The sequence below is a fragment of the Camellia sinensis genome, chromosome 15, assembly GCF_055761805.1.
Source record: "Camellia sinensis isolate YWXY chromosome 15, ASM5576180v1, whole genome shotgun sequence".
Taxonomy (NCBI): domain Eukaryota; kingdom Viridiplantae; phylum Streptophyta; class Magnoliopsida; order Ericales; family Theaceae; genus Camellia; species Camellia sinensis.
In genome coordinates this window covers 21,473,114-21,545,202 of record NC_138975.1, presented here as the reverse complement: position 1 = coordinate 21,545,202, position 72,089 = coordinate 21,473,114, and the positions used below count along the sequence as shown (strand labels likewise).

General features: G+C 38.2%; 5 protein-coding genes across 12 annotated transcripts in view; 3 read left to right on the top strand and 2 right to left on the bottom strand.

Annotated features, from left to right (window-relative positions):
* LOC114323920 (photosystem I reaction center subunit VI, chloroplastic) overlaps positions 1 to 270 on the bottom strand; it is a 2,418-nt gene extending 2,148 nt beyond the window's left edge. The window contains exon 1 of the mRNA XM_028271613.2: positions 1 to 270. This exon is cut by the window's left edge and continues 101 nt beyond it. Within this exon, the coding sequence (XP_028127414.1) occupies positions 1 to 27 (27 nt within the window). The 5' untranslated portion in view covers positions 28 to 270.
* A 39,620-nt stretch (positions 271 to 39,890) lies between these two features.
* Positions 39,891 to 40,644, top strand: LOC114323917 (small ribosomal subunit protein uS17c). The gene has a single exon (XM_028271611.2). It carries the CDS (start codon positions 39,996 to 39,998, stop codon positions 40,464 to 40,466), a length of 471 nt encoding a protein of 156 aa, XP_028127412.1. The 5' UTR covers positions 39,891 to 39,995; the 3' UTR covers positions 40,467 to 40,644.
* A 6,642-nt stretch (positions 40,645 to 47,286) lies between these two features.
* On the top strand, positions 47,287 to 56,450 carry LOC114323916 (CURVATURE THYLAKOID protein). The gene is made up of 7 exons (XM_028271609.2): positions 47,287 to 47,574; positions 47,674 to 47,721; positions 49,229 to 49,323; positions 49,721 to 49,807; positions 54,734 to 54,796; positions 55,012 to 55,049; positions 56,174 to 56,450. Exons 1-7 carry the CDS (start codon positions 47,502 to 47,504, stop codon positions 56,226 to 56,228), a joined length of 459 nt encoding a protein of 152 aa, XP_028127410.1. The 5' UTR covers positions 47,287 to 47,501; the 3' UTR covers positions 56,229 to 56,450.
* Positions 56,451 to 57,547: 1,097 nt separating this feature from the next.
* Positions 57,548 to 60,295, top strand: LOC114323915 (pentatricopeptide repeat-containing protein CRR2, chloroplastic). Its single transcript, XM_028271606.2, has one exon. It carries the CDS (start codon positions 57,867 to 57,869, stop codon positions 59,736 to 59,738), a length of 1,872 nt encoding a protein of 623 aa, XP_028127407.2. The 5' UTR covers positions 57,548 to 57,866; the 3' UTR covers positions 59,739 to 60,295.
* Positions 60,296 to 60,788: 493 nt separating this feature from the next.
* Positions 60,789 to 66,976, bottom strand: LOC114323913 (protein tesmin/TSO1-like CXC 5). Of its 8 annotated transcripts, none has more exons than XM_082909117.1 (10): positions 66,712 to 66,976; positions 66,363 to 66,617; positions 65,725 to 65,832; positions 65,092 to 65,272; positions 64,161 to 64,234; positions 63,881 to 63,977; positions 63,422 to 63,465; positions 63,232 to 63,323; positions 61,801 to 62,187; positions 60,789 to 61,189 (listed from the first exon to the last, which is right to left on the bottom strand). In XM_082909117.1, exons 2-10 carry the CDS (start codon positions 66,545 to 66,547, stop codon positions 61,128 to 61,130), a joined length of 1,230 nt encoding a protein of 409 aa, XP_082765243.1. In that variant the 5' UTR covers positions 66,548 to 66,617; positions 66,712 to 66,976; the 3' UTR covers positions 60,789 to 61,127. The 8 variants fall into 8 exon arrangements, with proteins under 8 accessions (XP_082765243.1, XP_082765241.1, XP_082765242.1 ...); XM_082909115.1 differs by having other exon boundaries at positions 64,074 to 64,234; positions 66,712 to 66,971; XM_082909116.1 differs by having other exon boundaries at positions 64,074 to 64,234; positions 65,725 to 65,793; positions 66,712 to 66,971.
* Positions 66,977 to 72,089: the final 5,113 nt, after the last annotated feature.

The window sequence follows — 72,089 nt, the reverse complement described above, 5'->3', positions numbered from 1 at the left end:
GGCGGCGAAGGTTGCTAGAGATGCCATGGCCTACCTCCCTTTCCCTCCCAATTACTAACTATTTTTCCGTTGGTTTTGATTGTGTGTGTGTATGCGTTTGTTATGTTTGGGTTTTTGATATTTTTCATCGACCTTGGGTGCCACGTGGCAAACTGGGTATGCTTGGGTGGGATATGGAGTATTACTTATGAGGTGCCAAGTGGATAGGAGCTGGATAACCCTATCCCCATTAGTCCCAAGGCTCTTGAGATGGTTGGTAAACAATTATGCACAGAAAAATGGATAAGTGAGTTGTTTATAATTTTTTTTTAATATTTTGAAAATTTATATTACATTGTTTGTTATAGTTTTTATTTACATTTTATTAAGTAAAAATAATTTAAATAAATTTAAAAAATTCAATTATCTAAAGGTTGAAAAAAATATACTTCTAACTTTAATTCACTGGTTACCAACTTTAAACTTATAATATATTAAGCTGTATTAATTTTTAATTGATGTAAAAAATATGTACAGTTCGATAGTAAAAGGCTTGTTTTGAGTTAAATGTATATATTTGATCTCTATTAATTGGGGCTAATTTAGTTGACACATTTCTATTTTCAAGATTATGAGTCAACTAAAAATTGATAATTCCTTCCTTATTATGATTTCTTTTCTTTGTGTTGGAACATGGCTCCGCAATAACATCCTTCTATTAATCTTGTAATAATCAAAATTATTGAATGAGGAACTTAAACTACTGTTGGCTACACATTTTGTACTAAGCCAGTGACAATCCGACGCGTGGCGAAGTGAGGGTAATATGGGGAGACCAGGTAGGTCTCCGATCCTGATCATACACGTGGCAATTAATATTGGTTGTTATAAGATTTGAGTAGTAGCAGATCAACAAAGAGACGTACAGTGACGTGGCTTCAACGGTTGCTCACATTTCAAATTCGAATATAAGGGGGAAGCCTAACTGCAAGTGAAAGCGTAGTGGAACTACTTATAAGGTAGCATGATCAGCGACTGTGGAGGAGCAATTCGACGGTTTGAAGTACAATTCGATGGTTATCTTCGGAGAGTATAAATAGCAGGAAGGACTTCAGAGGAAGGGACGGCAAAAGATCTAAAGAATTACTTTACATAGTCCAGTGTTATTTCCTGTCCTTTATATTTCTGTACTTTAAGTTTCTGCGCCGCACTTCATTTATAGGAGTAGTTTTCGAGTATATTGCCGTTGTAATTCTCTACGGAACTAAGATCATTGTAAGTTTTTCATACTAATGAAATATTTCAGTTTATTTAATTGTTCTTATGTTCAAGTTTTCTGAAGTCAAATTACCAGTAAGCCACCAGTAAAAGTCCTTTTTATTGAGGCCGAAAGAACCATAACACAATCGTCTGAATAATTGTTTGGCAATTACAATTCTGTAAGGACTGATTGATCCTTGCTAGCACGCTCATAATTACGGAAATAACCTTCGAAAGCCAAAAAAGCCAACAACTACCTAATTAAATTATTATTGAAAGTACCCCTGCAAGCTTCTTGTAATGGTGATTATGTAGAGGGTGTAGCTTGGATCTCAGGTACTTACTCCGGTTTTAAATTCAATACTTAGATGCTATTAATTTTTTGGGACTATATTTGTGGATAGATACACGTGGAGGAGGCGCTCTGCATGGATCTTAAAATTAGTTGAGGTGCATCTAAGTTGGTCCGAACATCCAGTCATAAAAGAAAAAATGTAGAGATTCATAATCTTTTTTTGTTTGAGCAATTCTTAAGTGTGCAAGTGCATACCATATAAATTCTCACAAATATACGTATGTTACTTCATAAAATTGTGTAAATTTTCACAAACATATGTAAGTTAACTCATAAAAATTTTAAAAATCATAATTTACGTATATTTGTGAGAAATTAAGCGATTTTATTAGGTAATTTATAGGGATATTTATTTGAAAATTATTTTTCAAATGTTTATATCCCAATTAATCTATAAAATATTCTTGTATTTCAATAAGTCTTATTATTTGAATATTTGATCTACCAAATTCTAATTCTCATATTTAAAGAATTTTATGAATATTTTACCCTTACAAATATTTTTTTAACGGTTAGCAATTTGGTGATGTGAACATTCATATTTTACAATGTGAATATTCACATTGATGTCTAAATATTCACATTGATAATGTGAACATTCAGATTGACATGTTAACTAGGGTTGAGCAAGAAATCCATAAAATCCGTAATCCGACCCAGTCCAGTCCAATCCGATAGGTTTGTATTGGTTTTTTGAATCTGTGGTTCAGTTCCGGATTGAAGAATTAAAAATCCGTAGTCCACGGATTGGTTCTGGATTGAACCCCACGGTTCCGGATTGGAACCGATCCGGACCGTATACAAATAGACTATATTTTTATTATACATCCTCCCCCATAATATATTCTCTTATTCCATATAAAACCTAAACCCGCATAATATCTTCTTTTATTACTTTTGTTTGTTAGTTTTTAGTTTTAATTTGTAATGGTTTAAATATTTATGGTGAAATCAATTTTCTTATGATTGTTTAAATTCTAGAACAGTATGTCGCTATTATAGAAAGATATGTTGTTATTGTGGAACTAATATAGCGCTATGTTTATGTTTTTATGAAATTAAAGTGTTATATATATATTTTTTTTGTTATTTAATTATGTGAATCCGTGGTCCTAAACCGATCCAATCCGTGTTTAAATGGATTGGTTCGGATTGGTTTCATAATTTAAACGGATTGGATTGGTTCCAATTTTTCAAGAACCGTAAATAACGGATTGGTTCTGGTTTTGCCTCAATCCGGTCCAATCCGGACCATGCTCACCTCTAATGTTAACATTCATATTGAGAGGGTAATTTATGCATAAATTAGGCCGAGCTAAGTAAGTCCGTTGGAGTGGACCGAGATAGATATAGTCTTGGGGCGAGCCACGGACCAAGGTAATTATCTTGGTAGCCTTGGTCCTTGGTCGCGTTGATCTGGTCAAATGTGGGCTATCAATGGCCTGGTCTAGCGGTTATAGACCGAGGTATTTGTGGGAATTGGACCGAGCTAAAGGATAGCTCGGCAGGGGTCATTCCAAAGACTAGGTTAACTGGATTGATTTAATTAGCACCGAGCTGTGTAAGCACGGTTATGTCTTGTGCCAGCCGAAGTAAGAGTTACAACTATCTCATTTAGATAAGCAGTGAGTAAGGAGTTATCAAAATAGGCTTTATCCTTGGGAGTGTGATTCCTAAGAAGATTCTTATAAGGAGAGTTGGAATCCTACTAGAATTGTGCCAGGCAGAATCTATAAAAGCTCATAGCAAGACCTATGTACAGGTATCTCAATTCACATCCTAGAATACACAGAGGCTTTGTGTCTATTGTCTATTTGCTAACTTAGACATCGGAGAGGTTTCCGGCACACACCCGTTGGCTAGCTCACATTTGTGTTTTCAGGTAACAAAGCGAAGACGTTTGGAGGAGTGCAAACTTGATCAACAGGATCATACGAGAAGATCATTTCTTGCTCATACAATTGGCGCCATCTGTGGGAAACGCACAAAGAACAAAACCTTTTGATCGAGTTTTCCTCTTTAGTTGAAATCAATGACGCACAATGAAGATTTTTCTTAATCTGCTATTGATGGGCAAACCCCGAAGGGGAGCGGGAGATGTGAAAGCTTACATTTTATCCCACCCATGGCAGAGTTAGACCCCTAGCAACGGAACTCCCGGAGGGACACACGGGAGAGACGGGGCTCCAGTCCTCGTCGCTTCCAAAGTCCTGAAAGGCAGAGGCGAAGGTTGGATCCTCAGGTTCTAGAGGATCGCGTGAGGGAGCAAGACGAATTAATAAGAAGGATGGCGACAGACATGGAGACTATGAAGCACCAGATAAAGGGCAAAGGGGTAGCGGAAGAAGAGGAGGGCAAGAGTAGCGCTCACTCTCACCACTCAGAAGATCGTGACAGGCAAGTCATGCCTTCTCAAACGAAAAGTAGAAGCCTAAGGACAGGCGATACACAATCATGAACCTCTAAGACTCGTTACTCTAGGTCTAAAAGAACGAGAACTAAGAGATCGTATACGGAGGGAAACAATTATTAGCCCTTGCACACACACCAAACGATATCTAGGCACACGGAGTTACCTAGGTCAGCAGACCTGCGAATAGTGCTAGTGGAGAAGGCCTGATGGAAAGAGGACACCAGGGCTCGCGACTCTCATAGAGTTTCAACTCTACAGCGATTAGCCCCTAGGACACATGAGAGTGTCGAGGTAGAGATGTCAATGTCGCGTTTTGTTTACGAACCAGCAAATAAAGTGTTAGCAAGGTTACAGAGCTCGCCGTTCGTTCCGGCAATTGAGAACGCACGCTACCCTCAGGCTTCCACCAGCCCAAATTCACTACTTATGAGGGGAAGTCAGACCCCTACATGCACTTAAACCACTTTCACCATGTTATGGCAATATATCGGCGAAACGAGGCTCTAATGTGTATCTTGTTTCCTTCCAGCCTTGGTGACCTGGGTCTAACATGGTTTGAAAGGCTGTCAAAAGGCAGCATAGCCTCATGGGCGCAGTTGGCAAAGGCATTTGTGACTAGATTCAGAACAAATACCAAGACACCAGTGGAGATAGACCAGCTACTCTCCATTGACATGGGTGAGAAGGAAACATTGAGGTCTTATAACAGTCGATATTGGGAGACTTTCAATCAGATTGAGGATTGCTCTACAAACCTCGCCATCGCACAATACAAACGAGGTTTACCGGTCGGTAACAAGTTGAGGGATTCAATGACGATAATGCCACCCCTCACAATGGAGGCCCTAATGGAGAGAGAGTGCATCAGCATATCCGGGTAGAGGAAGATAGCGCCCGCACTAAAGTAAAATCTGTCACAACAGCGGTATCGGATAAAAAGACTGCAGCGAAAGTCAACACGGTGGAACAACCAAGCAAGAATGGGTGAAGCAGACGAGCCAACAGAGAGCACCCCCAAACAAGGAAGTTGAGAGTCCGCACTGCCATTACCACAGTATTCAACAAACCTATCTACCGGATTCTTAGCGAGATACGTGATGAACCCTTCGTTCGGCAGCCAGCCAAGTTGGGAGAAGCACAAAAAGAGTACAATGAGAGGTACCGTTGCACCTTCCATGATAAAAAGGGGCACCGAACTGAAAATTTTATACCATTGAGGCAACATCTGGAGGAGTTAGTGGCCGCTGGACACTTGAACCAATATATAGAATGGGGAACACGGCCAGCCCCCAGAACCACTACAGGCCGAGTGGGATGCAAGTCAACGATCCACCTGTGACAACCCTCACTACTATTTACTGATAACACCGCTGATTAATGCTAATCTATGATTAAGCATGTTAACTGACTGATTGATTGAAATTCTGAGCTAATTGATTGAGTGTGTTAGTTTAAGTGCATGTCTATCTGTTTGACTGTTAAATGATCTGTTCATATGTTATGTTTTAAACTGCAAATTGAAGGCCTTATCGGTGGCCGAATCTAAAATTGATTAGTGACTTATGTTAATTAGCATTTATGTGATTTTATGGTATATTTAATTGAAATGTGATTTGGTATGATTAAATTAGATTTAATAATGTTAAATTATATAAGTTGGCTTTATTTACCAAAATGCTATGTTAGTGGGCCATCTCATAAAACATTTGAGACTTAATTCATATCTCTTCCTCAGCCATTTCCTTATACACAACCGACTAGAGAGAGAGAGATAGGAGAAATTGAGTTCATCTAGGCATTTAGCTTGGAGACTTGAAGATTTTGAAGGTTAATTGCATAATTGAGCCTCTAGACTTGTAATTGAGGAACCTAGGTAAGGATTTCATCCTTTTAATTGTGAAATCAAGTTGTATTTTGCATGGTTCATGGAAGTTTAGAGATTGAAGTCAAGAATTGGTCTTAAATTGTTGAATTGAAGCTTGAATCATGCATGCATGTGCATATCTAGAAGTTTAGAGTTGTTTTCATGGAAATTATTGCATGCATGTCCATATTAATGTTATAATCCATGAATTCATCATGTTGTGGAGTGAATTGACTCATTTGATCATGCATTGGGAGCTTTGAAATTGATTAAATTCATGCATGTTGCATGTTCATCATGTTCTTGAAGTTTTGATGAAATTGTGTTTTAATTGAACTACATTTGGGCTTTGATTTCTTAAATTGATGTTCAAAACATGTTATATTATGGGTTTAAAGTGTTTTTCCAGAAAATAGGCCCAAGAGGTTGAGTTTTGATGCATTAAAGTTGAGTTTTGAGCTTGAGGTTCAAATCTGAAAATTCCAGATTTTGGACCCACGTTGGAGCGAGGAACTCCACGCTCAAGCGTACACTCTGAATACATGAAGTCCGCTCGAGCGAAGAAAGTGACGCTCGAGCGTGAAATGCGTGTATCCAGTACTTTGCATGTGTTTACAGTCCGCTCGAGCGAGAGAGTTCACGCTCGAGCGAGGACTTGTGTCTCACGCTTGAGTGTGGATCGAGCGCCCGTCGAGCGTGATTTTTGTGCATCCAGTATTTTTACTGTAGCTTACAGTCCGCTCGAGCGACGGAAGTCACGCTCGAGCGAAGCTCCTTTGTCTGCATGTCCGCTTGAGCGTAGAAAGCCATGCTCGAGCGAGACCCCTGTTTTCTAAAAATTCTGAAAAGTGTTTTAAAGTGCATCTTTACATCCTCATTCCATCCTTGGCACTCCTAGGCCTAGTTTAAGGCATCTTAATGAGGATATTAATTTAGAACCACACCGGGACAAATTAGGGATTAAGTTATTATTTCCTAACTTTGTAGCTTAGTGTGTGTTCGTTCTGTAACTGTGTAGGGTTAGCATCCGAGAACGCTCTAGCTGCTTATAGCCCAGTGCTCTGTGAGTAACAATGTTGTAAAGATATGTTCAATTGAGATTATTTTCTGAACAAATGACGGTACTGCTTTATGAAATGACACTGTTTACTGAATGAATGTTTGTCCTTTTTTGTGAACTGTATTCGTGGCATCCATAGCAATTTACTGTTACTGAATTATTACTGCTACTGTTACAGAGATCTCTGTTGGTTCCCATGTTTGGGACCACTACTGTTTACTGATATGATAGCCATCATTGACTGCTCGGTCTGTTAAGACCTACTGTACTGTTTTGCTATTGGATGTACCACATACGACTATTATAGTTTTTGAATGACTGTTATGGCATGAATTATGAACCACAAACTAAATGACTGATATACTGAAAAATGACTGTTTTCAATACTGAAAGGACATTCATTCTTAACCTCTTTACGCATATGTTATTCACTGGGCTTTAGCTTACTGTTTATATATATATATGTAGGTGTTCAGGCACCAGACCGGAGTTAGGAGCGTCGGATTAGCTCTTGTTTTGTCAAGCCAACCATCGTACCTCACCTTGAGGTTCCAAGTGCTGCCAAGCTAAGGCTGCTTCGGGGCGTTTTAGATTTCCCCCTTTCTGTATCTGTTTTGTATAGACTGTATAGACCTGTACTGTACTGTTATGGTAGGGACTTGGTCCCTAACCCGAATGTTTGTATATGTATGTATAGTACTGTTTTGTTCTGAATGTGAATATGTTTTTTAAAAAAAAATATTTTTGCATACTGACTGTCACAGCTCATTGGACATCTTTTATTACTGATTTGGCTTCCGCCAGCCCCTGTACTCTGTATTACTATTTTATTGTTAAGCAGGCCTTCGGTAATCTCATATTACTGGCCAGTTACGGTGCTAAACCCATAGGGACGGGTTTGGGTCGTGACACCACCCCAAGGCGTAATCAACATGATACATGGGATTGTCGAACCTGAGCAGGTATGTGAGCTCAGAGAGATGATCAAGAAGGCTGAGCACTTGAGAGAGGTACCCGTCAAAAGGGAAAAAATGGAGGCAACAAACGTCATATCCTTCTCAGACAGAGATCTAACAAGGCTACATTTCCCTCACAATGACGCGCTGGTGGTCACTTTGCGCGTCAAGAATCAAGCGGATTTTGATTGACCGAGGAAGCTCGTGCGAGATAATGTACTAGAGACCTTCAAGCAACTAAAATTAGAGGACAAAGACTTGGCGCCCACAACATCGCCCCTTGTCGGTTTCAACTCAATGCCAGAATGGCCAGTTGGCAAGATAATTCTGCTAGTCAAGGTAGGAACAATGACGAAATAGGTGGAATTTTGGGTATTGAAAGTCCCTTCCACCTACAACATAATCTTGGGAAGAGCATGGTTGCACGCCATGCGTTCGGTGGTGTCAACCTACCATCAGACATTACGGTTCCCCAACGAAACCAGAGTGATTGAAAAAGTCTTAGGAGACTAAATCATGTCGAAACAGTGCTTCGTCACGGTAAACGACAGTCGGGCTACAAAAGGGTTTGTACAGATGGTAGAGGAGCCAGAGAGCAACAAACTGTTTGCAGATGTCAGCAAAGCAGCCGAACAGAAGGCAGTAGAAGACTTGGTAGAGGTAAGGATAGATGAAAAGAACCCGGAGAAGTTCTTTTTGCTCGGCTGGTCTCTGTCCAGCACTGAGAGAATAGAGGTCATGGAATTTTTTACCTCTAACATCGAAGTGTTTGCCTGGACACCGTACGAGATGTCTGGAATTGACCCTAATTTCATCTGCTATCAACTTAATGTCCATCTAACTGCCAGACCAATTATACAGCGAACTCGCCGATCGACACTCCACCACGCAAAGATAGTGGCGGAAGAAGTGAGAAACTTGCTAGAGGTAGGAGCAATCAGAGAAGTACACTATTCCAGGTGGATCTCCAACACTGTAGTAGTGCTAAAAAAGAATGGCAAATGACACGTTTGCATAGACTACAAAACAATTAACAAAGCATGCCCAAAACACAATTTTTTCTTACCACAGATAGACCAACTGGTGGACTTGATAGCAAAGCATGACCGACTTAGCTTCCTTGATGCGTATCGTGGTTACCATCAGATCGCTATGTATGAACCGGACCAGGAGGTCACATCATTTACAATACCCAAAGGACTATACTGTTACAAGGTCATGCTCTTGGCCTAAAGAACGCAGGGGCTACATTCCAACGGATGGTCACCAAAATGTTTGAACCATTGTTAAGTAGAACAATGGAGGCTTACATAGATGACATGGTGGTCAAAAGCAGAGATGAGAAGGACCATCTCAGGGACCTAGATGAAATGTTTCAATTTTTGAAATCCCACAAGTTGCGTCTAAACGCATCCAAATGTGCATTCGGCGTAAGGTCAGGTAAATTCTTGCGCTTCCTAGTGACGAACTGGGGTATAGAAGTTGATCCCTCTCAGATCAAAGCCATCCAGGATCTAGAGAGGCCCAACATGGTCAAAGAGGTACAGTATTTCACTAGCCTAGCAGGCGCGCTTAACCGATTCATAAGTCGATCGTCAGGCAGGTGTCGTTCATTCTTCCAGGCACTAAAAGCCAAGTTTGAGTGGGATGATGAGTGCGACCGCACCCTGGAAAGTTTGAAAGACTACATGACCTCTCATTCGTTGTTAGTAACCCCAATACCAGGAGAAGAGGTTTTTTTGTACTTAGAAGTTTCCCAGCATGCAGTTAACGCAGTGTTGGTCAGAGTAGAAGGAATACGACACCTGCCTATCTATTATGTTAGCAAGACATTACTAGGTGCTGAAAGAAGGTACCTGCCGTTGGAAAGCTGGCATTAGCTTTGACGATGGCTTCAAGAAAGTTGTCATACTATTTCCATGCCCACACCGTGATTGTCTTAATGGCTTTCCCGTTAAAAGCCTTATTTGAGAAGGCGGATTTTTCTAGACGAATCTTGAAATGGGCAGTGGAGTTGGGACAGTTCGACATTAAGTTTCAACCAAAAACCGCAATAAAAGCCCAAACTTTGGCAGACTTTGTGGCCGAGTTCACACCAGGAAGTCATCATGTTTGCCCGATCGACTTGACCCAGGCAACCGAAAGCAAGGCGAAAAGTGCCGCAAGAATTGCACAGCCCCCAAAGCAGGACGCCCAATTGCAGAACAAGACATTCAGGCTTGAGAAAAAGAAAGAAGGAACAAACCACAACAGTGCCAGCGAGGACTCACCAGAAAGTAAAGACTTGAGACAGTCAAACAATGAAGATCAAAACCCAACAACAGACATCGTCCTGGAAAAAGACATCAGTAACACCCCTGATCTCAAGACATCATCCGATCCTTCCACTTGCTGGAAGCTATTTGTCGGAGAGATGTGGAAACTCTTCGTGGATGGAGCATCCAGCAAGCACGATACAAGACTTGGCATAGTCCTTACCTCGCCGACAGTTAGCCTTTGCTTCCCAGTATCCAACAACGAGGCAGAGTATGAAACATTGCTAGCAGGATTAAAATCAGCACTTCACATGAAGGCCACCGAGTTGATAGTGTATAGCGACTCCCAGCTGGTAGTCAACCAGATTTCGGGCGACTACGAGACAAAGGATGATAGGATGGCTAAGTACCAAGAATTGGTCAAAAATGAGATCATGAAGTTCAAAGTAGTTCGGATAGAGCAAATCGGCCAAGAAGAAAACAGTAGAGCGGATGAGCTGGCCGGTTTTGCGTCAATGGCTAATACATTTATCCCACACCTATTGTTAATTGACTTCCTACCCAGACCAAGTATTGAAGAATCTAAAGCAGCCGAAGCATGTTGTGCCGAGCTAAGCCCATCTTGGATGGACCTCATCATAGTATTTTTAAAAGATGGCATCTTGCTTGAAGCAAAGAAAGAAGCCAACAAAATTAGAGCAAAATCACAGTGATTTTGGCTCTCTCCATCACTAGCATTGTACAAAAAATCCTTCATAGGACCTTACTTGAAGTGTGTCCATCCCAGTAAGGTCGAGGCATTTTTGTTCGAAATACATGAAGGCGTCTGCGAAAGCCACCAAGGGGGAAAATCACTGGCTTACAGAGCAATTTCACAAGGATATTAGTGGCCATACATACAAGCAGATTCAAAGAAATATGTCAAGAAGTGCGAGAAATGTCAAAAGTTCGCACACCAAATACATCAACCAGCCAGAGAGCTTCTACCATTAACCAGCCCGTGGCCCTTTGTAATGTGGTACCTGGACATAGTGGGACCACTTCCAACTGCGACCGGCAATAGAAAGTTCTTTCTCGCAGCAATAGACTATTTCACAAAGTAGATGAAGGTAGAAGCACTAGCATCTATAAAAGAGAAATATGTTAAGAAATTCGTCTGGCAAAACATCATAACTCGATACAGCATACCCAAGGCTCTAATATCCGACAACGACACTCAGTTTGATGGCAAAATCTTCAGGGGCTTTTGCGAAGAATACAAAATAGAATTCTACAACTCTACACCGGCATACCCCCAAGCTAATGGCCAGGCTGAGGCTTCTAACAAAGTAGTCTTAGACAGTTTGAAGAAGAGGTTGGAATGAGCAAAAGGCAAGGGGGCTGAGGAGCTTCCTCATATTTTATGAGCTTACCATACCACACCTCAGCGGTCAACTAGAGAAACACCTTTTTTCCTTGACCTATGGCATGGAGGCAGTAATCCCACTAGAAGTAGGCCTCCCCACTATTAGAAACGAGAATTTTGATCCAAACCTGAATGGTGAGGCCATAACCTTGGAACTCGACCTCGCAGAAGAAAGAAGAGAAAGGGCATTGGTGCACATCGCCTCATATCAACAAGAGTTATCCAAAAAATATAACAAAACAGTGCACCCAAGGCAATTCAAGATTGGAGATTGGGTACTGTGCAAAGTAATGGGCAACACTTTGGTGCTTGGAGATGACAAGTTAGGACCTAACTGGGAAGGACCATACAAAGTGATTGGTTCAGCAAGAAAATTGGCATATCACTTGGAAGACATGGACAGCAAAGCTATTCCCAAGCCATGGAACACGGCCAATCTCAAGCTATTTTATTTTTAGTTTTTCCTTAAAACACTAATAATTTTTCTTTTTTCAAATAAAACAAGTAGTTTTGTCCGATACAATTCTTTCTACTGTAAAGTTATTCATAGTTATTGCTAGCTAGGGGCAATCAATAAGGTTAGCAAGTTCAACAAACATCTTCTCTTCTTCAGCCGAGATAAGGATCCAGGCTGAAGAAGGTAGGCAGGTTTGCCCAACAGTTAGTTCTCTTCTTCGGCCAAGATAAGGATCCAGGCTGAAAAAGGTTGGCAAGTGTAGACGCGCCCGAACGTCCCGGGAAAAATCTCGTTTTGTTTATTGGGCTCACTACAGCTCAGACTCAAATGTCACAGTTCTTAATCTGATCTCGCAAAGTGCAATGCGAGATTGATAAATCACCAAAGAGTCCAAATCTGGCAAATCGTTTTGAAAAATTGACTTTTAGAAAGAAGTGTCAAACATGAACTGCTTTGCCAGATACAGAGTCGCCACATAAATGTTTTATTTTGGGAGAATTTAGGAAACCCTGACTCGTGCCTAAGGCCACGTGTCCGTCATCACCAAAGTTGTCTCGGCTCGAGAACTTGGGTACGATTGGGGAAGGTCATCTATGAGCACCCCCGCTCGCCCGATCAAAGATCGGCTTGTACTAAACATGATATTTTGTTTTTGAAAACACATGTGTTCTTATTCCGGTTTATTAGCCTAGAATTTACTATGTGATGCGCACAACACACAAGTATAGACCGGATCGCCTAAGTTGGAACAAAACATCTCATGTTTGTTTGTTTGAAAATGGTTTGATGGTGCTACTCGCAAGTAGGCTAAGACGTAGATTTGCCACCCTCAGGTGGGCTTAAGGAAACATGATTTTGCCACTCTGCAAAGTGGGCTTAAAACTCGCATTTGATGAATTGTTCCAATTCAAGCAATCCAACCTTCACCCATAGGCATTCAGGCAGTCATATCACATAAGCAAATAGCCTCATGGCAACACTCACACTCATGCAAGATACTAAAGCATAACACTTACAGTGTACTCCGAGCCAAAACAACAACTAGTTAGTAATCAATGCATGATCCTAGTTCATGTTAAGATGGCTAATGCAACGCATATAAAATGCAACTAAAATAGGCTCAGCTATTGTAAAATGACATATGGATGCAACACTTGATACATGTATTCAAATCGGAATTGAAATACAATGCAGTTAGTATGATGCGCCGAGCCCGGTGCATGCAATACAAATGAATGGATGCAAACATGCGAACATAAGAATGCTAATTGAAACATGACCTAAAACTAACCATTGAAAGCAGGTAAGTAAAAGGGAGAAAGACGTGGGGTTGGAAGACATTCACACACGCACGCACACTTATTACAAAGTTCGCCCTCTCGACGGAGGGTCCGAATGAATAACACAAACCAACTAATTAACTAACTGACTAGCTAATTAATTATTACACAACACTTAACTAATTAAACAAGTTAATTAAGCTACATAAGCAGTAAAGAGGCCTCGGGGAGAGGGACAAATGCATGTATGCTCGGCTCCACTCAGAAATTTATCGTCATGCTCATGCTGCCTCTATTTACACTGCTCTGCATCCCTGAAGACCACACAAGTCTCAAGGATGCTCCTGAACCACTCCCTGAGTGTTGTGGGAGGTCATCGGCCAAGACATAGGGCCACCGGCCAAGGGATAATGGTCATCGACCATTTGTAGGGATCTCGGCCAACAATTCATAGCCGACCGGCACTGAAAATGGCCAACCGACCATCTCTTCCTGCAGAATCCTATTTTTGCTGCAACAGAGGACAGACAGAGCATGGCAATGCATTTTCAAGGCAATGTTTGCACCACCACCCTCCTTATCATGTTTAAGACTCAAAGGAATATGGCTCTCGACCCTCGGGCCACCAATCACGCATTCCAATGCATGATGGCCAAAGGAGCCAAGTGTGCAATTTATATCAAATGAAATGCACACAACATATAAGGGGCTCCAACCTCTATTATGCTTAATCAAGAGGCAAGGGATGCATACTTAATGCTATGCAACCTAGGCATGCAAGCAAGCTAATGCAACATGAGCATGATGCAAATCCAATGCAACATAAGCATGTTAATGACAATGTCATACAAGGCTAATGGTGACAAGCATGCCAAATGCAATGTAACCTAAACAAGTATGCAAGATGCAACATGAACATTCAAGCATGCAAGGCATGCAAAGGTGGATAAGTATGCAACAACATACAAAATGAGACAAGCATGTGACAACATGATAAAGGGATAAGCATGCAACATACTAGCATGCAACAACATACAAGGTACTAAATATGCAACAAGCATGCAACAACATGCAAATGATGGACTTAAACCAAAATGGACGACTCTCAAATAGGCCCAAATCAGTGGCCAACATGATGAAAACAAGACTCCAAAACTCATGCTAGCATACACAATGCAAGGACCTAAGCCCAAGGGCACAAAATGCAACTCTACAAATGCATTGAAAGGATGAAATATGGCATACAATGACACTTGTTCCAGCTTTGAAATGACATATAAAATGGCTCCGAATCATGCAAACAACTCACACAATACATGTTGGATGACTCAAACACCGAAACTAGTGAAGTGTATTACACTATAGGCATGCAGGGCAATGCTCAAATGGCCAAACCAACTCTAAACAGTCCCTATGCAGGCCAAAATAGGAGCAAAAGTGAACTAAGATGATGGCTCGAAAGGCACAAAAATGAAACTCATGCAATGGCTCACAAATAGGGCATACAAGCACAACTCTCAAACACATTGAAGGAGTGATGAACATGAGAATATGGAAACCTTATATGCTCTGAAATATCATATTCAATGATGCTAAAACATGCAAACACCTCGAGTTAAGCATGCAAGGGGATTCAAAACTCAAGGCTAAGCAAGGCTATTACATTACAACCATACATGGCAAGCATCATTCGACCAAGGGACCTCAAAACAGAGCTAAGGCAGCCCAAAATATGAACAAAATCAGTTTGGAGCAAGGCCAAAATACGCTAGCATAGAGGGCCAAAACAACATGCATTATAAGCTAGTGAACCATGATTTACACTACAAGCATGTGAAGCATATGAGAGGCTACCAAACCAGCCAAAAACAGAATCATGGCATGCCAAATGATGGCCAAAACCCCACTGAAACATGACCAATACATGCAAAAATGAGGTGCTACTTTGATAGGCTATGCAATGGATTGTTCTACACATGCAAGAGGCAAACAAAAGGTGACCAAACCATCCATAGAAAGAGTCTAGGCAGGTCCTAAAAGTCACTAAAAAGGGCCTGAACCAAGGCTAGGAAGTGTGGAAATATGGGCTTCTTTGAAAGGCCAAAAATGCCAACAAACAAGGCCAAAAGAGAGATGATCTCCCCTCTCTGATTTAGGCCCTCAAAACTACATGCCAACCACTGAAAATCTGCTGGATTTCAGTGGCTAAAATTCCAAGAAAATATCAATAGAAAGGCCTCATGGTATGGCACAAAACAAGGCTAAATAGAGCATGCAAGATGGTGAATGACCCCTAACACCAAAAGGGCCTTAAACAAACATGAAAATCACTTAAATATGAACCTTTTTTCAGTTGACAACAAAGCTCAAATAAGCATGCAAATGATGCTAAGAGAAGGATTAAAATAATGCTTAAAAGAGGGAAAAGTGATTACCCTTGAAGCTCAGCAAAACCAGCCAACTTTGGGACCAAAAACCAGCTCCTTAACCTCTGGAAACAACCTTCAAGAACCTCAAATCAGTGGTAGAAGTGTATGGCTATGAGGTGTAGTGTAAAAGGGTCAAGAACAATACACTTTTGGAGCCAAAATGTAGAGATATAGAGAGAGATATATTTTTTGCCTTGGAGAGAAATCTCCACCTGTGCAAAGGAAGAGGAGGGCCTCTCTTATAGAGATACAAGACTAAAGCTTCTTCAAGAAGCTAAAAAAACAAAGCTCAAGATCCTCCATACACGTGTATGGAGGATACAGTCTGTGTCTTCCAGCTGGCACACACTCAAACAGACAAAACAGGAGGAAGCTGGCCGACCAGGAAGGGTGGTCGGCCGACCACTTCCCCTGGTCAGCCGACCAGGGCAAGTGGTCTCCCAAAACAAAGGGTGGTCGGTGGCCCCATTTGGTGGTCTTCACTTTCAAACCAAGCTAGTGGTGTGGTGGGAGACCAGTAATTGTGGCCCAAAGATCAGGGAGACTAGTCTCCCGACAAGAAAATCGGTTGGCGTGGGAAAAGTGGTCTCTAAGGATAAAATGTGGTCTCCCGCCCTTGTACCACTTCCCAAACAAGGAAAACAAGGTCCATGCCAAAAATCAACCAAGACAGATGCAAAACGAGAGTTCGAGAGGCAAAGCGCGCGGCCGGGTGCCTCGAAAACTGGCTGTTGAGCACCGAAAGTGGCGTGCGGCCACAAAAGTGGTCTCCCGGACCACAGTGCCCCTCTAGACAAAGGAAACAAGGTGTTTTCCAAAAACCATGCCAAACGAAGAATGTTAAGCGGTCCCGAGCCGAGGTGCGCGGTCGACGGCTCCGAAAATCGAAAACTAGTCTCCAAACGGGAGCAGCGGCCTACGACCACGAAAAGTAGTCTACGACCACTGAGAGATGGTTTACAAGACCTCTCCCTCCCTTCGGGAAGAGAAAACAAGACTTAGTCCGCAGATCAAGTCGAAGCACAAAAAGTCCCGAGGCCTGGAAGCAAGGCTCTCAGCCGAAACTCTGAAACCTCGAAACGAGCACAACATGCGCAATCATCGAGCGCTCTATCAATGATGTCTGAGTCTTAAGGTCAGTCAAAAATGGGGTGTCTACAGCAGGTTTGACCAACATTTATTTTTCTTCTTCAGCCGAGATAAGGATCCAATTTGAAGAAGGTTGGCAGGTTAGACCAACACTTTGTCTTTCTTCAGCCAAGATGAGGATCTAGGCTGAAGGAAGTTTGGCAAGTGTGACCAAACATCTTCTTTTCTTCAGCCGAGATAAAGATCCAGGCTAAAGAAGGTTGACGGGTTTGACCAACAGTTAGTTCTCTTCTTCAGCCGAGATAAGGATCTAGGCTGAAGAAGGTTGGCAGGTTTGACCAACATTTAGTTCTCTTCTTCAGCCGAGAAAAGAATTCAGGCTGAAGAAGGTTGGCAGGTTTGACTAACAGTTAATTCTCTTCTTTAGCCGAGATAAGGATCCAGGCTGAAGAAGGTTGGCAGGTTTGACCAACATTAGTTTTCTTCTTCAACTGAGATAAGGACCTAGTCTGAAGAAGGTTGGCAGGTTTGACCAACACTTTGTTTTTCTTCAGCCAAGATAAAGATCTAGGCTGAAAGAAGTTTGGCAAGTGTGACCAAACATCTTTTGTTCTTCACAACACTTACCTAAAATACCTAAAGTTGTTGTCTAGCCAAGATGCTTATCTCAGCCAAAAAATGTATGCAGGATAAGGGAAAGCTGAGCTAAATTTGGCCGGCTAGGCTTGTAGAAAGTTAGTGCATTTAAAGAAAAAGTATATTAACCAAACAAAAAGTTGGGCAAAATAAGAGATTTCATTCATTTTTGAAACATTCAGTATAAGATGAGGGACTTGTAGCTCGGCTACAATTTCATTGAAAGCATAAATCAAAAGAAAAAACAAAATTAGGCAAAAAGATCGTCCAAATCAGCATCTAGATCAACCCGAGCTTTGCCACTCGATAGGACGGTTTCAGCGGGTTCTTCCTGGGGTAGGTCGGTCACATGTGCCCCCTCGACCGTATTTGGCACCGGTTAGCTAAGTGCCTCCACCTGAGCTGTCTGAAGAGTCTGGAGACCGTGATCACTAATTGCAAGCAAGGCATTGTTTGGATCAGGGGATTCTTCCTCCACCTCCTCCTTCTCCCCCTCTTGGAGAAGCTTCTCTTGAATGGCGTTGGCGTAGTCCGCTATGTAACTTGGAATGAAGTGAATGGGAGGGTTCTGGAAGATCTCGATGTCTTGCCCCTAACCGAGCTTCATAACAGCCACCGTCCATCCATATTTGAAAAAGATGTCTTTAGCAGCTTCAACACTGCAAGACATAAGTGGTCTTCCCTTCTTTGTAGCCGCGGTCTTCAACATTGTAGACACCCTATTTTTGACCGACCTTAAGACTCAGACATCACCGATTGAGTGCTCAGTGATGTTACATATTGTGCTCGTTCAGAGGTCGCGAAGTCTCGGCCGTGAGCCTTGCCTTCGGACTTCCGGACTCTTTTGTGCTTTGCCTCGGTTTGCGAACTAGGTCCCGTTTCCTCCGTCTTCTCTTCCTGAAGGGAGGGAGAGGTCTCGTAGATCATCTCTCAGTGGCCGTAGGCTACGTTTCGTGGTCGTAGGCCGTTTTTCCCGTTTCGGAGCCCGGTTCCCGATTTTCGGAACCGTCGGCCGTGTGCCTCAGTTCGGGACCGCTTAACCACCTCCGTTTGCTCCGATTTTTGGTATACACCCCACCACCATCCATTCCAACGACTTGGAGTTGTTTTTCAGAGCTTAGGAGCACCATTTCTCATACCAAAAGCTATTGGTCCATTGGTCTTCAAGGGTAAGCTTCTTTTCCTCTTTTTTGTTCCTATCTTGCTCTATATCTAAGCCTTGCTTGAAAGCATTTTTGGGCTCCGACCCAAACTGTAAATAGTCATATTTTGAGCTCTTTTTCATGTTTTATTAAGGACCTTTTGCTGTTTGAGGTCTCCTACCATCACTTGCCCCTTTAACTCTCTTTTAGGCCTATTTTTGCATGGTATTTTAGGCTTATTTGTGAGCTGTTTCGTGGCTTGATGTAAACTGTAAAGTGTCTTGTTTTGAGCCTCTCTTCAACTTTGTTGAAGGGCTCTCTTCGGTTTGAGGCCAGCAGCTACCACTTGCCTTTTTATCTCTCTTTTAGGCCTATTTTTTGGGGGAAATTTGAATTGATTTCCCCCCCCCCATTTTTCCCCCCTTTTCCTCCATTCCTCCCTCTACAAAACCAGCAGCTCCAGCTGCATTTTGGGTTAGAAAAAATTTTGTTTAAGCCTCCTACATTTAATTTCTCTCTCTCTATATTCCAAGCATCAAAACCCTTTTGTTTTTTTTGGCCCCTTTCTACACCACCACATAGCACCACCTCCCCACCATCCTTTCCAACACTTGGAGCTGGTTTTCTAGAGGCAAGGAGCACCTTTTCTCAAGCCAAGAGTTGTTGAAGCATTGGTCTTCAAAGGTAAGTCTTCTATCCCTCTCTTTGGCCCTATTTTTGCTCAATATATTAGCTCCTCTTTCTTGCATATTTGGGCTCCGACCCTAACTGAAAATAGCATTATTTTGAGCTTATTTTCATGTTTGTTTAAGGGCCTCTCCCTGTTTGAGACTTCCTTTTTACACTTGCTTCTTTACCTCTCTTGTATGCCTCTTTCTTGCATAGTATTTTAGGCTCATTTTTAAATTGTTTCAAGCTTGGTTATAAACTAAAAAGTGGCTTATTTTAAGCCCTTATTCAACATTGTTGAAGGGCTCTTCACTGTTTGAGACTTCCTTTTGTCACTTGCCTCTTTATCCGCCTTATTTTTGCATGTGTTTGTCAGCCCCTTGTGATTGTATTTTTGGGCTAAAATAGTCATATTTTGACCCCTCTTTATATTTGATCAAGGGTCTTTTACTGTTTGAGGCTCCCTTTTTACACTTTGTGTTTAAACCTTCTTTTAGGCCTATTTCTTGCATAGTATTTTAAGCTTACTTTTTCACTGTTTTGGGCTCGGCCATAAACTGTAAAATACTTTGTTTTGAGTGTCTCTTCAACTTTGTTGAAGGGCTCTTCATTGTTTGGGGCCAGAAGCTGCTACTTGCTTCTTTATCTCTCTTTTGGGGCCATTTTTGCATGTAAACTTAGCCCTATTTGTGTTCACTTTTTGGACTTATTATAAACTGGAAATATGCATGTTTTGGGACTGTCTTGCTTCTTTCTTCATACTTCATGATCAAATAATGCATGTTTTGTATAGCTATAGGCCAATGCATATGCCTAGTTTTGTGTTTCGGGTTCATTCCATGCATCGGGTGCCATGTTTCCATGTTTCGGGGCTGTTTTGCATCATATTTCAGCATTGAAATTTGCATGTTTGCATGCCATGTTTCATGCGTTGCCATGCCTTGTTAGTGTTACATGCTATGCCTTGGGTTCGGTCCTCGGTTTGCGTGCATGCGTGCACGCATCTCGAGTGTCTCATTTTCATCTAATGGCCTCCTATGTGAGTGCGGCTGTGGTCCACTCATGTTGGTGTAAGTCCATTGTGCATTAAGTATGCCATTTCATTTCATAGCATTGTGTATGCTAGGTTGTATGTTAGCGCATTGTGTATGCCATGTTACCTCGTGCATCGTGTATGTCATTTCATAGCATTGTGCATGTTAGGTTGTATCTTAGTTGCATTCATGCATGTCATGCATATTGCATTGTGCTTGGGATAGGGATTAGCCCAAGCACGGAAAACGAGGTACGTTTCATACTCCGAGTGACGGAACGTGTCTCAATTCCTGGTTGCCGACACTCCGGATTATCCATGGTGGAGTCTAGGCCTTGTTGTGTCCATATGTGCATTCATTTCATATTGAGTCGTGCAAATCGACTCCTTGGCCATCATGCATCGAGATGCGTGATTGGTGGCACGAGGATCGAGGACTACACTCCCTGAAGAGTAGTCATACATACATATGTGAAAATACTTTGCCATGCCCCTTTGTTGCTCTCTGTTGCAGCAAATCAGAAATCAGCAGCCTTCCAAAGCTTGGCACGCATCCCGAGAATAATTGCAAACAGAGGCTAATTGGGGCATCGCAGTGGATTTCCGCACAAGGCAACCCGAACATGCATCATTCATCATCCGGATCAGAATTGAGGCAGTCCCTGGCTTGCATGCCAATTTATTACTTTCCTAGTTAAATTTGTAAATTAATTAGGGTTTTGTACTTATTCAGACTGTATTATTCATTTGGGACTGTATGTTATTTATTCGGACCCTCTGCGTGAAGGCAATGTTGTAATAAGTGTGCGTGTGTGTGATGTATGTCTTCCAACCCCACGTCTTTCTCCCTTTTATTTACCCGCTTATGATTGTTAGATTAGGGCATGTTTCAATTAGCATACAGTATGATAGCATGTTTGCATTCATTCATCTGTTTTGCATGCACCGGGCTCAGCGCATCATACTAACTACATTGTATTTTCAATTCCAAGTTGAATACATGTTAGCTGTAGCATTTCATATGCCATGTCTAGAATAGCCGAGCCTGCTATAGTTGCACTTTTGCATGTGTTGCATTAGGCATTTCTTTATAATTAGGATCATGCATGGATTTCTAATTAGTTTCTGTTTTGGCTTGGAGTACTCGGTAAGTTTTATGCTTTCGCATCCTTGCATGCGTGTGAGTGACTGCCATGATAGCATGCTTACCATGACGCTAATTGCTTATGTGATATAACTACCTGAATGCCTGTGGGTGAAGGTTGGGTTATTTGGATTGGAACAATTCATTCACTTTGTGTTTTAAGCCCACTAGATAGTGGCAAAATCACGTTTTCTAAACCCACCCGAGAGTGGCAAATCCACGTCTTAGCCTACTTGCGGGTAACACCATCAAACCATTTTCAAACAAACAAACATGAAATGTTTTGTTCCAATTCAGGCGATTCAGTCTATACTTGTATGCTGTGCGCATCACATAGTAACTCTAGGCTAATAACCGGAATAAGAACGCATAATGTTTTCAAAAATAGATATCATGGTTAGTAGAGGCCGATCTTTGATCGGGCGAGCGGGGGTGCTCACGAAGTGACCTTCCCCAATCGTACCCAAGTTCCCGAATCGAGGCAACTTTGGTGATGACGGACATGTGGCCTTAGGCAAACGAGTCAGGGTTTCCTAAATTTCCCCAAAATAAAATATTTAGGTGGCGACTCTGTATCTGGCAAAGCAGTCCATGTTTGGCACTTCTTTCAAAATCTGTTTTCTCAAAACGATTTGCCGGATTTGGACTCTTTGGTTCAGATTTAGAACCGTGACAAATTGAGAGTCCGAACTGTAGTGAGCCCAATATCAAACGGAACGGGGGACTCGTTCCTCCCGGGGCGTTTGGGGACGTCTACAAACATCTTCCTTTTTTTTTTTTAGCTCAATGAGCTGAGCATCTTTCTTCTTTTCCAGCTTGCCCAGTTCGCGCAGGTAGTGGTCTTTTCTTTCGACCAGCGCCTTTTGCTTGTTAGCTTCCACCGCGTTAACCAGTTCGGTGAGCCATGCGTTTTCGGATTGGAGATCAGCCATTCTTTGCTTGGCCTCATTTAGCTCGGCCGATTTAGCGCTGGCATCTGCCACAGCCGATCGCGCTGTCTTGCGAAGCTCCAGCATGCGCTTATGGGCAACATGGTTTTTCTGCAAAGCCTACAGATAGGAGAGGTAGTGATTATGTTAAAACCAAGCAAACAGATGGTTAAAAATGGAAACAGATAGAGGGGAGAACTTACAAGCACCATCGATTTGGTTGTTGAGAGAATGGCCTTAAGCTCGGTAAAGTGGTCATGGTGCTCCATGTCTGGTGGCAGACGGACACTTTTAGAAAGGTTGAAGGCAAGCATGCGGTCCTTGTCAGCAACCACCGTATCTGTGGTGGTGACAGCACGGTTCTTATAAGTTATTGATGGTGCCCATTCGGAAGGGCTAGCTCGGTCAAAGTGCACAAGCTCTGGGGTCGACAGCATAGCTTAAAGAAGCACGGTGTCCTCCTCATCGACCAGGCGTTACGGTTCGGTCGATAAGGTGCGTGCACGCTTGCTCGACTGAGACGTGGTGGCCCTAGCAATTGGAAGGACGACCACGATTTCATATTGTTGGCCGGATGACTCTAGCCCGGTTGGCACTTTACCGGAGGTCTATTCGGTAATGAGTACTCGCACGGCCCTCCTTTTTGCCATTTCTTGTTCTTCTGTAAGTGGGATTAGGTTGATTTGAGGAAGTGTGGGATCTGGCTCAGGAGAAGGCTCTAGGAGGAAGTCGGTGACTCTGGTTCTCCTCCTTCTACTGTATCGGTAGGTCGGTTCGAAGTTTATTAGCTCGGCCTAATCACGGTGACAATACCGAAGTACAGCTCTAAGGGCGTCCTGGTTGGCATAAGTGTAGTGTGATTTGAGCTGGTTCAAATCTATAAGAAAGAAGGACAAGGGTTAGCACGGTGGATTAGTTGGAACATGTAACAACCCTCGTCACTGTTTACCGATTAACTACCGATTACTGCTAAACTGAGACTGATTATGATTGGTAACTGAATTGATTGAAGTACTGAACTGACGGACTGAAATCTGGAACTGAATTGATTAAGTATATCTGTTATATTGCATTTCTATCTGTTGCCTGTTTGATTATCTGTTCATGTTTCTATGTTTAAACTGCAAATTGAAGGCCTTATCGGCGGCCGAACCAGGAATTGATTAGTGTTTTGCGATCATCATAATTTATGTGATTTTATGGTGTATTTATCTGAAATGTGATTTGGTATGATTAAATTGGATTAAAATGAGTTAAATTGCATATATTGGCTTAATTACCAACATACCACTTAGTGGGCCAAGTCTTAAGCCCTTAGTTGATTCACATATGTGAGCCTTAACACATTGCATCAGCCATTGAGAGACACAAATCGACTGAGAGAGAGAGGTAGAGGAACTTTCTTGAGTTTTGCTTGGAAATTGAAGGATTGAGTGCATATTTGAGCTTGTATATCTTGCATCCCAGACCTAAGGTAAGAACTCATCTTCTTGATTGCTAAATTAAGTCTTATGTTGCATGAATCATGGTAGTTTAAAGAGCTAAGTCAAGAATTGGTTCATTAACGTTGAATTGGAGCTCATTCCATGCATGCATGTTTGAATTGTTGAGTTGGGAGTTGATTTCATGGCAAATTGTCACATGCATGTTCATAATTAAGCTTAAGTCCATGATTTCATCTTGTTTTTGGAACAATTGGCTCACTAGAGCATCAAATTGAAGCTTTGAAATGGTTTAAATTCATGCATGTTATGTTTGAATTATGTTCATGAAAATTTGTTTCAAATTGAGTTGAATTGATCTTCCTTTTGGGCCTTGATTTTACAAATTGAGCTTTGAATCATGTTATTCTATGTATTTACAAATGTTTTCCAGGGAAGAAGACCCAAAGGAATTGGTTTTGATGCATTTAAACTTGGTTTTGAGCTTGAGGTTCAAATCTAGAATTTCCAGAATTTGGATTCACGCTCGAGCGGGGTGACTGGCGCTCGAGCGTGGAATTCGTGCTCCCAGCACTTTGCACTGTTTTGATGTCCGCTCGAGCGGAATAATTGACGCTCGAGCGGGACATTGTGTCTCATGCTCAAGCGGGTGTCGAGCGCCCAATCGAGCATGATTTTCACCTATCCAGCACTTTTGTCTGTTTTGCAGAACGCTCGAGCGAGTAAGTCTACGCTCAAGCGGAAAGCTTTGTCTGCATGTCCGCTCGAGCGGAGTAACCTACGCTCGAGCGTGACCCCTGTTTTTTGAAAATTCTGAAAATACTTTTAAAGTGCATCTTTGCATCCTCATCCCATCCTAGGCATTCTTAGGCCTAGTTTAAGACATCTTAATGAGGATATAGATGTAGAACACACCGAGGCAAATTAGGGATTAAGTTATTATCTTTCCCAACTGTGTAGCTTAGTGTGTGTTCAATCTGTAACTGTGTAGGGTTGGCGACTGGGGACGCGCTCTAGCTTTACTGTAGCCCAGAACTCTGTGAGTAACAACTGTGTAAAGATATGTTCAAAAATGATTATCTTCTGAACAATTGAACTGTACTGTTTCTGAATTGATACTGTTAATTGAATGAATGTATGTCCTATATTTTGAACTGTATTGTGGCATCCTTAGCAACGACTGTTTACTGTTACTGTTACAGAGATCTCTGTCGGTTCCCTTGTTGGAACCACTACTGTTTACTAATTGATGGCCATCATTTACTGTTCAGTCTTTTAAGACCTACTGTTTACTGTACTGTTATGCTAATGGATGTACCACATATGACTGAATGACTGATATACCGAATTAACGAACTGTTTTCATTACTGTAAGGACATTCATTCTTAACGTCTTTACGCATTATGTTATTCACTGGGCTTTAGCTCACTGCTCATATATATATGTAGGTGTACAGGCACCAGACCGTGGTTAGAAGCGTCGGGGTAAGCCCCAGTTTTGTCAAGCCAACCACTGTGCCTCACTGCGAGGTTCCGAGCCCGTCAAGTTATGGCTTAGGGGTGTTTTAGTTCCCCCTTCTGTCTCTGTAACCATTTTGTTTACTGGACTGTACTATTTCATAGGGATTAGGTCCCTGAACGGAATGATTGTATATATATACATATTGTTTTGTCCGACTATATATATTTGTATGAAAAGTCTTTTTGGTATACAGACTGTCACAGCTCATTGGACATTGTTTATTTACTATTTTGGCTTCCATCATGCCCCTGTACTCTGTTTTACTGTATTACTGTTAAGCAGGCCTTCGGTAATCTTGGATTACTGGCCGGTTACGGTGCTAAACTCATAGGGGCGGGTTTGGGTCGTGACAGAACAGTAAAGAAAAATTGAACCAGAGAGTTTTACCAAAACCCAAAAGAAATCATCATCATTCAGATATTGTTCTGGTGTGTTTTTTACAATTTTTTCTCAGCCTCTTCTTACTCTAAAGTAGTACACCTAACCGTCCTCATTTTAGCCGAACAAATATTGATGAAATAGCTCGGCTAATCCGAGGTTGAGGCCGAGCTAGCGGTTTAGCTCGGCGATGCCGTTTATTATTCTATAAGTGTTTGTAGAAAGTTGGGTTGGACACAATCTTGTCTGGCGAAGGAATTCACATGCAAGGGGCTGTAAGGGGAACCGAAGCCAGGCTTCTACAATTGATATCACGATGAAAAGAACGAAACCCAGTTTGCCCCAAGGTGTGGTGTCTAGCTCGGCCAGAGAGAGGTGGACGTCATCAGGAATATGGTAGTCTCAGCGAAATTTGGCCATGGCTCCAGGAGAATCCACTAGGAGCCGGTATTTACTTATTAAACTTAAGCGAGTGGTTTTTGTTAAAAAGGTGTGACTTCTGGTAGCTCGGTTGAGCAAAAACACCCGGGGGGAAAGTGCAAAAGGTGTGCCTGGCCAACCTAGTCAAGTCTGCAAAGGTGAAAATAAAGTGTTATGTCCAGATTACTGGACCGGGCTAAGTAAATGGGCAAATATAAAGGTAAGCCTAGCTCGGCTGTGAATGGGTTACTAACCATTCCATAGTTCGGCCATGTTGCAAGGCAAACTCAAAGGTTTTTAGCACGGTTGGTGATTGGTACGTTTCTAGTTCGGCCAGGTACAACCTTGTAGGTTACAAACAAATTCCTAGCTCGATCATAGCACATTTTTGGATCAAAAATCATGTTTGACATTGATTCAAAAACTGGTTAGTGAGCTTTTGGGCGCAGGCGTAATGTTTTAGGTTAGTGGTATTTGCCCAAATACTCTGTTACGGATAACATACATATATATAGTGAATGAGAACTGAAAATACAAAAATTAGTTACAAAGGAACTTACAGATTCAGGGCGTGACCAGCAACTTTCAATCTACAGCAAGTGCACCAGAAGGCAGATAAAGCAGGTGGTATAGTAGCTTAACTTGGGACTGGGGCATAGGAAGAACATGGATAGAGCTTAGGAGGCAAGGATTTGCAAGAGAAAATGTGAATAAGTGAGAGTGTTTGATTCAAGGAAAGGGTTTTGTGGAAATACAAAAACGGCAGGATTTTTCAAATATTTTTTGGTAAATGTGTGATGGTTGTCACAGTGCGGAGACGTAATGGATAGGTGCCATGTGTCCTAGTAAGGACGTAATGCTAGGTACGTGAAACGACGAGCTGTGCAACCAGCGTGCTTTCTGGAGACCGAGCTACCTATTCATGATAGTATTGCCTAGCTCGGTGGAGTTGAGTATTCTAACTCGGTTGGTTTGAAAATTTTAGCACGGCTTAAAGATAATAATCCCAATCATGCTTCACATATGGAATTAAGGGACAATTGAGAGGGTAATTTATGCATAAATTGGGCCGAGCTAAGTAAGTCTGTTGGAATGGACCAAGATAGATATAGTCTTGGGCCGAGCTACGGACCAAGGTAATTATCTCGGTAGCCTTGGTCCTTGGTCGCGTTGGTCCGGTCAAAGGTGGCCTATCAGTGGCCTGGTCTAGCGGTCGTAGATCGAGGTATCTGTGGGAATTGGACCGAGCTAAAGAATAGCTTGGCAGGGGTCATTCCAAAGACTAGGTTGACTGGATTGACTTAATTAGCACCGAGCTGTGTAAGCACGGTTATGTCTTGTGCCGGCCAAAGTAAGAGTTGCAACTATCTCACTTAGATAAGCAATGAGTAAGGAGTTATCAGGATAGGCTTTATCCTTGGGAGTGTGATTCCTAGGAGGATTCTTATAAGGAGAGTTGGAACTTTACTAGGATTGTACCAAGCAGAATCTGTAAAAACTCATAGTAGGACCTATGCACAGGTATGTCAATTCACATCCTAGAATACACAGAGTTTTTGCGTCTATTGTCTATTTGTTAACTTAGGCATCGGAGAGGTTTCCGGCACATACCCGTTGACTAACTCACATTTGTGTTTTCAGGTGACAAAGTGACGACATTTGGAGGAGTGCAAACTTGATCAACAGGATCATACGAGAAGATTATTTCGCACTTGTACACATATCATGAAACATTCACATTGTAAATATGAATATTAGGGGTATTTTGGTAACTATATCACTCATAGGATTTATTGGAATACAAGAAAATAATATGGATTAAATGGAACATAAGTAGGTAAAAAGAGATTTATAAAAAAGTGTCCCTAATATATATATATATATATATATATTTGTAAAAACTTATCCAAATATATATAATATACACTTTATACATCCAAACCCTTTCTCCTTTTTTTATTTTTTTTTATTTTTTTTTTATTTTTTTTAGGCCTATTTGTTAAGTTAGTTGCAGAGATTCTATAGCATTGATGAGTTAGATTGTTTTGCGCCAGTGTCACAAAAGGTATGAAATAATTTTTCTTTACTATGGGGTATCTTTGTTAAGGTAATTGTTAAATTTCGTTGTTTCTTGTTTAAATTACAAATATAATTTTTAAGATTTGTTTAAAATGTGAATTTAGAAATCACAAATATTTCATTGTCAAAAAAAATTTATTTAGCAAAATTACTAGAAAAAATAAAATTCATTTTGACTCTTCTATACAATAATAAATTTATCATAATAGTTAACTCGAATATACTTTTAATATCATTAAAAATTGTTAATTGGCTTAATAATTTTATTAATGAAAGTAGTTATTTTTTATTCGATTAGAAGTTTGAGGAGGCGAAATGTAATTTTTAAAATTATAAAAAAATAATTTATACTTTAAATAAATTTTAAGAGTTACATTTGCAATTTGCCCTTGTTTTTTGTTATGGGACCCCTTTATTAAGTTAGTTGTTGAGTTTCTATATTGTTAGATTATAATTTTCTTTAGTATATTTTCACTTTTTCCTTAGAAAATTATAAATTAGTTGGACAGTAAAAAAATATTTACATTTGCATAATGGTGCAAATTTCATGTGTACATGGTGTAACCCCTTCCCGTGTTTGGTGCAAGTCCATTTTGTATATTAAAGTTACACCACAAAAGAGTTCATTTATAATGTAATTATTTTTTACATTATACTATTGATTTGTAATTTTTTTTGTTGGTATTTACTAACTTTTTTTTATAAATATTTTTTAAAATATAATAAAATAAAGTAAATTTAAGAAATAAAAAAAATAATTAAAACCAAAAAAAGAAAATACTTATTAAAAATTTAAAATTTGATTTTTAAATTTTAGGATAAATTACAAATACACCCCCTTGAGTTTTGTTTAAAATACGATTTGTCTCCCTATAATTTTAAAAATTACATTCCATCCCTTAAAAATTCAAATTTTATAATAAACGGTCTCTTTTGTTAATAAATTATTAGGTTAATTAATAATTTTAAATCATATCAAAAATTTATTTCAATTAATAATTTAAGTAATTTTATTATTATATTGAAGATTAGTTATAAATTTTATTTTTTTAATTAATTCTATCAAACAAAAAATTCTAAAAAGTAATTATTTATAGAATAATACTATACTATATATATATATATATAATAATTAGTGTACTAACGGATGATGTGGAATAATTTTGTAATTTATATAATAAATAGGATCATAATTTTAAAATAATAATATCATAATATATATTGAGTAATGTATGCCCGTGCCTAAAGGCACGGTATAATTAATAATGAAATCAAAATATAATTGAGTATCGATTTAAACACATAAATGAAAATTGTGCAAATTTTGAACCACTGTTCTTAGAAAAACATGCAAAAGCAATGCAAGTGATGATTATGAATAGTATAAGACTTGCAACTATCAACATTAACGTGCACCAACAAATCCAAATAATTTAAAAAACACATTCAAAATTCAGAATTACAAATTCAAAAACAGAACCAGTCAAGTGATAATTATATTTTGATAACCACCATTAAGAAATCATTAATAATATTTTCAATGTCATCTTTGTGAATGATTAAATCCAAACTATTTTTAAAAAGTCACTCAAATATCTTTAGCCTATCAAAATTGTATTTTGTTTCCATCCATTTTCCATAATATATAGCACAATATCTGAAATTCTAGGAACCCTTAACCCAGAGAAACCAGTTCAAGCAAGCAAATACAAAAGAGATTTGAGTAATTGATCCTAGAAAACAACACAAACATCATTAGGCTTGAACACAAACCCAACAAAAAATACAACAGCACAACAACTTATCTGTGAGTCCTTGATTGCAGTATAAGACTTGCAACTATCACCAACAAATCCAAATAATTTAAACAAAAATTCATAATTAAGAAACTCATTCAGGATTCAGAATTCAAACTACAAATCCAAATAATTTAAACAATAAATTCAGAATTCAGAATTACAAATTCAAAATTCAAAATTAAGAATCCTAAAAACTCATTCAGGATTCAAAACTCAAAATATTTAAAATTCAGAATTCAAAAAGGGAAAAACACAGCAGCGAGTTCGAAGTCTTACCTTGCGAGTGAGAGTTCGAAGGGTGCTAAAGGAGGAACAGCGTCGTTTGAACCTAAAAATGCTAACCCAAGACAGCCAAAAACAAAAACAAACACAACCTTGAGCCAAAAACAACCTAGTAAAATGAGATCATATACAGATTTATATGGGAATCCAACTGCATTAAACAAAATTTGGTTATCTAAATGCTATTCACAATGGAACACAATGTATTTGACTAAATAAAGGAATAAAGGAATAAACAAACTCAATAATAGAGGAGATAACACATTGTATCTGACTAAAAAAAAATACAACAAAAAGTAATCAAGATAATTCGAAAAAAAAAATTGAAATTACCTTGCAAGTGCGAGTTCGAAGGGAATCAATAACAAACGAGAGGGACTGAATAAACAATTTATATAACCAAAAAATTGATGCTAATATAATTTTGCTAAAATTCCAAACCAATATCAAGGACTCACAGATGTCAATGAAAGTGAGAATAAGAATTGCTTGATCATAGGAGATAGCTTCCAAGGACTCACAGATGTCAATTAATGTAATAACCCTCACCATTGATTAATGCTAAATTGAGACTGATCATGATAATTGACTGAATTGACTGAAATCTGGAACTGATTGATTGACTGTATCTGTTTAAGTGCATCTCTATCTGTTCGACTGTTAAACTATCTGTTCATGTTTTATGTTTTAAACTGCAAATTGAAGGCCTTATCGGCGGTCGAATCTGAAATTGATTAGTGATATGTGTTAATCATAATTTATGTGATTTTATGGCATATTTATTTGAAATGTGATTTGGTATGATTAAATAGATTAAAATAAGTTAAATTATACAAGTTGCATTATTTACAACTTTGCCACTTAGTGGCCCACTTCATACCATATGTTGAGACTTGAATTATACATTGTTTAGCATCATTTCCTCAGCCATTCCTTGAGTCCTTAGCCGACTAGAGATAGAGAGAGTGAGGAAACTTGAGTTCAACAATTTTAGTTTGGTGATTGAGGAAATTGAAGGTTGATTGCATGTTTGGACTCCTACACCTAGAATTGGAGACTTAAGGTAGAGATTATACCTTCTTGTTCATGTATTCAAGTTATATGTTGCATGGTTTATGGAAGTCTAGAGATTAAGGTCATGAATTAGCTTAATTTGTTGAATCAAAGCTTAATCTTTATTCTTGCATTTTGAAGTTGTTCTTCACAAATTTGCCACATGCATGTTCATATTTTGAGTATAGTTCATGATTTTACCATGTTTTTGGAAGAATTAGCTCATTAGAGCATGTAATTGAAGCTTTGAATTGGTTTAAACTCATGCATGTCATGTTTGAGTTATGTTCTTGGAAATTGGTTTGAAACTGAGTTTAATTGAACTACCTTTGGGCTTTGATTTCTCAAATTGATCTTTGAAACATGTTATATTATGAGTTTTGAAGTGTTTTCCAGAAATTAGCCCAAAAGGATCGAATTTGGTACATTGAAACTTGTTTTTGAGTTTAAGGTTCAAATCTGGAAATTCCAGATTTTGGACTCACGCTCGAGCAGAGTGACTGGCGCTCGAGCGTGAAATTCGTGCATCCAGCACTTTACACTGTTTTACAGTCCGCTCGAGCAGGGTATTGGACGCTCGAGCGAGGACTTGTGTCACACGCTTGAGCAGGTATCGAGCACCCAATCGAGCGTGATTTTCACACATCCAGTACTTTTACTGTAGCTTGCAGTCCGCTCGAGCGAATTGATTCACGCTCGAGCGGATACCCTTGTCTGCATGTCCGCTTGAGCGGATATAGACACGCTCGAGCGTAACCCCTATTTTCTGAAAATTCTGAAAAATGTTTTAAAGTGCATCATTGCATCTCACTCCATCCTAGGCATTCCTAGGCCTAGTTTAAGACATCTTAATGAGGATATTGATGTAGAACCACACTGAGGCAAACTAAGGATTAAGTTATTATTTTTCCAATTGTGTAGCTTAGTGTGTGTTCATTCTACAACTGTGTAGGGTTGGCATCCGGAGACGCGTACTAGCTTATTTGTAGCCCAGAACTCTGTGAGTAACAATGTTGTAAAGATATGTTCGAAAATGAATATTTTCTGAATGATCAACTGAACTGTTTTCTAAACTGTTTACTGTTAACTGAATGAATATTTGTCCTCTATTCTGAACTGTATTGTGGCATCCTTAACAACTACTGTTACTGTTACTACTACTGTTACAGAGATCTCTGTCAGTTCCTATCTTGGAACTTCTGTTTACTATTACGATGGCCATCATTGACTGTTCGGTCTTTCAAGACCTACTGTTTACTGTACTGTTCTGCTAATGGATGTACCACATATGACTGTTATGACTGAATGAATGATACACTGAATCAATTGATTGTTTTCAATACTGAAAGGACATTTATTCTTAACCTTTTTACGCATTATGTTATTCACTAGGCTTTAGCTCACTGCTTATATATATATGTAAGTGTTCAGGCACCAGACCGGAGCTAGGAGCGTGGGTTAGACTCCCTTTTGTCAAAGCCAACCACTGTGCCTCACTGCGAGGTTCCGAGCCTATCAAGTTAGGGCTTTTGGGGTGTTTTAGTTTTCCCCCTTCTTGGTTATGTTCTGTATAGACTGAATGTTTTTGTACTGTACTGTTTTAAATAGGGATTAAGTCCCTGTCCTGAATGATTGTATATATTATACATACTGTTTTGGTACTAATTGTATATATGTATATGATATGAAAAGTCTTTTTGCATTCAGATTGTCATAACTCATTGGACATATTTTAATTACTGTATTGGCTTCCACCAGCCCCTATACTCTGTATTACTGTATTATTATTAAGCAGGCTGTAACACCCTCAAAAAAAGTAGATAAAACCCATCTCATTAGACATGCATTGATATAAAATAAACTAACCATTTCTATTCATCAGAGTAATTCTACAACTGTATTACATGTTAACAACAAAGCAAATGCCCTAAGGGCTTACAACTTTCCAAGTTAACACTTGGTTACAAAAAGAAGAGTACTAACTCAATACATATTAAGCCCTTGGCTTGAATTTACATGTAATACATCAAAATAAATAAAAGAAGAGTCTTCAACTCTCATCAACATCCAAGCTATGTCCTTGGAGGTGGCATACTACCTGTACCTGAAAATAATGTCCCATAAAGGGTGAGCCAACGCCCAGTAGAGATATGCTAAACACAGTATGAGCAATAACTAAGACAATAGCAATTGATAAATGTTCAGTTTCCATAAACCAATTCATAACTCAGTCTCATTTCATTTCAGTTTCCATTTCTTATCAATTTCACAATACACATCAACAGCTCAGAACCTGGCCAATCCTTTATATGAGACAATGACTCATATTAAACATTTCCCATTTTTCAATAGATGAACATATTAGTTGTATCAACATTTCAACAGATAAGCATACAAGCTGTAACACCCTCAAAATAACAACATTAAACCCATCAGATAAGACATGCATTTACATATAAACTAACCACAGTCCTTTATTCACTAGAGTTCCATTACATAAGTATTACATGTTAACATCATAACAAATTGCCCTACGGGCTTACACCTTTCCAAGTTAACACTTGGTTACAACAAAAGAGTACTAACTCGTTTACACATTAAGCCCTTGGCTTGAAGTTACATGTAATACATCAAAAGTTAATCAACAAGAGTATGCCTGCCACTAGCCTCCCAGCTATGTCCTTGGAGGTGGCATGCTACCTGCACCTGAAAATGATATTCCCATATAGGGTGAGCCACAGCCCAGTAGAAATACACTAAACCAACCATGAACAATGACTAAAACATTAGCAATTGATAGATGGCCAACACTGATACAATCACATAAATCATATATTTATGTCAAACGACTTACAAGTCCCAATTACTTTTCATTTTCCCTTTTTCAACATATAGGCATATAAGCACTACTCACATGCTCAACAGATATGTATGACAACAATATCCACATTCTCAGATAAGCAAATAAGCTATATCCACATTCTATAACAGATATGTATAACAACAATATCCACAGATAAGCATAAAAGCTATATCCACACATCACAAAGATAAGCATATAAGCTCTATCTTCACTTCTTTAGACAAGCATATGAGCTGTATCTACGGAGTTCATCCCCTATCTTCTCCCAACACTATCCGGTTTAGAGGTACATCCCCTATCTTCCCCTAAACCGCGGAGTACATCCCCTATCTCCTCCTCTACACATAACGTATATAAACACATTGGTTCTATATACAATCACCCAATACATACAGTTAATGTATTCTATCAATCGTCAAGTTCCATGACACATTTCTTTGATTAGTTTCAGTTTGCCTAATCATCATGCATTGTCTACAACAATCACGACTATCCTCCACCGATAGCCCAAAGCAGTTATTTCTAAACAGAAAATAAATGCACAATGGATATTAAATCAACATTTCATTTCCTCATTTCTCACAATTAATTATCCCAATTAATTAAACAATGTAATTAGGTCGTTATCCATAATTACCATTTCAACCCTTAGGCCCCATTTTCATCAATGATTTAACATTCATTCAATTTCTCTATGCCAAACATGCATCCAGGTTTATTATGAATAAAACCCCAACTTTTGTAAAATTACACAAAAGCCCCAAACTTTCACAAAATTACCAAACCAAGCCCAACATCTCAAAATACCAAAATTTAAAGACAAAATCCATAGAGAGGAGTAGGATATCCCTACCTCAAAGTTTAAGCCACAAAGGAGATGAAGACTCGAAGATCAACTTGCTCCAAATCCAAACTTTTTCAGATTAAATCGAAGCTCTCAACACCCTCTATCTTTTTAACAAAGGCCCTAGGCTAGATTCACACCCTAGGGAGATCAAATCTTAGAGAGAATGCAAGTTTAGAGAGAGAGAGGCTCGGATTGAGGGTTTAATCAAAGAAAGGAAGTGAAAAAGTGATGTTTAAGACGCTGCTGTCCGCTGATATAAAACACGCTCGCTCGAGCGAAGGATTGGTCGCTCGAGCGACCAGACACAGAAAACTCTCGCTCGAGCCAAGAAGTTCTCGATCGAGCGAAGAAAAATCCAGACCGCTCGAGCGAAGAAAGCTCGCTCGAGCCAAGAAAGACAGCTCTCAGGTCCAGAACCAGGTGCAACCGCTCGCTCGAGCGAGCCACTCTGGCTCGACCCACCAGACACGAACCCCACTCTCGCTCGAGCGACCAACTCCTCGCTCGAGCGAAGGTCCAAAATTCTGGGCAGCAACACTTGGCTCCCGAACACAACCAACCTGTAACAAACCTGCCCAACACATCCTATAACTCAAATATGAAGAAAAATGATTGTAAACACGATAATAACCAACTACCAACATCCACGGACACATGTCCGGATCACTGTACAACAAGGGTAAACCCGGGATCGCTATAACCTGTATCCACATTTCAACAGATATGCATATTAGCTATATCAACACTTCCAATGACAAGCATATGAGCTGTATCAACACTTCCAATAACAAGCATATGAGCTGTATCAACACATCATCTAACAAGCATATGAGCTGTATCAGTGGAGTCCATCCCCTATCTCCTCCCAAACAACATCCGGTTTAGAGGTTCATCCCCTATCTTCCCCTAAACCGTGGAGTACATCCCCTATCTCCTCCCACACGCACAATGCATATATACTCAAAGGTCATATACACAATCAATCATTACATAACATTAATGTATTCTGTCAACCGTCATACCCTATGACATATCCAATGATTAGTTTTAGTTTGCCTAATCATCATGCATTGTCTACAACAATCAAAACTACCCTCCACCGGTAGCCCAAGCAATTATTTCTAAACAGATAATAAAAGCTCCAACAGATAAAATATCAATGTTTTCAAAAGTGAGCGATTAACAAATCTAACTCCACTATTCAACCATATAATGACGCAATTCCATTATTTCCAACTTAATTCCATATAACCACAATTTCCTCAAATTAATCATATCAATTAATTTATACAACCAATTAGGGTTTTCTACCCCATTTCTCAATATTAACCCAATGGTCTATATTTCAACAACCAACAACAATAACACCATTTTGAAACCCAAATACATATTATGAGCCCAAAATCACAAAATCCTCTTTAACACATTTTGAAACCCTAAGTTCCAAAATTTCCCAAATTCAACACTTTATCAAAACAACTAAAAATCTAGGTCAAAGACCATAAAAGTGAGTAGGAACCCCTACCTCAAAAGATGAGACCCAAGAAAGAAGATGGTGAAAACGAAGTTGCTTCAAACCAAGAGTTCCTCGGATCAAAAGATAGCCCTCGACGATCAACAACCTTTTTGTAAAGACCAAAGGTGAGGAAAACACCCTAGCTAGATCAATATCTAGAGAGAAGGCAAGGTTTTAGAGAGAGAGGCTCTCAAATGGCTTTTTCAAAAAAGTAAGAGAGAGAAAGGATGAGAAAAAGTGATTTAAAACTGCCTCACAGCCAACTGATATACGACATTCCCGCTCGAGCGGAAAACACAACGCTCGAGCGTCAAGAACAAAAACTAGGCCCGCTTGAGTGCAAAAGGACCCGCTCGAGCACCAAGACACAAGAATAAAGTAAACCCGCTCGAGCGCGAAAACCAGTCCGCTCGAGCGTAGATTTCCCCCTCCCAGAACTTACACCCAAAAGTAGTACCCGCTCGAGCGCCAAAGTAACCGCTCGAGCACCACCGCTCGAGCGCAAAGAAACCCGCTCGAGAGTAAAAATAACACCTGCAGAAGTTTTGCAGGGACACGAAATACTGGGGGTGTGCAATCTCCGTTCGAGCGCAAGAAAACCCGCTCGAGCGGACCTCCTAAAAACTGGGTAACAAGGGATTGAAACCAAGGCCTAACCAACCTGTAATAACCCTGCCCAAAACATCCTAAAACTCAATCAAGCGGAATTAAAGGGCGACAACAAGATAGATACAACTACCATCATCACGGAACCGAGTCCGAAATACAACAGAACAGTAAAGGGACAACCGGGATCGCTATACAGGCCTTCGGTAATCTCGGATTACTGGCCGGTTACGGTACTAAACCCATAGGGGCGGGTTTGGGTCGTGACAATTAACATGAGTTATTGAAAGCACTATACATATATATAATATATGTATTTTAGTTCCAATATATGTTTCCTTTATTTTAGACTTAAGCTATACACCAAGTCTTGCCCTTTTTGTTCAATCAGGTCTGCTATTTCGGTCTCAGAGAATAATCAACAAACAACAGCGATAAAGAGCAGAAAATGAGAAAAACCAATTAATTGTGGAGGACGATTGATTCAAAAAATCGCCCTAAAACTGAAGCCTGAATAAACAGTTTATATAACCAATCAACACTACATAAACAAACTTGTTTAACTTTGAAACGTAGCTATTAGATTGTAGCAAAGCCATTTTAGTCTTAAGGCTAATGAATTACCAATAAAAATAAAAGGCATTTTAGAAGTTCCTTTAGTTTTATCATAATTTTATACATGTATTGTTTCCCCTCCAAAATTTCAAGTCCCTTTCACACAATTCCAACCAACATTCCACTAACAATAGAGGAGAGGGAATTTAATAAATGGCACTGCAATTAGATTTTTGCTAAAATTCCAAACCAATATCAAGGACTCACATCAGACAGAATTCAAACAACAAATTCAAACAACTCAACATAGTGATGAAGAGCAGAGAAAGGGAGCGAGTTCGAAGTCTTACCTTACGAGTGCGAATTCGAAGGAAGTCGAAGGAAAAACAACGTCGTTTGAATTGCAGCAAGGGAAATTCTCCCTGTATTCCAGTCAGTAAATTTTCTATCAGCGCTGTAATTTTAATTTCGAATAGATTTCTTCATTTAGAACAGAGGCAGAAAGAGGTGGGGAAAAGGAAACTTTAAAATATAAATTTCACGGGAGGGGATGCTCTCAAAGCCGAAACATGAAATGAGATGAGTTCCACTTCCTGCTGGTATAAATTAGTTACTGTAACATTAAAAGAACAGTAAGAATAACACACCAAACCATAAATTAAAGGCTGAAACAACAAAAGCTGAGAGAGAAAGAAGGAGAGGAGTGAAACAACAAAATCTGAGAGAAATAACTTACCTAAGTGATCTCTGATGGGGGGGAAAGAAGGAAACAACAAAAGCTGAGAGAGAATGGAAACTAACTAAACCTTCAATTTTGCCAACAACCCCAAAATAGAACATTTCACAGCAGCAAAACTTTGAAATTGAACAAAGAAAATTGAATAAAATTTACTTGAAAAAAGTCAACGAGCATTTTTGTAAACATAGCTATTGCAGAAAATGTAAACATGCGAACTTCATACTCAATTAGTCTTCCCTTTTTTACTCAATTACTCCATTACTTTTTTGCAAAAAATGTGAACATAGCTATTCCAGAAATTAGAGCCAAAAAAAAAATAGAGAAATGAGAGAATGGTAAGAATTTTCACTCTGTTTATTCTCTCTTTGCTGAATGGCTTTTATGGACAGATGACCAATTTTTTTTTGTGTTTTGTTTTTTATGGGTCTCCTATTTGTAGATTATGAGAATTTCCACCCAAATAAGAAGAAGGAAGCACCAAAAGGGGATGAGCAAAAATCAGAGTCAAAAGGTAAGTTAGTAACTTTTTATTTACAATTTATTCCATGTGAATTGTGGATTCGGTGTTGTATTCTTGTCATTGATGACAATGCTGCTGAACTAATCTTCCATTTGGGTGTCAAGAAAAAATGGGAAAGAGATTGTAAGGGGAAAAAAAACACTCATCAGTTCTACAATGAGCAAGAAATTGGGTACCCATGATAATTAATTGAAGAACTGAAGAATGAAAACACAAAAACAAACACAGCCACAAAAACAAACACAGAGAGAGAAGGAAAATGGCAAAGAAAGGCAGCAAAAACAACAGATGAAGGCAAGAGCAAATAAAGGGGAAAAAAACAATACTGGAATTAAGAAAGGTTGTAAGGGAATCTTACCTTGCGATGAAATGGAGCGTAACGAATGAGGAAGAAGAGGAGCATCGGTAACGAAGAGGGTGGGTGTCGATGAAGAGAATTGAAATCGAAGGGTTGATGAAGAGGAGCGTGACGGAGGAAAAGGATGAGGAGGAGAAGGAACGTCGGTTGTAATAAAGATGTGAGTTTTTTTGCTTCTGTTCAAGAAGAAGAACAGAGAGAGAGAGGAAATGTGGGGTGGGTGAGACGTGGAGGAGCGTCAGTGGTGATGGAGAGGGTGGATTTTTTGCTTCTGTTAACAGAGACTAAGAGAGAGAGAGATAGAGAAGAAAGGTGGGGGAATGGGGTCAGACGTGGATAGATGGGTATATTTAGGTGGCAATCATCATTCATCTAAACCTATCTTAACCGTTGATATATACTTAAGATTCATCTCAACTGTTAATATCAAATATATCTATGATACATTTTATATATTTTTAAAAATTCTCTTCCCTTATTATATAGATATATCAAATAATGTACATAGCACACCGTTATTTATAATATAAATATAATTTATCAGGAGAATGTGTGTATTTTAAAGATACACTCCTAATCACCAAAACCCAATCCATAGCTTCTTCTTCATCATCTTCCTTATCCAACACTCTCACATCACAAGAACAGAGGAGAGAGAACAATGTCCCTAACCTCCTCTCTCCTTCAACTCCCTCTCTGCCAATTCAAATCTCTCTCCCTCACCACCCCCTTCCTCCATGGCTCCTCTTCCACCTCTCTCCTCCACAAACCCTCTTCCTCTCTCTCTCCTCCCAACCCACTTCCCCTCACTTTCCTCCCCCCCATCCGAGCCATGAAAACGCTTCAGGGCCGAGTCGTCTGCGCCACCAACGACAAGACCGTGGCGGTTGAGGTGGTACGACTCGCTCCGCACCCAAAGTACAAGCGACGGGTCAGGAAGAAGAAGAAGTTCCAAGCTCACGACCCAGATAACAAGTTCAAAGTCGGCGACTATGTCCAGCTCGAGAAGAGTGGACCCATTAGCAAAACCAAGACTTTTATTGCTATTCCGATCGCTGCGAGGAATGTGCCCAAGCCGAAGGAGGTCGTGCCGCCGGAGCTTGGGCTTCCATTAGAGTCTCAGCAAACCTAAAAGTGAGCTTTGTTTTGTATGTCATTGGTCTTTGATTATCTGGGTCTGCTTCAATTTTCTGTTTTCTTCAATAATTTGTACTTTCTTTGTAATTTGTGGATAGTTTTGTTGATGGGTATGCTTTGGATTGAATTGCTTTGAATGCTTTCAATTGGTATGTGAATGGGTTTTTTGTTCATCACTTGGTGGAATTTTCTCTTAGAAACAGTTTTGATCCTATTGAGGTAGTTTTTAACCATGAATGGAGGTCTATCAATGAATGTAGTGATTAGGCTAACGCCCTTTACACAGAAGAGTTGTGTATAATGTGTTTGTGAAATTGCCAACAAGAGAAATTGACTGGCGAAGGAGGTCATGCCACCGGAGCTTGGGCTTCCATTAGAGTCTCGGCAAACCTAAAAGCGAGCTTTGTATTGTATGTCATTGGTCTATGATTATCTGGGTCTGCCTGAATTTTACTTTCTCAGTAATTTTGTGGATAGTTTTGTTGATGGGTATGCTTTGGATTGAATTGCTTTCAACTGGTGTTTGAATGGGTTGTTTGTTCATCACTTGGAGGAGTTTTCTTATGTAGTTAGAGGCAGTTTTGATTCTATTGAGGTAATTTTCAAACATGAATGGAAATCTATCAATGAATGTAGTGATTAGGCTACACACCCTTTACACAGAAGAGTTTTATATAATGTGTTTGTAAAATTGCCAATAAGAGAAATTGGGTGGTTTTGGTCACTCTTTGGATGCATAAAAACCCTCTTTAGAACTAGTTGTCAGTAAGAGAAGCTCTGTTGAAGTTCTATGGGTACAATTGTTCTTCTCATTCCATAATTGTAAACATTGAACACAATTGTTGCCCCACCTCAGAGATTGAAGACATGAATCCTTAGGGGACCGTTATTTATTATTCTTTTCATCCTTCAATTGTGATTTTGAGATTAAACTGCTGTTTGAGGGCAGTTAATCCAAGTATGTGAAAGTCGAGATTGAAGCACTGGATGACTTCTGTTGCATATCTAAAGAATGTTAAGGGTATGTTAGACCTCCACATAGCAACGAATTAAAGTAGATAAATGAATTGATTTGGCAAGCGAATGACTTGGAATTATTGAAGACTTTTGAAATAACTTTTGGGGATGATTTTGAGTTTTAGTGAGTATTAATTACCAAATGTTCAGAGTGTATCTACAATAATTGAATGATTTTCCAACATGTTCACCTTATCTCCCGCCTTTCAGAAAGTTTGCATATGATAATCATTCAATTATATATGGTTTAATTTCAGGGCTCAAATTTCCTGGATAACATTAGTTTACAATACAATCATGAGGACTGTTGCTGAACATTATTTTAGATGGCAATTTAATTTCCTAAGCAAATGAACAACCTTGTTTATCAGAAAGAACCAGATTGTGCTAACTTTCCTGGGGTTCAATTCTGAGTCCTTAAATTATTTGTTCATGTTGATAATATATGATCGACCTGGTTGTTTATTTATGCTTTCATCAAGAATTTAAGTGGTCATCATATGGTTTGTGTGAGCTATGGTGGTCTACATAACTTGACACATCCCAAAACCACGCCCCGAAAACCAACCATTTTGTTGTCGATAAGCAATTAATGGAGAACTTGATTTTGTTTGGGGGTTAGGGATTAAAGATCCTTGCTGGTAGACTGTCTTCTTCATGATCACCCACTGAACCAGATAAGTTGTCCTACTGGTCTAGGCGAGATTACATTGACTGCAAAATATGAAGAAAAAACCGGCATCTGTGCTATTCCATGAATTCTAGTCCTGATTTGTCGTGGTGTCTTCAAAATCCAGAAGGATGTTTGGTGGTCTTTACTCGAGTCTTACAACCATGAAGTGTGTTACTATACTAACTTTAAATGGTTTTTCAGCTAAAACCTTTTCCTTTTAAAAATGCAACGGTGATCAAACAATTGGTTGGTAAAAAAATTAAAAATTGAACAACAGCAATATGGTGAAAATTGTGTATTGTTAATTATGATACACTAGCAACCAGAAAAAAAGAAATATGATACACTACAATGACGCGGACCACATACATTTCACTCTCACCACACATGGTGCAGCTTATCTGAACTATTTATAGCTTTTTTATTCTTACAGTATGTGTCAAACTGTTTGGTATAATTTTTGTTTATAACTTATTTTTAAAAGTTAGATAAGAGGTGTATTTGGCCACTGTTTTTTGAATTTTTAACTTACAATAAACAACACCAAACAAATATCATTATAAATAATGAGAAAAATTATAAACGTATTAGCTCCTTTCATTTGATTCCACGAAAATAACCAAGAAAGAAGGTTATAAGAAAAACCGTAAATAACAAATACTAATAAGGTTTTCTTACATATGTTTTTGGCTTAATGAAGAAATTGATTAACGAAATTTTCTTTTAATTATGTTACTCCAATGCATTTAGCGTGTTTAGTTGTTTTCAAGAAAAAAATCATCAACCAATTTTTATACTTGGCGAAGTGAGAATTTTTCATCTCCCGTCAATCCAATTATTTTTCATCTCCCGTCAATCCAACTATCCTCACAGCTGGTAGATTGATTGAATATTTTGACGAATTTAAACTAATGTTTTGGGTTGATTGGACAAATTAAAAATACAAAATATAAAAGAACATTAATGACCATACAACCTTAATTTTTTTACAATTTTAAACAAAAATTGATTTTTTTATTTCAAATCTTGACACACAAATTACAAATTAATTGAATGCATGATATATTCAAAAGTATATTTCATAAATTCATATACAAAATACTTCCAAAAAAAAAAAATTATACTATGCACACACAAAACTTGCATCATTATTTCACTTAAAGAATTTTTCCAACCAAGCACCATCCTACTTTGGTTATTATAGGTGTGTATCATAGGTTAATTATGACATTTGTAGTGTTAATTAGCATAAAAATTATAAATATAATTAAATGTCACATAAGGTGTAATTAAAAAAAAATTCAATCATAATTAAAATAATATTTACAATGAGTGATAACACACAAATGAGTTATAACTAAGTAATAATTAATATCACGATTGGTCATACTTAAATATCACAAACATATAACTGGACAAGTCTATGTGGTTTATTTTTTCAAAAACTGTTTTCACATGAGTTGTCATATACTTTTAGTGATTTTTTTATTTTATTTTATTTTTTTGTACTTTTTAGATGCACCTAATTAAGATGCATCTAAAAATTAAAACAAATTGGCTAGAAATATATTTAAAAAATTATTAAAAATAAACAAAAATTCGAATAAAAATCCGTATGTATTTTTATTCAGATTTTCATTTGTTTTTATTTTTTTTATTATTTTTTTTTATATTTCAATTTAAAAAATTTACTTTTTAGATGCATCTAAAAAGTTTAAATACATATATATATATATATATATATATATATATACATAATTCAGCAAAAAACAAATAAAAACCCACATAAAAACAAGGGCTTGGCTTCTCTTCAATTGGGACTGGAGAGATACTGGTAGGCCCATTAGACTTACTTTTGCGCCTACTTTTGAGCCATGTTTCAATAATCTAAACTGTTCATATTTTTAGATTCGTCGAGTATATCAATCTTTCTAAAAATCAAGTTGATTAGATAACGGAAATCACATGTTTATATCAATTTCGTATGAAAAAAAAATAGACAATGAGAAAATAAAAAGTTTATACAAAATTGATCCCAACACGTGATTTTAATTATCCGATCAACTTAATTTTGTGTACGGATGATGACCTATTTCGAAAAGTCGGTTAAAAGATGATTTTTTTTTTTTTTTTTGAAAAAATATGCAAAAAAAATAGAGAAGTGATATGATCCAAAAAGCTGAAAAATTGATTTTTAACCATATTGCCAAAATAACGGAAATCACGTGTTTGGATCAATTTTGTATGAAAAAAAAAATAAACAATGAGAAAATAAACAGTTTATACAAAATTGATCTCAACACGTGATTTTCATTATCTGATCAACTTAATTTTGTGTAAGGATGATGACATATTTCGGAAAGTAGGTTAAAAGATGATTTATTTTTATTTGTTTTGACTTTTTATTGAAAAACATGCAAAAAAAAAATAGATAAATGATATGATCCAAAAAGCTAAAAAATTGATTTTTAACCATATTGCCAAAATATGGTTTTTTATTTTTATTTTTTTGACTCTTTTTTGAAAAAATATGTAAAAAAATAGAGAAGTGATATGATTCAAAAAGCTAAAAAATTGATTTTTAACAATATTACCAAAATAGGCCGATATACTCTACTAATCTTAAAACATAAATAATTTAAATTATCAAAATAAAACTTAAAAGTGATCCCAATAAATCGGATTAAACCATCCATCCAAAAGTAGACTAGAGAGTAGGGGTAAGCAGCGGATATCCCGGCCCGTCCAAAATCAACCTAACCCGACCCGCCGCATGTTGGACGGTTGCATGATGACGAGTGGACGGTTGCAAATTGATTTTTTTAATCCGCCTAGTTTTAGACAGATTACAGATTTGAGATTCCTTTAACCGCAACTGAACCGGCAAATCGCGAGCATCCCCTAATAATTTGTAAGATTTTATATTTCTAATTTGTTTAGATATTCTATTTGTGTTTTCAATTGAAAAAAAGTTTAGGTGCCGTTTGGTAACACTTACATTTTCAGTTTTCTGTTTATATTTATAAAAATTTTAAAAACTCAAATAAAAACTTGTTTGGTAAAATTTTTGATTTATAAATCAGTAGTCTTAGTTTATAAATTTGACCAAAAAATGAAAACACAAAAAATATATTTCCATTTTGAGTTTTCAGTTTTTTTTTTTTTTAACACCCAACAGTAGCTACCACCTGCGACCATTTTCCACCACCTTCTTCCTCCACCGCCATCGCCGCCACCACCCACACCCACTCCCCACCCCCCACCACCACCTGTCACCACCACTCACCACCCACCAGCCACCCACCTGCCACCACCACTCACCATCCACCTGTCATCCACCCGCCACTACCATCCACCGCCCGCTACCACCGCCTGCCACCACCACCCGCCACCTTCTTGCCACCACCACTCACTACCCACCTACCACTACCATCCACCACCAGCCACCTGCCACCACCACCCGCCACCACCACCACCACCGCCACCATCCACCCGTCACCCACCTACCACCACCACCCACCCGCTACCCATCTGCCACCACCACCCACCACCCACCACCACCACCACCACCATCACCCACTCGCTACCCCCTACCACTCGCCACCGTCACCCACCCACCCGCCCGCCACCACCCACCACCAACGGCCATCCGCCACCCACATGCCACCACCACCCGCCACCACCCACCATCACCCGCCATCCGCCACCCACCTACCACTGTCACCCACCCACCTACCGCCATCCACCACCAACCCGCCATCTGCCACCTACTCGCTACCACCCACCCACCACCACCACCCGCCACCCACCTGCCACCACCACCCGCCGCCGCCGCCGCCACCACCACCACCTACTCGCTACCACCCATCATCCGCCACCGTCACCCACCCACCACCACCACTACCACCACCACCACCAACTACTCACCACCCACCGTCACCACTTTCTACCACCGTCTTCCACCGACACTTGTCATTTCTCACTCTTTTTTATATTTTTAAATTTTTTTAAACATTTTGTCAATTACCAAACGCGTTTGTAGTTTATGTTTTTCTAAAAATAAACAAAAACCAGTTTATAAAATTTTTGTAAATATAAACTGAAAACATAAACGTTACCAAACATACAAATATTTTGTTATGTGTTCAATTTGGAAATCTTTTTATCAAATGATAAGTGTTAATATTTGGTATTTTTGTGTGGAAAATATAAGATTTAATTTTTTTTATTTTTTTTTTTAAAAATCAAATTAAATATTTTTTTAATATAAAAAGTAATGAAATAATTTTGATAATACATAATTTTCTTATATGTATTTATTATTGGTATTTGACAATTTACTTGATAATTTTTTAGTTATATTGAGCTGGATTGTTATCTAAAAAAAATATTTATGAGTTGTTTTATTATATTCAAAATTTGTAAAAGTTTAAACTGCTAAATCGATTCGCATCTATCCGTCAATCTGCTCAATCTACATCCATCAATTCAGCAAATAAATACAAATTAATTTTTCCTAATTCATCAATTCAACAGATAGATGACAAATTAAAAATTTCTTAAACGCAACTGAACCGCGGACAGATAACGAATTAAAAGTTTCTTGACCGTAACTAAACACTAAACCGCGAGCAAGCCTGCTAGAGACAATAAAAATAATTTCTCTAAGCTTTTTAAACCAAACAAAGCCAATTATGGGTCCGTTTGGCAAGCAAGGTTGGGACTAAAATAGCCACAAAATATAAAATAGGCTATTTTAGTCACAACAAACAAAACATCACATCCAACCCATAATCATTACACTTTTCTCTCATAAAAAAAGTCAAAAAAACTAAAAAACCAAAAAATTCTTCTCAAATCAAGCTTTTTAACCCAGGCTAAAATAGCCAAAAAAAACTAAAAAGTCAAAAAATCAACCCACTTCCCAAACGGAGGCTATATGACTTCCCATTATATAGACGGATAAATATATATCATTTTTCAACAATGATTCATCCCACTAAAAATATCACCACTAATAGCACTAATGCATTAAAAAATAAAAAAAATAAAAAAAAATTACAACTCCAAGACCAAAACATCACATCATTCATGGCGGGACTCACTGTCACGTAATTAGTGGGAGCACTAATTAGTGCTCCCAAGCATTTTTCATCATTTTTATGTCATAATATTTTGTCGTTTTGTCAATTGTGGTGGGTGTTATTCACTGCCCAATCTCTCCCTGGCTTTGGATCGACTCTGCTCTTTCTTTTGGGTTCTTCTTCTTCTTCTTCTTTGAAGTCACAAAACCCATTTTCACAGAAAGTTGGATTTTTTTGACCTAACTCTTATCTTCACATGGCTTCAATAGTCGCAAACCTGCCTTCACCACTGACCACCAGTCCGAAATTTACAGTCTCTGCCACTGAAGGTAAGACTTTAATTTTATCCATTTTGATCGATCAATTTAGTATTCTATCGCAAATCTTATCACCCATTAGACCAATCAACTGCATTTCGTTTGATGCAGGGGCTGAGCCAGGATTTCACCATTGGAGGGGCCAGAGAATGGGTCTGAGTGAGGACAATTTACCAACCCATTTGCAATTAAATTTAATTTTTTGAAATTATTATTAAAAACAATATTTCGTGCAGACCCATGAAATTTTACACTTCCAATCAAAAACTATGGATGTGAAATTGAGTGTGAAATTGTTCATAAATCATTGATAATCAATATCTATATATATGCAAAGGAGGTTTAAATGAATTAGTATGGATTTCAATACTGTGTCCTAACATTTGATGGAATGGTTCAATTTCTGATGAGTTTCCTCTGTGGACTTTTGACAAACACATAACACACATTACATAGATTTCCCCATAAAGAGAATTCACCATATTCTATTCAATGTGTATCTTCCACATACACAATAACATGAAATGAAATGAAATGAAAATGCATCAGAACCAAGTCTTTGTTCATACTCTTCTTCCCTTCTTTTTTGTGCTTAAAACTTGAGCTCCCTTGCAAATAAGGGGATCATTTATTATTTTGTTGTGCTGTGTTGTGTTGTTCTTTGTTCATACTCTTCTTCTTCTCCCTCCGCCCTTTTGTTTGATGCTCTCTTGATAATGTTGTTTTTACATTTTATTCTGGTATAAAGTTAAGTTGGCACCATTAAAATCTAGGGTTGATACCTGCATAGATGTTGAATTCTAGCTACTTCATGTAACTAGTTGGCCAAATTCAGATTCAAAAAGGGAACCAGAATTGGGCTAATTCAACTGAAACAGAAAAATTTTGGGAAATTTAGAAAGTTCAGTAGTAGCATCACTCTTTACGTTTGGTATAAAATTGGTTCACTGTAAACCATTTAAAAGAGGAAAAAAAAAGGGGGGGGAGAGAATTTATTATTATTATTTTTTAATTCATAGCAAGTACTCCTGGCTTGTTGCCCGGTCTGGAAGATGTAATAGTAATAAAGAGTCAGCCTTCACCCAAACCATCGCCACAACATTGGGAGCACAGATTACACTCTAATAATGATAAACAAATAAATAATGGTACAAGTCAGGATACAAAAATGAAGCAATTGAAGGATTTATTCAGAGAGAGAGAGAATGTAGATTTATGTGTACAATCTGAGTTAAGGACGCTTGCAAATTAAGCTTGATAATGGAGAGTTGAATTCTGGTTGAATTTAGTCACTGAAGGTTAACTAACAAAGTTTGAGTTTAATTTATCTGATGTTCATGTTCCCAATGGTTCGTGACTCTGAAAGAATGTAATAATCTTGCTAGCAAGTGTTATACAATGATCAACCAGGAAAAAGCCACTTAAAGCATGAAAAGTGAGTTTGAGGGATTTCAGATTCTGTAAAACAGCTTTTGTGTCTGCATTATAACAGTTGGGGCTGCCCTAAAGCTTCCAGCAGCAAGATTTACCAGATCATTTCCCATGAATGAAATGTTACAGTGAGGGACTTTACATCACTCAATCTGATTCATTGTAGGCTTGCAGTATTCCATGGTTAGGTTTCGTTTCTTCTTTATTAATGGGTTTCTAATAATTTTCATTGCAGAGAGACAGAGTCGTGTTGCCATTGTTGTTAAGGCTACAGGTGAAAGCTCTGAATCTTCGACTTCTCTGAGTATTGTTAAATCCGTACAAAATGTTGTGAGTCCTCTCTCTCTCTCTCTCTCTCTCTCTCATAATTGTTTTATTGCCAATTGTTTTTAATAAAAAAAATAGTGAAACTATTTGGAAAAGAGTTACTTAAATGCATTGATATACTTTTCATTTGATACACTTTGTTAATTCTTTTCTTGCTTCCTCCCTTTCATTCTGTTTTTCGAGAATTGCCTTTTAAAGTAAGTAGCATTTGCAATGTTTATACTACAATCAAGGGAACATTTTTTATTTTCTTTGGCACTGCCTTCAGTCTAATAGATTCATCCAGCAAACAGTCATTATTTTTATGTGATTGTTTTTCTTTTTCTTCATAAGTTAAAGAAAGTTTGTGTACTTCATTCATATTCTGTTTTCTAATTACACTTTTAATTTATTTGAGCAGTGGGATAGCTCTGAAAATCGGCTTGCTCTGATAGGACTGGGATTTGCTGCAGTTGTAGCTGTTTGGGCATCTGCAAATCTAATTACAGTAATTGCTCCAATCCTAATGTTACTAATCTTTATGGAATAATCGTAAAAATGTGCAGCAACAGGGTGACATGGAGAGATTTTTACGAAACAAGTTAAAAGACAATGAGCTATACACAATAGTAGTATGGCATTATGAGGAAGGGATGTCATAAAACAGTAAACATAGAGTAGACAGTCAATATTAGTCTTTTTATCATAATATTCAGATGTAAGCTGTACTAAATTTCAACAATTCAACAAGGCCTAAATCCCCTAATCATAATATAGAAAAAGGACTTCATACAAAAAGGACTTAATCCAATTCCGCTTAACCTGTTAAGGAAACAACTTTTTTCTGCACCTTATTTTCCAACATGAGTAATGTTGTGGTGACCATATTTAGGTACCACATTTGGGTACCATCTAAGTTCTGATGTAGTGTCTCACGGCACTCTAACCACATCAGGTAATCAGTGGTGGAGCCAATAAATTAAATCAGAAGGGGCACTTATTAATTACAACATTGAAAATTTTTACGATTAACTTCAAGAAAGATAAAAATAAATAAATAATAATAATGTTATTTGTAATTAGTGTATCATGGACAATATAAAAAAAAGTCATGAATGTAAGTTTTAAAATAAATTATATAATGATAAAGTAATTTTTTATACAAAATCTGAGTAAAAATTCAATATAATAGTAATACCACATCATCATTGACATGTGATATCACCAACCAATAGTAAAGAAACACATGGAGGATGAACCTCACATGTTAAATGTAATTAGAGGAGTGATGGAGACCCCCTCCAATCACCACCCCCACCACCCCCACACACATGTGGCAGGTGGTGATTGGAGGACAATGGAAACAAAAAAAAGAAAATTCAACCAATGAGAGAGAGAGGGGGTCAAAGGGGGTGGGAAAAAAAGGGGGTCTTAGACATTTTTGATGTAATTAACAATCTAATAAATTTCATATCTTTATTGAGATTAATTATGTTTGAATGTCAATAATAATAGACATCGCTATTATATTGAAATTTTCATAGGTAATTTCTTTATTTTCAATCAAAACAACCATTATTGTTCTCATAATTTAAAAAATGTCATTGACATTTCACTCTAAATAATATTTTTATAAATTTTTTTATTTAAAATATTTTATTTTTTATATTTACAAAAAAAAAATTCCAAAAACCGGGAGGGGGGGGAGCATGTGACCCCCCTAGATCCTCTTTACCTCCACCCCTGGGTGATGGGCTCACAGAATATTAGTTTTGGTGCTTTTCAAATAACAGGTGGAACCCATTAGAAGATGTAGTTACTGCCATGTAAGGTGTCACATCAAATGGTACCCGAACGTGATCACTCTCTGGCATTACTCTTTCCAACATTTGATGAAATCAAGTCATGTGATAGTAGTCATTAGTCAATACTTGCAGCAGTATGATAGATAAAAGCAGTCCTCCGAATATGAACCAAAGTAGTGGTATCCTTATCAATGTTCACTGCAGTCTAGGGAGTTACTGTTGCCATTAGGAAGTTCCTGAGGAAATTTTAAGAGTAATTCTATACAGAATGATGTGGCAGAATTACAGACCTATCACTTTGAAGACAAACAACCCATTAAGATGATTATTAATATCAAAATTTGTAAAAATTTATGTATTATTGATTGATGCTTTGATGTATTACAAGATTCCTATACAATCTATATATAGAAGAAAATGTGGTAGTAGGTGTAGTGGAGGTGATAGTGGAGTAGGTGAAGGTAAAGATGGGAATATAGAAGAAAATGTGGTAGTAGGTGTAGTGGAGGTGATAGTGGGTTAGGTGAAGTGGAGTGTGTAGTGAAGTAGGTGAAGGTAAAGATGGGAAATTCTAACAGCCCCCCGCAAACTCAAGGAGGAGAGAAACTAACCAACTTGAGTTTGGAGAGAGTAACAAAACAAGAAAATACATAAAAATAAAAAAGGATAGGAGACACTGTATGGTCGTGTCAGACCGTTGGTGAAGACACTGAAAGGTGGTGTCATAACGTGGTAGAGGACACTGTATGGTGGTGTCATAACGTTGTAGATGACACTGTATGGGGGTGTCATAACGTGGTAGAAGACACTGTATGGTGGTGTCAGACCGATGTAGAAGACAGTTTATGGGGTCATGTCGGACCGTTGTAGCAGACAATGTTGTGATAGTTGTTGTGACAGTTTACGGAGTCTTGCTGGACCCTTGTAGAAACTAACCGGAATCAATGTCGGGACAGTTTACAGAGTCTTGTCGGACCCTTGTAGAAACTAACCGGAATCTATGTCGGGACAGTTTACAGAGTCTTGTCGGACCCTTGTAGAAACTAACCGGAATCTATGTCGGGACAGTTTATAGAGTCTTGTCGGACCCATAAAGGAGCTAACCGGAATCAATGTCGGGACAGTTTACAGAGTCTTGTCGGACCCTTGAAAAAAATCGCACCCTCAAAAGGTGTGCCCAATTTTGTCAAAAGGCGTGCCATCAAAAGGCGTGCCCAATTCATCAAAAGGTGTGCCGGACATGATGGCGAGGCACGTGGGCGCCTTGGCTTGCGTGCCCGTTTGTCGGCTGGTGGCAAGAGGCGCGCGATTCGCGTGGCTGCCTCGGCTATTTAACCATGACAGAGCCTGAGGCCGAGGCAGAAGCAAAAAAACTGCGAAATCCTCTGTAAATCTCTTCGTTGTGCTGAGAGAGAGAGGCTGTAACACTGTTGTGCTGAGAGAGAAACTCTGTAATACGCTGTAACACTCTGTTGCCCAGAAAAAATGGCCTCGTCCTCGTCTTCCCGTGGACTGCTCACCCTCTTTCCCGACCTCAACGAGTCAACAGGAGAGAGAACTGGTGCGGTGGCACTGGAACCTCAACCAAGTGCCCCGGAGTTTGCTCCGTTGAATTTTCCGATGCGGTCGGTGGAGCAAAAAATGGCGGTGCTGTCAGATGTGGAGGCCAATCAGTATACTCTGAAGGCATGTGTGGAAAGCATGACGGCGGTCACAAATTTGTCGAACCGGCTGCAGAGTAGGACAAATGAGGTGCAGCATGTAAACTCCCAGCTGGCTCTGCTCCAACGCATGTATAAGGATGCGCGAGCAGAGATAAGCGTGCTAAGGGCCGAAAACAAGGAGCTGAAGCGGAAGGCCACCGTGATGTTCCGATTTGGAGGGCCGCCATATGCGGCAGTGGAGGAGTATGGGGGAGTGATCATGCCCAGTGGAGTGGGAAACACGGAGGCAACACCGGCAAGGACTGCCCAGGACGGAGGCAAAAAGAAGAGACCTGCAGTAGAGTAGAGGAGAAAAAGTCCGCCTGTGGATGAGGTTTTTTTTTTTTTTGTTTTTGTTTTTTTTTTTTTTTATTTATGTAAAATGGTGATCGGAGTTGATCCTGATATGAATAAAATGAGTGGATTGGGCAAGTTCGTCGTCTGCCAAGTGTTTTTTTTTTTTTTTTTTTTTTTTTTTTTTAATAATAATAATAATAAGAGGGGACAAGCCCACATGGGTGGAACCAGCAGAGGGGTGTGATGGTATGATTGATTATGTTAATATATATATATATATATATATATAATAAAAGAAAAGAAAAGATGGGTATAACGAAAGTGGGTGGATTAAAAAACAGACCAGAGAGAGAGGGAGTGGGTTGGAAAACTATATGGTGGTTGGGAGCAAAACCGTGGGCTTGAGTGTGGAAAAATAAGAGAGAGAAATATTAAAAAAAAATTGTGGTGGGATACCATGTGCTTCAGAGTTATCTTCTTTTTGCTGACTTGAACTTGTTTTTTCGCCATGAGAATTGCCTTCACTATTGCTCTCCAAATTCATCTGATTAGCATGCCCAGATGCCTTCTGAGAATCCTCAGACAGTGCTGCCAAGGATGCATGGGCACAGGCTGCAGCAACTCTAGGTCCGATGGCAGAGGCTAAAAAGGCAACCAGAGCCATAACTGGATTAGCAGAATTTGCAAAAGGACTACTCTCAGTATCAGGGTCAGGTCCTGCTGAATCTCCATTTGAATTTGGAAGTGATCTTCTAGAATCACCTTTGTTTGACAAATTCGAGGAGAGGGACACAATTGGAACTTCAATATTTTCCAGTTGGCCATCCTGCATTGGAAGACGGACAAAATGAAGCATGCATTGCGCTTTTGACTTGGTACCAACATACTCCGCTATTTCATTCCAATTATCATTGTAGATTTCCACTGCTTCAAGCAGCAGTAAGGTTTCCTGATCTGTCCAACTTTCCCCATCCAGGTCACCATAATCTTTTGTAGAATCAACCCTTATAAAGTCCATGCTTGAGTGACCAATAACATATCTTCCATCATGGAAGCAATCCAAGCATAGTAGTATATCAACCTCCTTCTGTGATTGATAATAGACAATGGGCAGGGGACGAATCAGTTTGTTGAGGAAGGAGAGAGAGAATTAGAAATTTTGGGTTTGTCCGGCGGACGGCCAAGGCGAGGCTGCCGTCCGCCGGTGAAGCGAAATCACTAAATTCTCAACCTTGCTCTGATACCATGTAAAAATTTATGTATTATTGATTGATGCTTTGATGTATTACAAGATTCCTATACAATCTATATATAGAAGAAAATGTGGTAGTAGGTGTAGTGGAGGTGATAGTGGAGTAGGTGAAGGTAAAGATGGGAATATAGAAGAAAATGTGGTAGTAGGTGTAGTGGAGGTGATAGTGGGTTAGGTGAAGTGGAGTGTGTAGTGGAGTAGGTGAAGGTAAAGATGGGAAATTCTAACAAAATTGCCGCGGACACATCATTCTTATCAATGATTCTGTATGCAAATTTGAAAAGAGTAGCATTTTCCAATTTTTAATTGTGTTGCTTATGTTTGATGGTTTATCCTTTACTGCCTTTAATAAGATTTTGCTTTTTAAATATGAATAGGCAATTGACAAACTTCCTCTTATCCCAAGTGCATTTGAATTCATTGGGATATTATTTTCTTCGGTAAGAATTCTGACATAGTTTTGTTTTAATTGATTGGCTAAGAGACGAGGAAAAGAAAAATTGAAATTTTACAATAACTTTCCAGCCCCCAAGTTATTGTTAGATCTCAATTTCCCTTTTCGGTCTTTGGTCAACAGAGCAATGAAACGGAGTATCTTATTCATGCACTTCTGTTTTCCTGTTGAAAAATTAACTCAGGGTTCTCTCTGTTTCAGTGGTTCATATATCGGTATCTCCTGTTCAAACCTGACAGGTAAGATTTTCCAAGAGAAGAATGTTGTTTTCTATCATTAAACAAAGGAAACGTATGCATAATTTTTATAAAAACATAAAACTATGTCATATTGAGTATTTTACAATACCAAGGAAGACATATTCTTGGTTTAATCTTTCAGTTACACTTGACTTGCATATTTAATGAGAATAGAACAGAAATTCAATCCGTGGTGAATGAATTGGTTACAAAAGGATCTCTTTTTCTGTTAGTAACCTACTGATCTCTGTATGGTTGAATGGGAATCAGTTTTGCACTTGTGGTACTATCTGTATTTTTATTTTGATCAGAAACAATAGGAAAGTTTTATAGATAGAGGAGTACAAAATGAGAACAAGGAGTCTTCCTGAAACGAAGATAAACAAGATGCCTAACAAAAGAGAACAAACTATACATCACAAATAGCTCTCCAATCTCTCGATATCGAAAATTGCAGAATCCCTTTAAATGCTGGCGAAACGGAGGCCCGAAATGATGCCAACACTCTACCCCACAATGACTCCGTATGTCAACTTGTCCTCGAAGATCCATGCTTTCCTTTCCAACCAAATAACCCAAAAGATTGAGAATACCGCACAAAACGACAACACGTTTGCTCTCTTTTTATGTCTGTATCCTCAGAAATCAATTAAAATCAATTGCACACTAGTGCCTGGTACCACCCAAAAGTATCAACCAAACAAAAGAGCTGATGCCAAAGATCCAAAGCCACATGACAGAGCAAGAATAAATGCTCCAAAGCTTCCCCACTCTACCTACACATGATACACATTGAGGATAGAGATAGCAATTAGGCCTCCTTTTTTGAAAGGTGTCATTAGTCATGATTCTACCGTGAGCCAAAAAGCACATAAATATCTTCACTTTAAGATTCACTGCTGCTTTCCAAATTCTTTTGTGAATAAAAAAAAGGAACGTTGGGCTTGTTAATGATTTTATCAAAGGGGGATTTGTTTGAAAATACGCCACTTTTGGTGGTCTATACAGGTATAATATGTCCGCCTCGTGCTGAATATAATAGGGCGGGTGATTGATATGGTTTCTTTGCAGTAGCCACATTTTGCTTTGAGTTTTGATATCATCTCTGTTACTGTGTTCCACAGGGAAGAGCTATTGCAAACCGTTAAGAAGTCTGTATCAGATATCTTGGGCCAGTAATTTGCAGGCGGGTGAGAAAGCCAGTGTAATTGAGAGTGTATTTCTGAATATTAGAATTGTATTTTGGGTTCATGTTTGTTGTTGTAGCAATGAAAAATCTATGCAGCAATTGCACAATGGGAATATTCAGCTTTCAGTAGTGTATCTTGTAAACAACACTGAACTCAAACTCATGTTGTTTGCTTAATGGTGTACTAAATTTCAGCCTTCTTATTTCACCCATCTTTTTTTCTTTTTTAAAATTTTAAAGATTGGGAGGCCATTGGAAGAAGTATGGAGGATAAATTTACTGATATAAGTGGACTGAAATGTTGAAATTGTCGGAGAACCACAAATGAAATTGTATTAGGGAACGAAAAAAAAAAAATCATGTCCAAGAAAGAGGTGATGTGAATATATGTTCAGTTCCGTGATTTTGTTTATTTTTTGGGAAAAATACATATAGTGGAATTTTGAAAAAATAATTATAAATTGATGAAAATTTTAAAATTTTAATTATTAATATTTATAAGATTTATCATTAATTTGTAACAATTTTTTTAAAAATACACTGATTTGATATTTTTCCTATTTTTTGCTTCCAACCATGAACAAGCTATCTACTGGCGGAGCCAAAAACCTAAATTAGAATGGACAGTTATTAATTATAATTACAATTTTTTTTCCATAACCAACAATAAAAAAAATAATAGTAATTTTTTAATTAATGTTAAGTACATACATTTAAATAAATTATTACAAAAGTATTTCACATAAAATTTTACAATTAACTTTGAGTAAAATTGAAAAGAAAGTATTACGTATAACTAGTTTATCATGAATAATGTAAAAAAGTCATATTTAAGTCTTAAAATAAAGTATACAATGGTAATTAAATTTTTACAAAATTTGAGTAAAAGTTTCATATAATAGTAATATCACGTCATCATTAACACATGATATCACCAATCAATAATAAAGTAACATATGAAGGGTAAACTTCACATACAAATATAACTAACACTAACTTTTACATATATGTAGTGAAAGTAATTATATTTACATATTAATAACGATAAATATTAGCTTGATATTGAGATTTTTTTACAAAATTTTCGTACATACAAATATAATTTGTTGTAGTCCCTTCATTTTCAATAAAACAATCACTATTATTCTTATAAATTTAAAAATACCAGTTACATTTTATTCTAAATATTATTTTTATTTAAAATTTTATTTTTATATATGGTAAAAAAAATGGCACGTGACCCCTTATCACCATATGACTCTGCACTACAACTATTTACAACTGAAAAAGCCAACACATTCTCTCACTCTTTTGCAAGTCTTTTCATAAAAAATTAGAGATTAAATAAAAAGCAACCCAAATTAATCCTTAATCATTCAAAAAATAGAGATTATAAATAAAAGATAAAAGGTGGACTCCATTTTTGGGTTGTTCTCATGAGAGGCTCACCCGGCAATATTTGAGTGATGAAAACAGATGGAGTCCTATTGTACCCATCTTACTCTACCACCATACCATCCAATCCTAGCCTTTCCCTCCACTAGCCGTTACTATCCCAACAGTTTTTCAAAACCTCTCTTACTTCTTCTTCTTCTTCTTCTTCTTCTTCTTCTTCTTCAAGTTTTCAAATGCTGCTTCAAACCACCACAAAACTAAAAAGACCATCTCTGTCTCAGTACACACTCCTCTCCTTTCTCATCAACCCCACAATCTCTGATTCATCATCTACTGTTATTCACCACCAATCCCAATCCCCATATCACTCTGTTCCATCACCAATTGATACCAAATCTGTCCTCCAATCTTGCATAGCTCGAAGAGCGCTTGAGCCCGGAAGACAGCTTCACGCCCACCTCTGCCTCACCGGCCTAGGACACGATACCAATTTAGCCACCAAGCTTGTCAATCTGTACTGTGTTTGCGACTCTTTGTGTAATGCACACCACCTGTTTGATAGAATTCCCAAGAACAATATCTTTCTTTGGAATGTTTTGATTCGTGGGTATGCGTGGAATGGGCCTTATCAGGTTGCAATCTCTCTCTATTACCAAATGCTTGACTATGGTATAGTACCCGATAACTTTACGTTCCCATTTGTCCTCAAAGCGTGCTCGGCGCTCTCTGCAATTGATGTGGGTAGGGACGTTCACGAGCACGTGATACGTACTCGGTGGGAAACGGATGTCTTTGTGGGTGCAGCTCTTATTGATATGTATGCAAAGTGTGGTTGTGTTGGCGATTCTCGGCGAGTATTTGATACAATTCACCTTAGAGATGTTGTACTTTGGAATTCTATGCTTGCCGCATATTCCCAAAACGGGTGCCCAGAGGAATGCTTGTCTCTTTGTGGCGAGATGGCATCGAATAGTGTGAGGCCAACTGTTGCAACTCTTGTCACCGCTATCTCATCTTCTGCTGATATTGCTGCCCTTCCGCAAGGGAGGGAGCTTCATGGGTTTAGTTGGAGACATGGGTTTGAAATTCAAGATAAGGTGAAAACTGCCCTAGTTGATATGTATGCAAAAAGCGGTTCTGTAAAAGTTGCTCGAAATTTGTTCGAGCGGCTTATGGAAAAAAGAATTGTTTCTTGGAATGCTATGATTACTGGGTATGCAATGCACGGTCATACTACCAAAGCACTTGATTTGTTTAAGCAGATGACCGGAGAAACTTGGCCAGATCACATAACGTTTGTTGGTGTTTTGTCAGCTTGCAACCATGGAGGTTTGCTCGATGAAGGGAAGGAGTTCTTTGAATCGATGATGAGAGATTACCGTATAGAACCAACTGTTCAGCATTATACATGCATGGTTGATCTCCTTGGGCATTGTGGTCGGTTGGATGAGGCTTATGATCTTATATTGCAAATGAGAGTGATACCGGATTCTGGCATTTGGGGCGCTTTGCTCAATTCATGCAAAATCCACGGAAATGTGGAATTAGGAGAACTGGCATTAGAGAGGTTGATTGAACTTGAACCGGACGATGCGGGCAATTATGTCATTTTATCAAACATTTATGCTCAAGCCGGTAAGTGGGAAGGAGTTGCAAAGCTAAGAAAACTAATGACAGATAGGGGACTAAAGAAAAGCATTGCTTGTAGTTGGATTGAAGTGAAAAACAAAGTCCACGCATTTCTTTCTGGAGATACATCGCATCCTATGTCTGATGAGATATATGCAGAATTGGAAAGGGTGGGAGGGCTAATGGCAGAGGCTGGCTATGTCCCAAACACAGCGCCTGTTTTTCACGATGTAGACGACGATGAGAAGACAAGAATGGTTTGTAGTCACAGTGAAAGGCTAGCAATTGCATTTGGACTTATTAGCACGCCCCCTGGGACCAAGCTTTTGGTAACCAAGAACCTCCGGGTATGTGAAGACTGCCATGTAGCAATCAAGTTCATTTCGAAAATTACGCAAAGGGAACTTATCATCAGAGATGTCAATCGATATCATCATTTTAAAGATGGCGTGTGTTCTTGTGGTGATTATTGGTGAACGGAATGAGAAATTGGTATAACTACTCTGGTTATGAAAGTATTACCTCTGTGAAATGTTTTCAGAATTCAAGAGCTAACCTGAAAAAATATTAAGAAAATGATAACTCAAATAACAAATTGAGGGGAGGAAAAGAAATGGATGCTTATACAAAGAGATGCAGATCCTTGTTGATGTGGATTATCTGGATTGCAGCCAGAAGTTTGCAATCAATTTGGATGATTTAGAGATGTCTACATTGAAATAATTAGGGACGATTAGTGTAGTAGAATGGCGGGTCTGGTCAGTTTGATGGTGGGTTGGCTTTCTTGATTTGCACCTAAACCAAGCCACATAAAAAATGTTTTTGGCTGCCCAACCCACACTGGCAACACTTTTAAACTGCACAAGGCAGAGCAGGTCAAGCAGGTTGGCCGGTATTTTGTACAACCTTAAGTCATTCAATTGATTGATTGTTCGTTCTTTTTTTTTTTAAGTTATTATTTTTCCTGGCTGTCCAAATTGTACTCTAAAGTTTTGAAGCTTATGATATTGCTGCATTAATTTTTGCTGGAGCACGATGACTTACTGCAGTAGGTTTTTGACCTTTTTTTAGCTTTTAGTTTTGGGTTTTTGTAAACCCACAAAAAACCAACACTGAAACCCGATAGAAAAAGTAGATATTTGAAGGTTAATGGAAGAATGCCCGTAAAAAAGCTAAAAAGCTGATCCAAACACACTTATAAAAGGTACCAGTACAGTCAATTAGTTTCTTCGCCTTTGAGCTAAAATGATTTTTATTTCATCTGGTTCTGTTTTTCATTTGTTCAAAACAAAATCAATGGAATCATGGAGTAGAATTTTTTTTTTTTACTTGATAAAGTTTTGCTTTCTTTTTGTCCTCTCTTTACTGCCATCAACCGGAAAATAGGATTGAATATCTACAAATACGCCAGCAAAGATAGGAATGGTATTCCATTATGCCAAGGATTTTTGCTACCTTGTATAGTTGGCTACTTGAACAAGGAATGATATGTATAAATTTGTAACAAGAAACTGTAGGAGAATAGATGGAATAAAGGGGCAAGTATTATGAATTAATTCTTCAAAGTCGTTTGCCACAACTAAACTAAAACATTTTATTACACTCCATTGAGAGAGCCAGATTAATCCATGGCACAAATTATTACCTTTTGCAAGAATATGTTGTGGACAGATGCCCTTCAATCTGAGTACTTAGCTTCTACAAATCTTGTGCAAATTTTGGTGTCATGTTCCCATTTTCAGCACGTTTCGCCACCCTCTGTTGGCATACTCTTAAAAATGGCTGGTACTGCATTGATGATTTTTTACGTTGCCATTGCCTGCAGTTTCTCTTTTGCTCAGCATTTCAGTTCCAGGATTTTCAGTTCAATTGTTGACAGATTCATTGTTTTTTGTTTCAGCTTTAGCTGACAAAAAGCATTCTGTTTCTGCAATGCCGATAAAAATGATAAAAGTCATCAATTACAGGGAAAATGTGCAGTCCAGAGAGGAGAATAAAATAATTGACAGCTTTGTGAGACTACCCTAGTATTCTTGTAAAATGATGAAGAAATTAAAGTTTGGCAATGATATACATGATTTCATTCTGAACTGGTCACAAGTTGACCAACGTAAGCAGCATAATGGAAAAGCATTGCGTCATCATGGTATTCTAATTCATGTACATACATAGACCAGTCAACTAAAAGCTTTTTAACATCTTCTGGTATTTAATTTAAGCTATGCAATACATAACTTCAATTTGATTGGAAATTAAACAGAGGAACAGTAAGATTATTAAGATTACTAGGCCAGGGTGCAAGTCCTCCTCCGCCAATGCATGTATGGCACATTTTTGGCGTAAAAGGATTAACCCCACTTAGCAATTAAGTTTAGGATTTATTAGGGTCTACCAAATTCAAAGACAAGATCAACTGAAAGAGACATGTTAAAACTTTTTTACAAATAATAGTTTTATCAATCTAGGTCCACTAAAGGGTATTCTTCAACATTTACTAGTAATTGGAACTACTTGAAAAGGATGAGATGTGATAACTACCTTTCATATTTCCACGTGTGATGAGCCTGTTAAGACAATTCTGGAATTTTACCAACACAAGACTTTCCTGCTCTGCATAGACATCTGTATTGGAGACATGGTTCTTTATCTGGTCTGAGGAATCATCTGGCATGAACGACATATCTTTCTCATCACACAGCAATGAAAGTGTTCTAGGAGACATTGGCACTCCTTTATGTATCTCAGCATCACCAGAGTGGGTATCACCATTGCTAGTCTTATTTTCCTGATCCCTGACCAAATAGTCATTTGGCATAACATTTTGAATCTCCGGTGTTTTGAGGCAAGTCTCCCCATCTCGATTAGCAAGAGAACTTGCTGTCTCGTTTTCCCTCACAGTTTGTACATTGACAGAACCATTTTGATCTGGAAATGATAAATACAGTACATAAATGAGAATAACTTTTTGTTAATGATATTTAGATGCACAAGCATTAATTGAAACTCAAAAATATTTCAGATCAAGTAAACAAACATTAGCTAAGTAAAATTTGGGATGAACTAGTACACATGAGCAAAACCAAGATGATAAAAACACTTGATTGAGGAACACGCCTAACAACGAGAAGTAAAACAAGAAGACAAATTCAAATTGGCAAAACCTACAGGAGGAATAAATCAAAAAGCCATTGAAAATGAGAATTTGTATGGGACGGAATGTTAGGCAACTAAGAAACAGCATGTAGAGAAAATGAGTGTTGCTGAGATGAGGATACTAAGATGGATGTGTGGCAAGACTAAAAGAGACAGAGATAGAAATGAGTATATTCGAGAATGGGTAGGAATAGTACCGATAGAAGATAAGTTGAGAGAGAATAAATTGAGATGGTTTGGTCATATACAACGGAGACCAGTAGTGAAGAGATGCGATACAGTGATAGTAGATGGCAGTGTTAGGGGAAGGGGTAGACCTAGATTGGCGTGGACTAATGTAGTAGATAGAGATATGAATCTCCTTAATTTGACTAACGAAATGGCCTTGGATAGAGTCGAGTGGAGAAGAAAGATTCAAATAGCTGACCCCATTTGATGGGACTTGAAGCTTTGTTTGGTTTGGTTTATTGAAAATGAAAATCTGAGGAACATGACACAATTACTTTAGTTTCTGCTAGCCAGTAACAAGTATTGACATCCAGGTCTAACTAATCAAACCAAACTCGTAATTGTGCACACACAGACTTATAAAAGCTATGATCTAGCAGCAAAAAGAATGGACGGACCAAAGTATTTTCGGAAGTTTTTGAATCTCCCAAAGTTCACCCATTTGGCACACAACTACATATATTAGCTCTGGCCAATGTTAATGTTTTGATTACTTAAAACCAAGATAATAACATTTCATAAACTGTTAAAACCTTACACACAAACTTCAATCCAAAAAAAAAAAAAAGGAATTTTTTCTTACGACACCTGCTAGAATCTTAGCAGTTTGTGACACCAACACCAAAGCCGAACAAAGCTCCCTCATGTCTTGCTGTTGGATGGTACCTGCTAACAAGGACCTGCAGCCATGACAAGCAATTCTAGTTAGTTCTTATCGGAAAACGATTTTATTGTTTTTTAGTCTGCAAGCAACAGCAATGCAAGCAAAGGTATAAACCTGTAAATGATCTTTGAAGAAGCCAATGCTGCAGAACCAACAACCTGATCAGAAATGATTTAATTAACTTTAATTTAATGAAAAGAACTACTATTATGCTTCCATGAGTTTCAAGCACAGCTTCGATTCCTACACTCGAAGATGCATGATCAAAGCCATCTAACATGGAAAGTAAGATTCTTGCAGCATATAAAAAATTAAAAAAATTAAAAAAAACAAAAAGAGAGAAAAGAAGAAGAAGAAGAAGTTAATTCCCGTGTTGTTGGACATGAATATGCAGCTACTTACACTGATACTGATAATAGATCTGTTGAAAATGAACACCTTCTCACATGAAAAGGACGTACATGACATAGAAACTGGATACATGTTATTAACACTTGAACAGCTAGGTTTTTTTTTTTTTTTTTTTGGTCCGATGGGAATTTTCTTTTAGTTAAGATGATAAGAATGTATTACCTGCTGATCTTGTGTGAACCTGCAAATTGGTGGACCCTCCCTATTTGAACCAAGAAAGCTATCCAGATATTTCCTCTTCCTGGGTTTTTGAGAGAACCTATAGCCAGAGAACCCAACAGCATCAGTTATGGCAGAATTTGTCTGCTTGATGAAGGCAGTGGATTTAGTATTGCTCCCATTAGAAAGAGCCAACCTCTCTTCACATTTTCTGAAATTCTTGCAGCCTACACATTTGCAATTCTCAGAGCAAAGGATTTTAGCTTGGAAGCACTCACAATACCTCTTGAGGCACCCTGATTTTTTGCAGTGGCATCCTTTGTGTTTTACAACTGGCAGAGTACTTTTTGCTTCATCCTAGGTTTGTTTCAGAGCAGTTCAAATGCAGTCAAATACCCAAAATAAGAAAATGAAAGGTAAAAGGTGTTTGATAGCAAACCAATATATATGCTGAGGCAATGAATTATATCGACTTTATAACAAGAAATCAAAACCTTAATTCTTAAGTAGACCTCAAATTACAAAAGAAAAGGAATTGCCTTGAGCAAAAACTTTTCTTAAGAAAACAACTGCACATTGTCGCAGTTTAGCCATTAATTAATAGGATCATTTCAAGCAATTGGCCTACCATGTATAAGATATGTCTTAGAATAATGATAAAAATTTGATTAGAGATAATAAATTTTTCTTTATCATTATTTAAATTGATTTCAGTGTTTCATGGTTGCAACTTTCCAACTAAATAACAACCTGAATTACATTGAACAAAGAAAAGGCATACTGAGTAAATGAAAGATGAAAAATGGCATGAATGTGGACACAAACACGATTGATTTCGGTGTTCAACACAAATACAACACCTTCTTAGAAGTGTTTGTGCTTCTTAGAAAGGCTTATCTGATGAAAGATGAACTAGATCATGTCATGTTTAATTTGTCTCATTAACTTCACGTGAGTTATGAATAACAGAAGCAGAAAGCTCCCAAGAGCTGTAGCTCTTGTTGCTAAAACCGCTCTGTCAATTTCCAATTTTGGACACAAAATTAATGGAAGTGGGATAATTTCATTAATGCTTGAGTTAGCATAAATGTATTATGTTAATAGGTATGACATTTTGTTCAAGTCACATGGCCAGCCATGAAAAATACAGAAGCCAGAAATCCATTCAGCCAGAGAAATGATTTTTTCAAAACCATTAAATTACAATGCCATACCTCATTATCATTAGTTCTGTGAGGACTATTGGCAATAATCTTTGGCTTGAATGCATTTGGATTACGCTCTAAGGTAGATTCCATAGCTATTTCCCTAGCAGCCTCATTCTCAACATTATTTTGACAATTAATGCAGCTGCACCCATTACAGTATGTTCCAGAAGCAAAACATTCACAGTACCTGACCATTTTGTGAATTAGCATTATTAGTAACAAAATATAACCAAAGAAAATATATGGAAGAATATTCTAGGAATACCAACTCCCTAGTCCCTTCTTAATTCATCATCATTAAAGAAATAAAGAAAAAGAAATGAGGATGTTGTAGTTTGAGTTGGTTTGTCTGTACAATTAATCTAACAGAACTGCTCAAGTAACATTAGTGATTTTGCAAGAGTTCGAGACCAAGAAACAATGGTGCGGTGATTTAAAAAGCTAAGTTATCAAAACAACATTCCAATCTTAACTGTGCAATGAATATAACAGAAATACATAAGTGACATTAGTGATTTTGCAGGAGTTTGAGACCAAGTAACAATGGTGCAATGATTTAAAAAGCTAAGTTATCAAAAGAACATTCCAATCTTAACTTCAAGCATTAACCATATGCATACCAAGAGGTAAAACACTTACAACTTTAAGCATCTTGATTGTTTGCACTTGCAACGTTTTTGTTCCTTTGTAGCACCATCTATGAGTTCCCTGTCAGTATGTGATTGTACACTTGAGCACCCTGAGTTACTATTCAAAATATCAAAGAAACATCTTAAGAGTCGCCACAAATTTCTGAACTTGAAATCAAATATTTTCTACAATGATTGTGCAGCTCTAAGAATTGCATTGTACTCAGTACCCAACAGATTCATGTTCCTACCAGATAACAATTAAAGAGATAATTTAGGCATTATTTCAGGAGAGTAACACAATTTCTAGGTAGCAAACAAATGGGACACGAAATTTATTCATATGTAACAATTAATATTTTGAATAGATCCAATGAGTAACAAACAGAAAAATTGAGTTCAAACTCCTCAATTTGGTTGCTGGGAAACAGGAGAACATCAAAAAGAAAAATAAATTTCAAATCTTTTTTCACTTAATCAACATCAAATTTTCAAGAAAATTAAAATCATTAACTTAAATGAGTCTTGCACAATTTTTTCTCAAATTTCTTTTCCTCGTTTTCTTGGCAACCAAACAAGCCTTGGAAAAAAGGCCATACTTCATCAATGAACAATCACTCATTATTGAGTCATTGAAGAAAAACCTACATTTCAGGCAATGGTGAATGAGGAGAACGACACGGAGGCAGATTCAATTCGGTCTTGGACTTTCGCTGTGACTTCGATTTCTCCAGCGGCGCAACCTTCAACGATAAACCGTTTTGGTTAGCGAAATCCAGCTGCCTAGCAAGCTTTTTTGGCGGGAAACCTGGTTTCTCTGCTTCTCGCTCCATACGAATCTACGAACCGAACCCTTTTTGGCGGGAAATCCTCATTCTCACTTAGTTCGGTGACGACCAACACCTGGAGCGAAGACGACAGAGATCAACATCAAATCAAATCAAATCAACACTGATCAACTCAACTCAAAGCATTAGCATCAAGGAATCGTCAATACTTTCAAGAAAGAGTTCAAATTCAATCAGATATCAATCCGAAGAAACAGAGAACTCGGTTTAGCGGCGGAGAACGGCGAGAGATTCCGGCGATGGCATGAGTTCCGGCGAACTCGGAATCGAAGAGAGTGATGTTTTTGGTGCGAAAGATTTTTTGGAAGCAAAGTTTTGAAATTTAAGGGGAGAGAGAGAGAGAGAGAGATGCGTATATATGATCAGAATGAATGAGATATGAGAGAGGTGAGAGAGGCGTTTTTGTATTGCGTTTCATTTGATTTTGATTGGAAGCATAAATTTTGTGAATAATGGACGGTGTGATGTGAGTGGCGGTTTCATCCGACGGTGGAGATTTAATTTGGTGATCCCATTGTTGAAATTCAAATATCTTATGATTGTGATTTGTGAGCTTGTATCCTAAGATTTAACCTTCTTTCATTTTGTTTTTTGGAAAAATTCCTGTACAATTTTTGTTTTCTATAATTAATTTAAAGACACTTTAAAAACATTTCAAAACTCAAGTTCTTAGGATATTAAATCAAAAATATCACCATACCCTATAAAGTAATTTTTTTTTTTAATGTTATTTATCTACTCTTATTTTTCTTTCTATTCAAATACCTTGAACAAGTTGCTACTTACGAACTCAAACCCCTGTGGAATACTACTTTATTTTTTTTTTTGACTATTGCATCTTCCATCTTTTCGCATCTCTTTAACCTTCTTGTTAATATATATTTACAGAGTCACATGAAGACCACCATGTGTTGAACATTACCTTATCTCTAGTAGTGTTGATTATTTTTTAATTTAATCTTTACCAACGATGATCTAATGGCACTACTACTCTCGCAACATAGTCTTAACCATCTTGTTGTTCTTCTGTCTCTTTCTACTAATCCAACTTTTTTTATTATTTTTTATTGTTTTGGAAAGTCGGTTACAATAAAAAATTGAAAAAGTACACTTATATATTATATTCCAAACAGTTTGAAATACACATGTAAAAAAATAGAGATAAAGAGTATATAGAGAAATGAGACATAACAAAGAGAGATAGAAATTAGTCTAGTCTCGCTAGATAGCTCGAAAGAGTCATGGCTCGAGTGTCTCATTTTTCTTTCTCTCTCTCTCTGTGTTGTTTGTTGTTTGTTGTTCTGTCTCTAGAAAAAAGAAAACGACAAGGAATTTCCAAAATCACACAGAACTTCATCTTCCTCAAGATCACCATCACAGATCCAAATTCACCATCACATGGAGCTTCACTCCTTTCCTTCATTCTTCACTTGGAATCTTTATGACCAAAACCAACACAGAGCTTCATCTTCCTCAAGATCACCATCATAGATCCAAAATCACCATCACACAGAGCTTCACTCCTCTCCCTCATTCTTCACTTGGAGTCTTTATGACCCTCTCAAAGCTTCATCTTCCTAAAGATCCAAAATCAATTCCTATTTCCTAAAATCCAAAATCAAAACCAAACCCATTGAATAAGAAGATAATCAGAGAAGAGAAGATCGGCTACAAAAAGAGATTAGAAAACTCACCAGGGAAAAAAAATAAAGAAGAATTGGAGAAAAAACTCAACGGAAGATCGAGCTTTGTCGGTTGAATCGCTGCCTTTATTCTTCGAATGTGTTTGTGAAAATACCAAAAGAATTATATTTTATTGATAAATAATTTAAATAAAATAAAATACAAATAGATCAGACTGAGACACGGATATCTCGTTTTCTTTAAGAAGATCAAGCCCACTGCGGTAGGAAGAACTCAAATACCGATGCAACAGTCACAAAACTATGACTTGTTCCCTCCAGGTAGGGGTGAGCAACGGATATACCGATCCGCCCAATCAGACCAAACCGAACCGATTCGCCGCATTTTGGACGGATGCGTGATGACGAGCGGACGGTTGCGGATTGATTTTTTCCAATCCGCCTAGTTTTTGACGGATGGCGGATTTGAGGTTCCTTTAGCCGCAACCGAACCGCCGAACCGTGAGCATCTCTAGTAAGGCCAAGTTTGGGAAGACTAAATAAGTGCACTTTTTGTCTTTTTAGACTAAAAAGTTGAGGTTGAAAATATGAATGTTTGAGTTAACTTTTTGACTTTTTATGGAAAAATGTGTAATAAAAAATTGTAAAAATTGATTTGTAGGAGAAAATTAGAATTGGGAGTTGTGCAGCCGTAATTGTTGACTTTTGGTGAATAGTGATAACTTTTTAACTTTTTGAGTAACTTTTTGGCTTTTTGGCTTTTTGGGGTGTTCCCAAACTTGGCCTAATTTATAAGATTTTGTGTTTTCAATTTGTTTAGATATTCTATTTGTGTTTTCAATTAAAAAGAGTTTAAATATTCTGTTGAATATATTCTGTTGAAAAAGAGCTTTCAACTTGAATATTTTTTTTGAATTGAAAAAAAATAAATGTATTATTTATTTATTTATTTTTATTTTTAAATCTAACTCTAAAAATAATGGTTTTTGTTTTGAAAAGCAGATATAGATGTAACAATACAAAGACATACAATCTCTACTACTGCTCTGTTCGTGGTTGTGGTGGTTTGAATTGTTTTTATATTTTAAGAACCACAAATTGTAATACTTTATGATGATGTGATTATAATATGTGGATGAGGCATACAGTGATTGTAATATTCTAAAGTTTCAAACTTTATTTCTTTGGATGAAACATCCAATGATTGTAATACTTTTTAAAGTCATTGAATGTAATACCTTTCTTTTTTTTTTTGTAGGAAGTGCACAAGTTGAATTATGTTGAAAATTTATAAAATTTTAAACCGCCAAACCGATTCGCATCCATCTGTTAATCCGCCAATCCGCTCAATCCACATCCGCCGAATTGGCGGACGAATGTGGATTGATTTTCTCAAATTCATCAATCTAGCGGACGGATGGCGGATTTGAGGTTTCGTGGCCGCAATCGATTGTAGACGTCCCCCGAACGCCCCGGGAGGAACGAGTCCCGTTCTGTTCATTTGGGGTTCACTACAGTTCGGACTCTCAAATTGTCACGGTTCTAAGTCTGAACCAAAGAGTCCAAATCTGGCAAATCATTTTTGAGAAAACAGATTTTTTTAGAAAAGAAGTGCCAAACATGGACTGCTTTGTCAGATACAGAGTCGCCACCTAAATGTTTTATTTTGGGAAAATTTAGGAAACCCTGACTCGTTTGCCTAAGGCCACGTGTCCGTCATCATCAAAGTTACCTCGGCTCGGGAACTTAGGTACGATTAGGGAAGATCACTTCGTGAGCACCCCTGCTCGCCCGATCGAAGATCGGCCTCTACTAACCATGATATCGAGTTTTGAAAACATTATGTGTTCTTATTCCGGTTATTAGCCTAGATTTACTATGTGATGCGCACAGCATACAAGTATAGGCTGGATCGCCTGAATTGAAACAAAACATTTCATGTTTGTTTGTTTAAAAATGGTTTGATGGTGCTACCCGCAAGTAGGCTAAGACGTGGATTTGCCACCCTCGGGTGGGCTTAGAAAATATGATTTTGCCACTATCTAGTGGGCTTAAAACTCATAGTTGATGAATTGTTCCAATCCAAATAACTCAACCTTCACCCACAGGTATTCAAGCAGTTATATCACATAAGCATATAGCCTCATGGTAAGTATGCTATCCATGGCAATCACTCACACGCATGCAAGGATGCTAAAGCATAAAAACTTACCGAGTACTCCAAGCCAAAATAGAAACTATGTTAGAAATCCATGCATAATCCTAACTATACAGAAATGTCTAATGCAACACATGCAAAAATGCAACTAATATAAGCTCGGCTATTTTAAACATGGCATATGAAATGCTACAGCTAACATGTATTCAACTTGGATTTGAAAATACAATGCAGTTAGCATAATGCGCCGAGCCCGGTGCATGCAAAACAGATGAATGAATGCAAACATGCTATCATACTGTATGCTAATTGAAACATGCCCTAATCTAACCATCATAAGCGGGTAAATAAAAGGGAGAAAGACGTGGGGTTGGAAGACATACATCACACACACACACTTATTACAGTTGTACCCTCGTGCAGAGGGTCCGAATAAATAATATACAGTCCCGAATGAATAATTACAGTCCAAATAATTATAAAACCCTAATTAATTAACAAATTTAACTAGGAAAGCAATAAATTGGCACGCAAGCCAGGGATTGCCTCAACTCTGATCCGGATGATGAATGATGCATGCTCGGGTTGCCTTGTGCGGAGAATCCCTCGCGATGCCCCGGTTTGCCTCTGTCACGACCCAAACCCGGCCCTATGGGTTTAGCACCGTAACCGGCCAATAATCCTAGATTACCGAAGGCCTGCAGAACAGTAATACAGTAAAACAGAGTACAGGGCCCGGCGGAAGCCAATACAGTAATTAAATAATGTCCATTGAGCTGTGACAGTCTGCATGCCAAAAAGATTTTTCATGCATTCATACATACAACCGTACAGTCCCGTACAGTCTATACAAAATTTACAGTCACACAGTACAGTGACCAAATCCCTTGATAACAGTACAGTAGCAGCTGACAGTCTATACAGTAAACCAAACAGTAAGACAGACGGGGGAAAACAAAACACCCCAAAGCCATAGCATGGCAACCCGGAACCTCGCAGCGAGGCACAAAGGCTGGCTTGACAAAACTGGAGTCTAACCCGCGCTCCTAGCTCCGATTTGGTGGCTGAGCACCTACATATATATAAATAGTGAGCTAAAGCCCAGTGAATAGCATAATGTGTAAGGAGGTTAAGAATGAAATGTCCTTACAGTAATGAAATCAGTTCATTAAACAATACTTCAGTCTTTCAGTCAGAACAGTTATTCAATCATATGTGGTACATCCATTAGCATAACAGTAAACAGTAGGTCTTAAAGACCGAACAGTAATGATGGCCATCAATCAGTAAACAGTAGTGGTTCCACGAGAGAACCGACAGAGATCTCTGTAACAGTAACAGTCAGTAACAGTAGTTGCTAAGGATGCCACAATACAGTTCAGAATAGAGGACATTCATTCATTCAATTAACAGTAACAGTTCAAAAAGCAGTACAGTTCAATTGTTCAGAAGATAATCATTTTTGAACATATCTTTACACAGTTGTTACTCACAGAGTTTGGGCTACAGTATGCTAGAGCGCGTCTCCCCAGTCGCCAACCTTACAAGTTAACAGATTGAACACACTAAGCTACACAGTTGGGAAAGATAGTAACTTAACCCCTAATGTCTCGGTGTGTTCTACATATATCCTCAACGAGACGTCTTAAACTAGGCCTAAGAATGCCTAGAATGGAATGAGGATGTAAAGATGTGATCAGAAGACTGTTTCAGGATTTTCAGAAAA

What these genes read in the sequence shown, in the direction of transcription:
- LOC114323917 (XM_028271611.2), top strand. Translation starts at nt 39,996, where the DNA reads ATGTCCCTAACCTCCTCTCTCCTTCAACTCCCTCTCTGCCAATTCAAA.
- LOC114323916 (XM_028271609.2), top strand. Translation starts at nt 47,502, where the DNA reads ATGGCTTCAATAGTCGCAAACCTGCCTTCACCACTGACCACCAGTCCG. An exon ending in TTGGGATATTATTTTCTTCG is followed by an intron (nt 54,797 to 55,011) that starts GTAAGAATTCTG and finishes TCTCTGTTTCAG; the next exon opens with TGGTTCATATATCGGTATCT. An exon ending in CTCCTGTTCAAACCTGACAG is followed by an intron (nt 55,050 to 56,173) that starts GTAAGATTTTCC and finishes TGTGTTCCACAG; the next exon opens with GGAAGAGCTATTGCAAACCG.
- LOC114323915 (XM_028271606.2), top strand. Translation starts at nt 57,867, where the DNA reads ATGCTGCTTCAAACCACCACAAAACTAAAAAGACCATCTCTGTCTCAG.
- LOC114323913 (XM_028271600.2), bottom strand. Translation starts at nt 66,547, where the DNA reads ATGGAGCGAGAAGCAGAGAAACCAGGTTTCCCGCCAAAAAAGCTTGCT. An exon ending in TCTTCAAAGATCATTTACAG is followed by an intron (nt 63,324 to 63,421) that starts GTTTATACCTTT and finishes TCATGGCTGCAG; the next exon opens with GTCCTTGTTAGCAGGTACCA. An exon ending in CACACGTGGAAATATGAAAG is followed by an intron (nt 61,190 to 61,800) that starts GTAGTTATCACA and finishes TCGGCATTGCAG; the next exon opens with AAACAGAATGCTTTTTGTCA.